The 70,889-nt window shown below is 35.8% G+C and overlaps 9 protein-coding genes and 4 long non-coding RNA genes across 17 annotated transcripts in view; 7 read left to right on the plus strand and 6 right to left on the minus strand.

Annotated features, from left to right (window-relative positions):
• The window catches only part of LOC115447412 (peptidyl-prolyl cis-trans isomerase D), a 56,442-nt gene extending 39,231 nt beyond the window's left edge, over nt 1-17,211 (minus strand). Inside the window, exons 1-2 of one of the 2 annotated variants that reach the window (XM_030174442.2) lie at nt 16,920-17,211; nt 8,364-8,501 (exon numbers count right to left, since the gene is read on the minus strand). In XM_030174442.2, the coding sequence (XP_030030302.2) occupies nt 8,364-8,501; nt 16,920-16,998 (217 nt within the window). In that variant the 5' untranslated portion in view covers nt 16,999-17,211. Of the gene's footprint in view, nt 1-8,363; nt 8,502-9,550; nt 9,572-16,919 lie in introns of those variants that run through there. The other variant, XM_037447727.1, reaches the window with a different exon arrangement.
• Nucleotides 17,212-19,957: 2,746 nt separating this feature from the next.
• On the plus strand, nt 19,958-22,161 carry LOC115447410 (AP-1 complex subunit mu-1). Its single transcript, XM_030174440.2, has 2 exons — nt 19,958-20,163; nt 20,321-22,161. Exon 2 carries the CDS (start codon nt 20,329-20,331, stop codon nt 21,595-21,597), a length of 1,269 nt encoding a protein of 422 aa, XP_030030300.1. The 5' UTR covers nt 19,958-20,163; nt 20,321-20,328; the 3' UTR covers nt 21,598-22,161.
• A 420-nt stretch (nt 22,162-22,581) lies between these two features.
• LOC115447411 lies at nt 22,582-25,251 on the minus strand. Its single transcript, XM_030174441.2, has 3 exons — nt 24,283-25,251; nt 23,764-23,901; nt 22,582-23,223 (listed from the first exon to the last, which is right to left on the minus strand). Exons 1-3 carry the CDS (start codon nt 24,508-24,510, stop codon nt 22,864-22,866), a joined length of 726 nt encoding a protein of 241 aa, XP_030030301.2. The 5' UTR covers nt 24,511-25,251; the 3' UTR covers nt 22,582-22,863.
• Nucleotides 25,252-25,362: 111 nt separating this feature from the next.
• LOC119193803 lies at nt 25,363-28,312 on the plus strand. The gene is made up of 3 exons (XR_005114051.1): nt 25,363-25,534; nt 25,984-26,641; nt 27,777-28,312. It is a non-coding gene; the product is annotated as an uncharacterized LOC119193803 (long non-coding RNA).
• On the minus strand, nt 26,220-27,507 carry LOC119193804. The gene is made up of 2 exons (XR_005114052.1): nt 27,074-27,507; nt 26,220-26,634 (listed from the first exon to the last, which is right to left on the minus strand). It is a non-coding gene; the product is annotated as an uncharacterized LOC119193804 (long non-coding RNA).
• A 774-nt stretch (nt 28,313-29,086) lies between the features above and the next one.
• On the plus strand, nt 29,087-31,201 carry LOC119193801. Of its 4 annotated transcripts, none has more exons than XM_037447529.1 (4): nt 29,087-29,545; nt 29,630-29,788; nt 29,948-30,071; nt 30,428-31,201. In XM_037447529.1, exons 1-4 carry the CDS (start codon nt 29,505-29,507, stop codon nt 30,554-30,556), a joined length of 453 nt encoding a protein of 150 aa, XP_037303426.1. In that variant the 5' UTR covers nt 29,087-29,504; the 3' UTR covers nt 30,557-31,201. The 4 variants fall into 4 exon arrangements, 2 of the variants coding, with proteins under 2 accessions (XP_037303426.1, XP_037303427.1); XR_005114049.1 differs by having other exon boundaries at nt 29,089-29,545; nt 29,630-29,868; XM_037447530.1 differs by having other exon boundaries at nt 29,092-29,545; nt 29,948-30,189.
• On the minus strand, nt 31,073-32,855 carry LOC119193802. The gene is made up of 2 exons (XR_005114050.1): nt 32,222-32,855; nt 31,073-32,132 (listed from the first exon to the last, which is right to left on the minus strand). It is a non-coding gene; the product is annotated as an uncharacterized LOC119193802 (long non-coding RNA).
• Nucleotides 32,856-33,382: 527 nt separating this feature from the next.
• On the plus strand, nt 33,383-46,756 carry LOC115447409 (DNA polymerase subunit gamma-1, mitochondrial). Its single transcript, XM_037447528.1, has 18 exons — nt 33,383-33,761; nt 33,843-34,038; nt 34,368-34,522; nt 34,980-35,179; nt 35,779-35,927; nt 38,828-39,041; nt 39,119-39,693; nt 40,032-40,247; nt 40,818-40,923; nt 41,143-41,273; nt 41,505-41,662; nt 42,212-42,335; nt 43,742-43,922; nt 44,339-44,511; nt 44,740-44,875; nt 45,700-45,868; nt 46,295-46,411; nt 46,554-46,756. Exons 1-18 carry the CDS (start codon nt 33,472-33,474, stop codon nt 46,753-46,755), a joined length of 3,492 nt encoding a protein of 1,163 aa, XP_037303425.1. The 5' UTR covers nt 33,383-33,471; the 3' UTR covers nt 46,756.
• Nucleotides 46,757-49,759: 3,003 nt separating this feature from the next.
• On the plus strand, nt 49,760-52,162 carry LOC119193805. Its single transcript, XR_005114053.1, has 2 exons — nt 49,760-49,919; nt 50,346-52,162. It is a non-coding gene; the product is annotated as an uncharacterized LOC119193805 (long non-coding RNA).
• A 763-nt stretch (nt 52,163-52,925) lies between these two features.
• Nucleotides 52,926-54,402, plus strand: LOC115447423 (probable RNA-binding protein EIF1AD). The gene is made up of 2 exons (XM_030174458.2): nt 52,926-53,218; nt 54,060-54,402. The coding sequence occupies exons 1-2, from the start codon at nt 53,096-53,098 to the stop codon at nt 54,387-54,389; spliced, it is 453 nt and encodes a 150-aa protein (XP_030030318.1). The 5' UTR covers nt 52,926-53,095; the 3' UTR covers nt 54,390-54,402.
• LOC115447417 (ARM REPEAT PROTEIN INTERACTING WITH ABF2) lies at nt 54,397-59,082 on the minus strand. Its single transcript, XM_037447531.1, has 2 exons — nt 57,386-59,082; nt 54,397-56,009 (listed from the first exon to the last, which is right to left on the minus strand). Exon 1 carries the CDS (start codon nt 58,746-58,748, stop codon nt 57,738-57,740), a length of 1,011 nt encoding a protein of 336 aa, XP_037303428.1. The 5' UTR covers nt 58,749-59,082; the 3' UTR covers nt 54,397-56,009; nt 57,386-57,737.
• Nucleotides 59,083-62,945: 3,863 nt separating this feature from the next.
• On the minus strand, nt 62,946-66,799 carry LOC115447421 (speckle-type POZ protein-like). Its single transcript, XM_037447532.1, has 2 exons — nt 65,336-66,799; nt 62,946-63,486 (listed from the first exon to the last, which is right to left on the minus strand). Exon 1 carries the CDS (start codon nt 66,576-66,578, stop codon nt 65,556-65,558), a length of 1,023 nt encoding a protein of 340 aa, XP_037303429.1. The 5' UTR covers nt 66,579-66,799; the 3' UTR covers nt 62,946-63,486; nt 65,336-65,555.
• Nucleotides 66,800-67,089: 290 nt separating this feature from the next.
• Nucleotides 67,090-70,889, plus strand: part of LOC115447405 (ras-related protein Rab-30) — a 10,012-nt gene continuing 6,212 nt past the window's right edge. Inside the window, exon 1 of the mRNA XM_030174436.2 lies at nt 67,090-67,522. Coding sequence (XP_030030296.1) covers nt 67,352-67,522 — 171 coding nt within the window. The 5' untranslated portion in view covers nt 67,090-67,351. The remainder of the gene's footprint in view (nt 67,523-70,889) is intronic.

Raw genomic sequence — 70,889 nt, forward strand, 5'->3', positions numbered from 1 at the left:
TTATGCGAGTAGTTATGAGTTTGAACTTTGAGATAGCACGCTGTTCTAGTCGACCGCCGTGAGGTCTCTACTAACACCCCTTTTTGAAAATTCCCCTCCGATCGCACTGCATTTTCCAAGGTATTGAAACCTTTGAAACACTAAATGTAATACAGAGCAGACGCACACTACCAGTGTGACGTTAGTAATTAAATTCAATATCACATTACGTTGCTGTGTCATTTGAAAAATATACCTAACGTAATGTAAACAAATGCTACTTATATTTGAATTATTTTATTTGGTACTTATTATTAACGCCAAATAAAATACATGTCGATACGGACATCATAATTTATGGCATCTTTAATCATCACCTTTATTAAAATGAGTTAGAATGTGAATTTTCACAAACAAGTAAATAGGTACTCTATTGTCATTCCAATCGTTGTCCCCAAAATTATTTTTCCAAACATTCCATATCCTAATTGCCATTAAAAACAAACACCATAACGTACGGAGTTTACAACTTAACAAATAAATACTCCTTGCACAACATAATATAAACCGCTCTTAATGAAGAGACACAACGATATCCTTGAAGGTCTCCACCAGGTGTGCAACACGATGGCATCTAGCAACTCTCGAGGTCTATTTCAAAATAAACAATATATCGCACTATGACGGCAATGAATAGCTCCATCTCCGACAAACGAATCATTGAAAAATATAGTAGATAAATATATTTTAGACTAGGTGTTGTTCACGTGAAAAGCCGTTCCCGCTACCAAAGTCGTTAAAACACTGTATGAAGCCGGTACCATCTACATGAAATTGAGATTCAAAAACTCCCTTATATCGCGGGATGGAATGTAGCCTATATGTTAATCAAGGACATGGGCTACCCATGTGCCAAATTTCATCCAAATCCTTTGAGTTGTTTCTGCGTCCACGTCTCACAAACATACAAACATCCAAACATTTTCACAAACATTGACATTTATCATATTATACTAACAAGGAAGTTTAAATACGTAAAAATCAAGATTGATACTTTAACGTAGCTGAGTAAAATTGTTATAAACGTTCAGTGCATAATAACTATAAATTGTCCCCGTCCTCAAGTAAGCCGGTATGCCTAACGTTGTAACTACATATAGGACTATCAATCCTCAAAATTTTATATTTGCTAAAATACTATGGGATCTTGGATCATCTTGTTTAAATCACCTTTAGAACTAACTCCTCTGAATATGATAAATACTAAAAAAAACACTTTCCAAGACTGCTGGCAACAAAAATATTTAAATAGAACAAAACACTGATTGTTTATAATGTCAACAATACTAATGATAAAAATTATTATGCATTTTCACGTCAAACAGGTCGCGCGACATCAAAATTATGCATAGTTAGTCTCATGTTGTATATCTAATTGGAATCTTAATAATATTATTATATTTGCACATATGTGCACACGATAATATGAAAGGATAGTTGTCACGAATTTTTTAATTTATTGTTTACGTAAGGTCATGTTACCAAAGGCTAAATATAAAGAGGTTGATCATAAATATATATTATGGTCGGCTTATAAAACTAATAGAATATAGACGAATTTTAAAAGATTCTTGCACCTTTATATTCACGACGTGACGTCATCGAATTTACAATACGGGCGCGCGAGAGAGATAACGAAATGTCCTGAATGTCATTTTTTCCTTATACCGATTGAAATTTTAATTGGTGAGTAATTACTCAAAGGTTTTTTTTTCCCTGGAATTTCCCTTTTTTCCCTGGAATTTGGAATTTAAATGCTTGCTTAAACAGCATATTCTGGTGTATTCATTACTTATAATCCATAGCCAGATTCGTGCACGAATTATTCGCTAAGTTATTCGCCAACAGTCCAAATAAGGAATTGCGTCGATAAAAAATTAATTAAATAAGCAAAGGTAGAAACCTTTTTTGCATAGATATCTAATCAAAACTCGGCCTACGACAAACAAAACCGGTTTTATTTCACAGAACACGTCCGTCCACTTTATTTATTGCACCTTTGAAACTCTCAGATGATTTAAGATACGATCTCACTAAACATTAAACAGATTGATTTATAGGCCATATTCTGTTCCAAAGCGCCGTGGAATAGATTGGGGCATTTCGGATGGCTTAGAAGATTTGGACTGTGCCAATGATATCTGTCTTTTGAGCCATACATGTGCAAGCAAAGCTCAATGACCTAAAGGCAAAGGCGGCAAAATTGAGATTAAAAAGAATACTCGGAAGACAAAAGAGATGAGAACAAACGGGACAAACATAACACCGTTGCTGATTTTCACAGAGGTGGTGGAATGAGTACACAACTTTACATACCTCGGTAGCGTCGTATCCGAAATGGGTGGTGCGGAGGAGGATATCATCTCACGGATTGCCAAGGCACGAGCAACCTTTGCACAATTACGGCCCGTATGAAACTCAAATAAACTGACCCGAAGAGTTAAACTCAAGATATTTGGGATTAACGTAAAGACAGTGCTATTATACGAATGCGAAACGTGGAAGGTAACCAAAGCCAAATCGCCCCAGCTCCAGGTATTTGTAAATCGATATCTTCGTCAAATCCTAGATATTCACTAGCCTGAGAAAATCCCAAACGACCACCCAAGATTTCTGCTATGAAACTCCGCTCAACCATCAGATAAGGCGCTGTAATTGGAAATGGATTGGCTACACACACCGAAGTGGTGCAGATCATATTCCTAAACAGGCTAAGGAGTGGAATCCCCAAAGAAAGCGTAAGCGTGGCCGTCCTATACAAACCTGGCAACGCACTATTATCGACGAAGAAAAAAGTGCTGGGAAGACTTAGAGCGAAATCAATCAGGCAGCTAAAGATCTTGCGGAATGGAGAGTCTCGGTGAGAGATGCCCTCTGCCCTATTTAGGGGACATAGGACCTGAATGATTATGTTCCAAAGGATGTTGTACTGTTTATGTATTCCTTAGTAATTATGGGTCCACTTCGACATCCGTTAGGTCATCGTTTTAGTTATTTATAAATTTCAAGTGAATAAAAATTTAGAGCAACACTTTAGGTTTTTCGTATCTATGTGAATATTATTAAACGAAAAGAAGTGTGCATATAAGTAGATAAAAGTGATATATATGTAATATGATAAAAAATCAATAATAATATTTTTACTAAGTGACACAATTTTTGTGACATAAATTATTATATCTATTTAGAATAGTTTTTATTCGTTATTCAAAATCGCCTAAGGATATGGGTGACTGGCGTCATGTTTTTTTTGTTATAGCATCATGGACTCTTGTCAAAACAACTAGGAAAGTATTTTTGTTTACAGTATTATTTTTATACTTAGTTATGTATGATAATTGGAGTTTTTTTATTGTAAATATAACGCTACTATAATATTCACGTTAGGTCAGGGGTCCCTATTCCGTATACGGGCGCATATCCGTCTATTTGCAATAACGGGCGTTCTAATCGAAGGATAACTTTGATAGCCGTATACTTATACGTCTAAAAAGAGTAAAAAAATCCCCTATTTACTTATATAGGTTTTTTTTTACTCTTATCTATACAGATATTTTTTTTCAAAAAGTAGTAACCCGGGAAAAACATTTGACTTACCTAACATATCGCGGCCGATTGAACAGATAACAAAAATTAAGACAAACGTAAATAAACCTAAAAGGGAAGCCGGTAGGAATCGAATTGTATGGCTGCTTCGCCACTGCCGTGTTTCATCCGTGGTCAAGTAAATCTTACGGTCTTATTACACCGCATGAGCGCGTAGGGCCTCGCTATGAATTCGCTTATTTATATTTTTAATTATTATTATTATTTATAATTCGCCAGTGTGATAAAACCCTTAACTTAATCTGACCACGGGTGAAAGAACTTGGCCTTAATAACGTTTAATAAGACTGCATAGAATATACTTAAGAGAGCAAAAAACAATCCAAAAAACATGACCATAACACCTTCATCGACTACTGTCTAAAATTACACGTTGGTCATGATTAACTCTTGATTTATGATTATCTTATGCGCGATTATTATTTACGACGGCCCTAGGCAATGTTAGAGCATTTACTGTCATTTAACGCGATGTTTACAAAATACTTACCACATTCAATACATTTTAGTGCATACCGGTTTACCTGAGTTTGACGTATAATCTTACACGTGTTACATTGTGAAGGTTACATTCGGCATCGGTATAATATTCGCATTGTTATGAGTCTAGAAGCGCCAAGGGTAAGAGCAAGGACGTATGTAATGCTGAGATTTGGACGTAACGACGTTGAAAATATATACACATTTGAAGCGTTAGTTTGAATAGCCGGGATTGGTCGGGACGTGTTGATTACCATAGAGTTCCTCGGATGGAGGCAGGAGAGGGTAGCTGATCCTCTCCCTCCACTAACGTATAAGTACTTCTGTGTTTAATTTTTGGGACTGCCGATACGAGAATTTGTTCTGACTCGCCACATCCCGCTCCCGCAATCCAAATTTGGAATTTACCTCAAAAATTGAAAGCTGGCCATCGTGAAACGGCAGCTTGCTCTTACGGACATCAAACAACTCTTTCCCCTTCTCAATATTTTTTCATTCTCTAAAGTCGGAAGCATATCATATCCATGGAATTGAGATGTTACAGTGAACACTAACATTAGGCGAGTTATTTGCTCGTTTGCTGGTACATATTATAATCGAGTTAGAACCTTTCAAATGGAGGAGCGCATTGGAAAATCACACAGTACGTACAACTATGAATAACAAATATTGTAAGTTCCGAGTATTGTTACTGTCTATGGGCATGGCAATAAATCAGAATCACATGCATCAGTTACTTGAACGCACTCGCCACTAGTAACTGCATTAGTCACTATCCAGGTCAATGCGCGCGCAAACTCAAACGTTGTAACCACACGTCAAGCACAATAACAATGCACCGGTAATAACATACGACCTACTAACCTTCAACGGAATGAGATGCAAATATAAACACCTAAAGCGTTCAATAGAATAAAAATCCGCAGTGAATTTTATCGGGAATAATGTTTTTGAAAGCATTGTTTTTCGTTGACAGATTTTTATTGCCTTAGTACACAAACTAACAAGCGGTCGGTCTGATGCTAAACGGCAATCGTGGTCCACCTTCCTTGGACTATAGCAATTATCCCGACATCGGGCCAAGTCATTTACCAAACCAAGCCTAGCGTATCGCAGCACTGCACAATGAAACATTTTTATATAAGCAAAAGAATCTAGTAGGCCACCTGATCCATCTCCACAGGCCGTAAACACAATGCCAGGAAACTAACAGCTGCCTTGCCGGTTTGTTATAACTGATAGGCATTGGAGGAAAGGAGTAGGTAGTTTGGGCCTTGAGAAATTCTACCCACCATACGAAACAGGAAGATGGCATTTTATGTTTGTGCTCTGTGAGACAGTAGTAAAGCCGGCGTAATTATGTCGACTGGCGAGGCTAATCTCTCGTCAAGCGATAATATAGACACTTACCTAACCATCAGGTGCGCCATTACTGAACCCGCACGTCCATGCTGCAGGCAACATATTTACACCAGTGGCGAAACGTCCATACAACCTGATTCCTATAGTCTTCACACCGAATACACGCCCCTGCACGGGGGAACATTAGGACGCGACTCTAGGCACATAGTGTAACGTGTATACCTCTTGGTTGCCAAATACACATTGAGGCATATAAGGGTTCGCGAACATCTCCCCTCCCTCTCCCTTCCAACCATCCTAACAAACTCCTACTCTTTCCTCTTCTCTTCATTCTCTCTATCCCCTCCCTTCTTCCTCCCGGGCCCCGTAACCCAATAGCTGCCGTTTGCCAGCGTACCGTCCGCTGGCACCCTCAGTGATAGTGGTAGGGCCCACCAAATCTTCATTGGGACTGCCGTGGTTGATAAACCGGGGGATCGTTTGTACACCGTTAGAAGCGTACCCTCGGTGATAACCGCGGCAGTTCCCAAATACAAAAAAAAAACCCGATTCCTACCGGCTTCCCTTTTAGATTTATTTACGTTTGTCTTAATTTTTATTTTCTATTAAATCTGCCGCGATATGTTAGGTAAGGCAAATTTACCTCGGGTGGCTCTGACTACATTAGAACTATAATTGCAGTTAAGTGCAAATACATTTTCGAACGAGAGACTACCGTTGAAGAAGCCAATATTATACCGAGCTGTCTTTTTAGATAAAAAACCGGCTGCTCCTGATTATAATCTTATTGATTAAATCGTTTTTACCCACAAAGTGCACTGAACTTGTTACATTATATATTATAACTCAAACCAATTATAAAATTCAAACACCGCTCGATCAAATTTGCATAATGAGATCGAGTCAAATAATTATATTTTAATAATTTATTCATCATTTCATTATTCTAAAGATGAGTGCATAGTGCATATTTGTGCTTAAAGTACATAAAAAATTGTTTATTGTATAGTTTTTTTACAATTATTATGTACTACTGAATCCGCACTACGATTATAAAAAAAATAAAAATTATCAGTAATAGCAATTTGTAGTACAACTCTCATTGCTACGTATGCACGTAGACTATGCAGTTTGGAATAAGGACATTAGAGATATTCGATTTTTTTTAAATAATTCGTCTAGAATGTAAACAAACTCAATTTTACCTTATTTAATTTTTTTTAGATATTTGTTACAACTTAGAAATAAACGCAGAAACAGTTGAATGTTTAGATGAAATTTGGCAAACGAATGGACCATGTCCTTGATAACACATAGGCTTATATCCCGGTAATTTACTTTTGTGGATTTCTTATTTTATCTACTTTTTAAAAAGATGGCGCAGGAGTCATCTAGCTGGTATTATTGATCGCTACATTTATTTAGGAAACTTTTGTAATAAGAAAGGCTTTTCACGCGTGCGAAGGCGCGATCAACTCCTGCTATTTAATACGCAGGCTGTATTACTGTATTACATCAAATGCAATCTTAATCCATTTGTATTTAAACTCTTTCTATTACAAATGGCCCTTGTACAATGAAATTTAGATAAAACTCGAATAAAATTACACAATAAATATCAGTGTGGTTTCAATTTCGTAAAATTTTAATAAACACAAATAAATACACTTCGTACTATTGGCACGAATACAGAGTCATTTTGACATCGCGTTACTAAATGAAACCACATACTCATCTACTTAGAAATAGCACTTTATAATAAGTTACTTGAACCGTAGATGTAAAATAAAAAGAGTGTAAGTTTCGAACAAAACAAATATTTAAAAAAAAAAAAAAAAATTATGCGCCCTAATGCCACTACTACCACTCTAAGAGTGTTCGTCGCAGCGGCAACAACATACTTTCAGTCAGAAATACACTCACGCACACGCCATATTCGTATTAAACTACAAAATAATCGAAAAATCAGAAAACTAAAAGCAGGATTTTTAGTGAATATATTCGTTATTAATGGATGATTCTGGCACGATATCAGCAAAGGTGAACACGAGTATGTGGTTTCATTTGGTAAGCAATGTCAAAATGATCCTCTATAGCTGCTTCGTTTTGAAATTCAGAACTGTATTCCTGCAACGAAACACGCCTTTACACATTGCTGTAGGTGTACTACTATAATACGCGTATCTATCATCAACCGGTAAGAAAAACGTTGTTTTTTCATGCAATTAGCTACGATGCAATAAATACATCAAGCCGAATTTGCATCGAAAACCTTTTAATATGAAGATTAATTGAATTTGTTCGGTACAAAAAAGCAAACTTACATTTATTTATTAAAATTACGAGGTGGATACGATAATTTGCGTCTTGTCATAAATTGGTACAGGGGGATTCAAATTTCAAACCTTAGAATGCGACAGGGAAAAGAAACTCCCTGTATCTATGATTTTTTTGGTATGGTGAGTTTTATTTGCAGAAGAACCACTTAACCTAAGATATCCCAACTCTCAAGTACCCGTTTGCCCACTTATGCTATAAAGTAAAATTTATACTTTATCATAAGATACAGTAAAGTCACTTTACCGTGGCGGTATTAGAAAAAGATGCCTGTACTACATGTAATCTAGTTTCTCGTCGGCATAATCTATACTTATAAAGGTGGAAGTAACTCTGTTCTGTTACGCCTAGACAGCTGAACTACTGAACCGATTTCAATTAAATTTGGTATGGAGATAGTTTGATTGAGGAAGGACATTGGCGACTTTTTATGCTGCGAAAATATAAAGCGGGACTTGTATGCCGAAAAACTATACCCGCGAGTGAAACGCGAGCAAAAGCGGGTAAGCTTTAATAAAAATGCTAGTTGTAATACCAACCTCTGTGGAACCTGGAGCCCTTGTAGTGCAGCCGCGTGCCGTTGTGGTTGACGCCTCTCTCGCCGGTGCACAACGACCTGAAGTTCTCCGCTGTGAGTGGCACCACGTCGCTCCTCAGCTCTATTACTAGACGACCGGCTGTAACAAGACAGCATGTTAATACTCCATCGATTTACCTTATAAGAATTTGCTCGAAGGCAAGAAAACCGAAAAACCTTTAGAAACTATTTTTGCTTTTGCAGATAGTTTGATAAATAAGTCCAGAGTCGGCCGCCTGTTTATCTCCTGAACCTAAAATCTCCGATGCCTGAAGCCGGAAGGGGGTAAAAGTGAAATAGTTAGTAACAGTAAATGGGTGTCCCGTATTCATTTCCTCTGAACAGATTGATATATTTATGCTGCTGCGATGTGCTAGTTCTACGGCGTTCCGACTCAGAGAGTAATATCAATACAATTGCAGCGCATTAAAAAAATATGGATGTATTAGAGAAACCTATACAGGGTCTATGTCACTCCCTCAGACACACGCTCAGTTCATTACACCGTACAGATTTGTCTAAGGAAGTAAGAACAAGTTCAAGAAAAAAATATTTAAAAACATAAATACATAATTATTGTTCCAGTTGAATGACGAGACGAGCATACCGCTCGTAGAATATTAATCGTATGAATCTTAAACGATCCAATCGCCTATAAACAGTAGCATTACCATACATAGCATAGAATTACAAAATACTGCGGGGCACTCCGCTACGCTTGTCACCCTGAGACAATTCATTAAAGATCATATGAGATACAACCCAATTTCACCCTAAAGTATGATATCAGCTGAGACGCTGTCAAAGTAAAGCTAGCACCTTAAGGTCGTCGGTATTAAATAAACAGATATCAACAACATCTCAAATTATATCTTAAGTCGCAATATATGACGTATTTTGACAGCCGAGTTTTGTTTATGAAACAATGTCAACTCAGCTGAGATGAAGCTCTTAAATGTCAACTTAAACTTTGTTTATTAAATAGTTGAATACATCAAATGCCTACTTGAGATCCTACTCAATAGTGAGATTCATAATGGTGCCCTACTCAAAATGTCCAGTAACACTGGCTCCAATACTTTCAGTACAAGGCTCGCGGTTATTATGACGACAATTATGATCACAAACTTGACAAATGAACAAAATTACCCGCGTTTTAAAGCTGTACTACTGCTTGCAACGCGACTGCATCGCACCTGATAATGTGTTAAAAAAAACGCGTTATCAGCAACTGTCTGGAGATTGCAACGACCGCTACAACTGCGCTAATTCTTTTGAAAGTCGTTCAGATAAGAAAGTACTTGACTGTGACTAAAATAAATAACGATATGAGCATACTTGTTACGTGTAGTTTAACTGTACTAATGTGGTAAAGGCTTTTTTAAATCTTTGCTGGTGGTAGAATATTCATATCCGCCCGGATAGCGACTAACGTACACAGGATGTAAAACCGGCCGTAGTGGCCTACGTAAGTGTGTCGCGTCCCAGGATCAGCCTGTGTATATCCCGTTCCATCAAGCCGGCATAATAATTGCGTCTGTTGAGGAATCATCTCTCGTAAGTCAACATTCTATTGGATCCCACTCCACTTACCATCAGGGGCAGTAGGGTCATTGAAATGTATTTACCTTACCTACTTCCTCGTACGAAGCCCTCGGTTTGCAAACCCGTCTCGTATTTTTCCTTTTTTTTTGTTGTTTTCGGTTAGAAACTGACGCGGTGAAAACCGTGAGCATAGCTAGTATGTGCATAATTACAATGTGAAGTTTGTTATTTTTTGCGTAACAAAGACTGAACCGAATTCGTTGCAAGTTTCATTACGACGTTTTGGAAGAGAAGAAACTAAAAGGTATTTACAGCAATTTGCTATCGCAATATAATCGACGTCAAGCCAATCATCTAATACATATACCTATGTATAAATTCGATATAATTTATAATGACCTATGCTCAGTTTAAAACGAGTTTGCGAAGCGCTCGAAATGCAACTGTACCTAGATCTATACATATTAAAAAACAGAGTCCCCCTTACTGTCTGTATGTTATCGATTGTCACAAAATCTACTGAACAGATTTTTATGAAAATTAGTATAGAGATAATTTAAGACCCTGGGAAGGTTATAGGCTACTTTCGGGACTTTTATTCCGGAAAATTCTTTCACGCAGGCGAAACCGCGGGCACAAGCTAGTATACATATGAGATGCACCAAAGAAGTCTTTAACCCTAAAAAGCCTCGTGTAACACCTTAGGTAACTATATAAAAAAACGTCACACTTGCAAATAAACTTGTTTACCTGCCTGCTTGCATATGAGGAAAATAAATTATTATTTGCTGTACTTTTCAACTGACTTGCATACAGTGCAAACAGACGGTTGTGTGTATTTTATGATTACAAATTTTGTGAATATAGATAGATATGCAGTTAAAGGGAAATGGAATGGAAACTACGATAAGAATTATATCTCAAAATATGAATATTAACGCTGCTGTTCATCTGAATGCTGTCTAAGTTATAGAACCACGCTGTCTACATAAACGGCCCGATTCAATATTAATATTATGTCAAACAAGGGATTGATAGGAGCAGTTTTAACTTGTAAAGTTGTTTTAACTTGTAACCTAGGGCTCACGACTTGATAGGGCCTCGAAATGCCGTAAACCAGAGAAAATAAAAACATTATAACATTACAATTAGGCATATCAATATGGATATTTTATTATACTAGCACAGCAGTGTCTATACTGCACCTGATGTTAAATGAAAACAATTAAATTACCAAACGACCTAAAAGATATACAAACATTTGCATTTTTTGAAGAGATACCTAAAACACCACATTAAAGTTCTCTAGACATTAATTATATTGATATAAAATAACTACTGAAATTAATCTCAAAAACAGCACCTAACTACATTATCAACTATGTATTTTTGTATTGAGGACATTCCAAATTGTAATCAATAGCAATCGCAATGTCTATCACTGTACGATACGTAATGAAAACCCCGCTTGTATCACTACCCCACAATTTATTTGTTTTAATCTATACTATTATATAAAGCTGAAGAGTTTGTTTGTTTGAACGCGCTAAGCTCAGGAACTACCGGTTCAAACTGAAAAATCTTTTTGTTATGGATAGCCCTTTGTTCGTGGAGTACTATAGGCTATATATTATCACGCTATGACCAATAGGAGCGGAACGGTAATAGCTAATCTCAGGAACTACCGGTTAGAACTGAAAAATTATTTTTGTGTTGGATAGCCCTTTGTTCGTAGAGTGCTATAGGCTATATATCACCACGCTATGACCAATGAGAGCGGAGCAGTTATGAAAAAAAATGCAAAAACGGGGAATAATTTATTACTTTTGAGAGCTTCCGTTACATGCGCTGCGCAAACTAAAGTTAAGCAACCATTATGTATGGCGGAATTGTTCCTCTATTATGTTTCTAACACCATATTATCAAAACAAAGATTCCCGCCATATTCTGCTTGTCTGAACACGATAAACTCAAAAACGAATTTCGACGAAGTCTGGTATGAAGATAGTTTGAAACCCTGGGAAGGACATAAGCTACATTCTATGCCTGGAAAATATAAAGCGGAACTCTTATCTCGAATGACTTTCACGCGGCCGAAGCCGCGAGCAAAAGCTAGTTTTACATATCTGGTATAATAATAGGAAGACACTAACAGTTGGTAACGCTTTCGAATTGAAAAGATGCCATCAGCGTAGGAAATGTTCTATTAAACAGCTGTGTTAATGTTTTGTGCGGATATGAGACATTGTAATGAAGAAAGTAAGTCGCTTTGTCATAAACTTTACGACTGCTCATAAACAGTGGGACACTACACAAATCGTTGGAATAGGTGGTGTAGTTGCATTGCGGTATGACTGCAGTCCTGAGATCCGGGTTAGATACCCGCATTGAGAAAAGTGATATTGGGATTTTCCACTCAATATCAGCCCGTAGTCTGGAACATCATGGGACGGAATACCACGGCGGAAAGTGGGTGCACTTGTTGATGCTCTACCTTTCGGAGATATATGGCATGAGTGTGTGTGTACTGCACTTAACCATTTTCGTTGGTTTTGCTGTATTGAAAGAATGCATTTTTATTTTTAATGAAGTATTTATATTTCATCATATTAGGTAGATATTTGTTTAAATTTTATATTTGTATCCCCTAAATGATACACAACGCTCGTGTCCTTAAGACTTATCATATTAAGTCTCATAATATTCTACAATTACACCGGAATATGATCAATACCACATCCTAGTAAAGGTAGGTACTTATAACCACTTTGCAAAGGCAGAAATACACGTTTATCGTCCAATGTAAGTATTATTTTGTTGCTAACGAAACAAGTTGTATGCATAGTGTTTAATTACAAGTACACTTGTTTACATTGTACGATATAGGTGCGATGCGTTCGCGCCGAGAAAATAGTTTGCGAATAACATATGCGCCTTCTTCATTAGCCTTTCGAAATCAGCGCCTAGAGAGCAAATTTAACAAAATAAAAAGGTGGCATCGCCAAGGGAAATATTGTAAAAGCTAGAGGTTCTAAAACTCGAATGAATTCACCAATTCCATTCCTAATATTCCGTACGCACAATTACGCTCTGCTCTATGTTATTGTTAAAGCGGGAGAGGTGTGGCGGAGGAACATGTGCTCTCGACTTTACCTACAATTCATACTTTTCTCATTCTCCATATAAACTTGCCCCCCCCAGGCCATCGGCAGGCGACGCTCTTGAAAGGTGGTATTCCCTATAAGAGATACATTGTATAATTCTACCGCTAAGCTGGAGTATGCAATCCTGAACTTTCTGTCCTGAACGAAACTGCGTGTATAATATCTGGAGTACTAAAAAATATTGTCTTATCCCTGACTTAATAAAAAATTGGCGAATATTCCGTGCACGAATCTGACTATGGATTGTAAGTAACGAATACACCCGAATAAGCTGTTTACTCATTCGTGTTCGTGACCATTTGTCAGTATTCGGCAATAGGGGACCGGACTCATGTTTGTTCTTTATTATTATCAAATATTTACGTTATATAAATTATAACACAGAAAGAATTATTTAAATCCGTTAAAAAATCAACAAGTTATAAGTCTTTTAATTTCGGTGGAAGAGGTAATTAACAAGAAACAGAAAAGAGGCGCAATACCCACGTGTGACGTCATTAGGCATTACGACGCGTGCGAAAGAAAGAGATGAAGCGATATCCCCACTTCGCGCCCACTTCAGCACATAGTAATATTTGAAATATGAATTACTGTCTCATTTTTTAACCAATTTTAATGCAGTTTTCGCAGTAGGGTTTCTTTTTCGTATTATTAACCATTTCATATAGAATAATGTACAAAATCGAACACAGGCCGGTCCCCTATTATTTAAATCAAGGGTTAGGGTGACTATAGGCGAGCGCATTTCAATACCATGTAGCAATTGGTAATTACGAATTCTAGAATGTTGCTACTTATTTTTCCTGGTGGTAGGCCTCTCATATGTAAGTCCGCCTGGATAGGTACCATCGCATTGTTTATTTCTGCCGCCAAGCAGCAATGTGTAGTCACTGTTATGTTTCGGTTTGAAGGACATTGTGGCCAGTGTTACTACTGGACATAAGAATAAACATCTCATGTCTCAGGATGGCGAGTACAGTGGAATACCAAACAATGCTTTGTTATTCAAGGTGTTGGATAGAGTTTCTACTGTTTTTCGCGGTCGTATTGCTTATCATTAGGCGAACGACAAGCTCGTCTCGTCATTCAAAGCCATAATAAAACAAATAACAATCATGTAGGTTTGCTTGTTCCGGGATGCAGTTGTATTTAAGAAAATAACTGTTCAATAAGTTAAACTATAAACGAAATTCGACGTAAACTAAATCATACTTCGTTTGTGGCGGTGTCGTATCTAATAATCTCGCTTGTATTATGCAAATATAATATCTATAATAAATTTTATCTTTATTTTCTATGTTATGTTTTATGAAATGGCTCCTAATATTGTGAAAATATTAGTTTAAAGTTAAATTATGGACTGCATAACCATATTTTATAGTCTATATTTTATCCCGGAAAGGTACACAGTGGCACTTTCACGGTAGAGGCTTTAGGGTAGGGCCAACCGGTCAACTACCTGGAGTTTTGAGCTATTTTGGACCTCGCGCAACGCACTAGCCGAGACCTTTTTTTGCTCCCGCCGCACCCGGGTCTGTCATTGTGGGAAAGGTCCTTCACGCAACCAGCGGCGCTAGCAACAAGTTTTAATTCAGGTGAAATATTATACGTACAGTATAGTCAAAACATAATGTCGACAAATGTGAGACTAGGTTGAAACTATTAACTATCTCTCTAAAGTCCTAGGCCCACTGGCACGCGTTAAAAAAATTCGGGCGCGCCAATAATGATTGAGATAATTATGAAATAAGTAATGAATACTACGATTTATAATGTGAAATATTGTATAGTTGCGAGCTGAAATATAGTCGCCGAAAAACCGTACCTCGATGGCAAGTGACAAACACATAATTATTTCTTTCTTAAATAATGCCATGTTAAACAATAATGTTTCGCAATTTCTTCTCTAAACAATGGATAGAATTTGTTTGGCTCGAATAAATCAATTTAAATCTTCTGAATCCGGGATCGCTTGGACAATTTTGTTATGAATTTTCTATTATATTTATAATGGTATCTACCTAGTATGTCAAAAAATATACTTACAATAAATTATACTACTTGTCTTCTACTATACAAAATTCTAATTTTCCAGAATATAAGTAAGCTAAGTTAGTCTACAATATAGTATATCTATGTGCCAATTTTTTCTAATAAATACATAATCATCTTTATAATCCATTTACAATATAATTAGTAGAAATAAACAATGCCATCAAATTCCTTAATCTAAATTGAAAATTTAAAAATCTATAGCTCATGATACAACACCCACAATTTCCTGCATTATCCACTCCAGATTGGGTCATAATAATTGATACACAAACCCAAACTAATAAAATAGGCAATCCTACATTTTAAAATTTAAATAAGTGGTTTTGTTGAATATTTATACATTATTTATTGATTTATAAATTTAATATGTAAATATTCATCTTAGTTCTCGATGTAGTAGCCAATCAGTCATACTATTTTACACATGTTTAAAACTTGTATGTTGTATATTAGATTGTGTACAAATATAATGTGTTTTCATTTATTGGTAGAATTTAAAGGACTGTGTGCCTGAAGTAATTTGCCCTAGCTTAGTATAACAATAGAAGATTGATAAAAAAACATTTATGCTTCCATATTGTGGACTTCATATGTGAAATTTCATAACACCACTTAACTCAATTATTTAAACTGCATATTGTTAAAAAATCATGTATATTTAAAGGATTAAAATTCACCAACATTTTTGATAATTATGAACTATATTTATATCTCTTAAAGGGTTTGAAATTAAATTTAGGACTAAATATTTTTTAAGTTATTGAGAGTGGCTGTATTTTCTGTCCTATCTAATATTATATAAGATCATTGATATGTATTAACAATGTCCATATCTCCTAAAGGGTTTGAAATTCAATTTAGAACTAAATATTTTTTTAATTATTGTGAGTGGCTGCAATTCCTTTCTGCTCTATCTAATATTGTGTGGGCCTATTCTCAGATAATTCCTGTGTTTTGTAAGCAATAAACATCTTTATTCTGATAATCCCCATTTTCTGTAAGGAATTTGGCCCTTATCAAAAGTAATGAAAACTAATTTTACTATTTAAAAATATTATTAGGTAATATCATGTATTATTTTTAAATATTATCTTGTTTATTGTAAATTTGTGTCATATCAAAATAACTAAATAAAACAACAATAAAAACAATGAGAAGAAATAGTTAACACAAATATGAATGCCTTTTTAATAAATTGGTTTTGAATACTTATAATTAAAAAGGTGGACAGATATTTGTATTCATTTAATTACGAATTTATTCAATATTAACAATTAGGTTTTATCATAAAGTAGATTTGATACAGGATATTTAAAATATTAGCTTGTGACTCTAACAAGATTCCCTAAAGTGATTATTATATTCAATGATGAAACATATTTTTAAGGATAAAAATACAGTAAAATTTGCAAAACGATTAAATAAAATTACAAAAATTAAGTATTACGAACATTTAAAAAAATAAATCATGAAATTAAGAATATTGTTAACCAAATTATTAGACTACATCTTCATATTGTTTTTTAAAATAGTACATTTTATAACCACTTTTAAATGTCACTTATAAAAATAGTTACTTTAGACTAAATGTAAATAACAATAAGTGTATGCACCGAGTTTTATACAATTTTATTACCTCGTTCACCTTACAACCTTCAAAAGCTTTATATTTATATTTTTTGTATAAAAAATGATGCATTCTTTATTTTTCCCGCATATTCTTGTCACTAAGAAATAAAACAAAATTGCCATACCTTGCTCCCCATCGATAGATATATCCAGATAAACAATAGGATTTCTTTGTGCACGGGCGATCTTATTCAATTCAGTCATTATGGAATGCAGCTACATATATATTGACACAGCACACGGTAAAATGTTACATAATTATTTTAATAAACACTAATCACATAAGCAAATCGATAGTATTAACCATATAATTGAATTTAAACCGAGACAATTTATTAGACAAATATTACAAACTGAGCCAAACGGAACAACTAAGGTGTTACCAACTCAAGAAATCTGTCAATTCTGATTTATGTGATCTGACCAGGGCTACCAACTCCCAAAAATATTTATCCCTAACGATAAGAAAAAAAATCTTAAAATCGCAGACGTCTTTTCTTTCTTACTTTTCTAAAATATATTTGAGTATAAAAAATATAATTGTAGCTGATGGTAAGCATGTCATGAGTGTTACAGCATTTCAAAACAAACAAGAAACCAGATATGTCCAGTTTTAATCACATTGTCAGAGAAATAGTCACAACAGAGTGTAATAGGGGACCGGACAAATTTTCAGAAGGTGTTTTAAATTGATCATTGTGGATATAAATAGCCAAGAAAAATAGTATTTTGCACAAATAAAGCTTAAAAAGTACATAAAACCATGCCTAAATGTTAAATAGCTATAATTCCCGCGCAAACGCTACATTATGTCATTTCGTCTCGTGTGACGTCATACGTGGATAAAGCAACTTGACAAGTCTTGTCATTTGAACAGTGATTCAATAATGCCAGATTAGGAATATTTACCCTAGATTTAGGGTAAAACTGAATCAGCAGGGTATTTTTATGGTTATTTTTGGGGTAATTCTACGAGTTAAGGTATTAAAGCTATTGTTTCACGGTATTGTAATAAATATTGAGCTTAGAGAAAGATGTTTCCTACAAAAATTGTAGGCCATGAAACAATTAAGTATAATTTTTTATCCAATACAATTTTCGTGTACAGCTAGTTGTTCCTAATAAAATGAGATAATTAAATTAATAATTATTGAAGTGGAAGTGAAGAAAGAAGTGGCGTCTGCATAGATAACGATATAGAAAAAAAAGTACCGAATTATTTATGATTGGTGGGTAAAATTTTAAATTCCAAATAATCCTGGGGTAAAGAGAAATTATGATTTGGCAACACTGCATAGACCGTGTTAATCTCAGGTTACTGTGTAACAACCAGAATTCTATATAAATAAATATTCTATTCCATATCATGTGGCAGCTAAAACATAAATAAATACATCTCATAACCATAACCTCCCTGGGTGTACAAATGATTTAATTAATTGAAATATTCATCGATTTATTTTAAACCGAAACACTATTTTTTATTTACTTACATCAAAGTGATCCTCACAGAACTAAATCGGTGAGTCTGCAGACATTCCGACGTAGGTTCGTCTTGCTAACTGTAACCACTTTATTAGTATATCTGTTTTTCGTGGTACATCAATAAATAATTTGTTTGGTAAAGATATAGAAGTATTATTACATTCAGGTAAGACGCACCAACAATATTTTTTGCGGTCCATTATGATTAACGATTAAACAATCTGTAAACGTTAAGCTGGAAGATAGTAACAACGTCCCGTATAAAGTAATATTAATTATTAGAGCAGTTCTGTGACAAAAAACACATTTAAAGTATTAAAATAACACAACGCGGTATGACATCCAGATGACGTCTGTTTGTTTACATTTTACCCACGTGTGACGTCATGCGCCGTGATTGGTGTTTCATTTGCCGTAAAGAATAGACTAAAAATACTATAATTATTGTATTTTATTTATTGATTTAAAAATACAAATCACAACTCTTTTACAAAAACAAATATGAGATAATATTTTTAATATTACAAACTTTACTTTAAACTGAATTTCAGATTTTTTGGTAATACCTGTCCGGTCCCCTATTGATATTTTTTTAAAATTTATGATGTCCTATTTCTAAAGTGAAATTGACAACATTTGCATTTTATTATCATATTATAATCATTCTTATTATATGTTATATTCATTTTATAACAACTTTTCTTTGGGGGTTCAGGGCGAATTAAATTGGAAAAGCCGTGATTTACGACTAACATTTTATTATTACCACATAATCATTATTACATACAGCTCCACGATATAAGCGAAAATACATTTAAGTATTATAAACGGTATCGTGACGGAGCTCGGGTGATGCGTGTGCACGTGTGGCGAGGGCTGGCAACGGACTGGCAACGCGTCCCCGAGCCGCTACGTGGCTTGCTATTGGCCGAGCAGTAACGCGAGGCCATAGGTAAAACGGTTCGTGCCTGCGCGCTGATCGTTCGGCGCGTTTTAAAATTCGGACACGTTATAATTTTTATTATATACATATAATGAAAAAAGCTCCTAATAATATCCCAAAAATATTTCGCCCCTAAAAAATCTCGTATACTACTTAATTATCCCACGATATTTAGGGGGATTATCTCTAAGTTGGAAGCCCTTGATCGGATATTTATCTATTTGAACGTGAGCCGAGGATGTAGACAAAAGATCAAACAATCGATATTTATCTCCGAGTCATGAATTTTGCAACTGATTTACAACAGGATAAGGTATAGATATTTATTAAATGTAAGTAAATTGTTATAACGTAATCATAATAAAATTATTTAAACACTTATCATAGCTCTTTATTGTAAATTTTACTTTTTTTTTATTTTCTACTTTTTTTATAACTTCGCGTCGTGTAGGAATGTGAAAACTTTTGAACAATGTGTAAGGTAAGCATCTGTTTTACAGATTCTGAATGCTGTGTTTGAATTCATAATGCAATTCCGGAGTAAGCCCCTATACACCAGCCAAATTACAAGTTCTAGTGTTGTCAAGCGATTGTTTCTTTCGTAGAATATTACTTCAAAAAACATTATAATATTACTTATTCTATGCGATTTTTCACCATTAGGAATTATCGGGTAAATGAAGTTCTAAAGGTAATTTTTAAAACTTATAGGCTACAATGTTTGTATGATTATCACGTTTTTCTCCGATAAATGGAAAATTAGGGTCTTTTTTGTTGCCCACTTGCTTACAAGATTGGGCGACTTTAGGAAGTTGGACGACTATCCATATGGCAACACTGTCGACATCGAAAATTTTGACATCTCAATTTTGGTGACAATTTCACACGTATGTTTGTCCAAGATAATGTAGATAATTTTACATAAAAACCTAATTTCACAAGTAAGTACAGCAATATTGTTCTATAATTCCATATACCTTTAATTTATTACCTAAGTCTCAGTTTAAAATTCCAGTATTTGTGCCATAAAGTTGACCATTTATAAACAAGTTTTGTGGTCGCGATTAAACTCATAATGTTGTAATTTTGTCATTTCAGCGTTAAAGATGTCTTCTTCGGCGATTTACATCCTAGATGTAAAAGGCAAAGTCCTTATTTCAAGGAATTACCGGGGCGATGTCGACATGGGTGTCATAGACAAGTTCATGCCTCTACTCATGGAGAAAGAAGAGGAAGGTATGCTCACTCCACTATTGCAGACCAGCGAATGCACATTCTCTTACATCAAAACGAACAATCTTTACATCGTTTCAACTACTAAGAAAAACGCTAACATTGCATTGGTATTTGTTTTTCTTTACAAAATTGTTGAAGTCATGACTGAGTACTTCAAAGAACTGGAAGAGGAGAGTATCCGTGACAATTTCGTTGTCATTTACGAGCTCCTCGACGAACTCATCGACTTTGGATACCCACAGACCACCGATAGTAAGATCCTTCAAGAATATATCACTCAGGAGGGACACAAACTAGAAATGCAGCCTAGAATACCTATGGCTGTAACAAATGCGGTGTCTTGGAGATCTGAAGGCATCAAGTACAGGAAAAACGAAGTATTCCTAGATGTTATAGAGTCTGTCAATTTGTTAGCTAACTCAAACGGAAATGTCTTGAGGAGTGAAATTGTTGGAGCTATTAAAATGAGAGTGTATCTCTCTGGTATGCCAGAATTGAGACTTGGTTTAAATGATAAAGTACTGTTCGAGAGTACTGGCAGAGGGAAGTCCAAGTCTGTTGAATTAGAAGACGTAAAGTTCCATCAGTGCGTCAGGTTGTCAAGATTTGAAAATGACAGGACCATCTCTTTCATACCTCCAGATGGAGAGTTTGAGTTGATGTCCTACAGACTGAACACTCATGTGAAACCATTAATTTGGATTGAATCCGTCATTGAACGTCATGCGCACTCTCGAGTGGAGTATATGATAAAAGCCAAGTCTCAGTTCAAAAGACGTTCCACAGCAAATAATGTTGAGATCATAATTCCAGTACCCGCTGATGCTGACTCACCCAAATTCAAAACTACTATTGGCAGTGTAAAATATACTCCAGAGCAGAATGCCATAACTTGGTCAATTAAATCATTCCCAGGAGGTAAGGAGTACTTAATGCGTGCTCACTTCGGTCTACCCTCCGTTGAATGTGAGGAGGTGGATGGAAAGCCCCCTATTCAAGTTAAATTCGAAATTCCATACTTTACCACTTCTGGTATACAAGTGAGGTACCTGAAGATTATTGAGAAGAGTGGCTACCAAGCGTTGCCGTGGGTTAGGTATATAACCCAGAACGGAGACTATCAGCTAAGAACTAACTAAGCGTTCACCACATTCCATTGAGGGCTATACAGCAGAAGTACTATTTGTTACTGTATGCAACATAATTTACTAATATTATACTATGTATTTTTCAGTTTTGCCACACCCATAATTTTAAATAGTCTGTTTACAGGAAATGTATACTGTCCTAGTTCTCACATATACATACAATAAAAACCCTGCCCCACAGTAGTGTGCTAAGTTGTTTGCCAGCTATACATATCTTAAATATAATTACTGTGCAAAATTCGGCATTGGTTCAATAGGTTTCGGTGGGCATTCCACATTAATGAGTCAATGTGTTAATCAGTTAGTCAGGCCTATTATTTGTAAATTTGTATAAATTTAATATGTTATATTTACCAATTATTATATTCTTTTTACACCTTCTGCTGTACGTCTTCACTTATACATTAAGATGCACATATTTTTAATTTGATTGCGTTATGTTATGTATTATGGTATTAAGTAGAGCAAGATAGTATTATTTATACAGTTATGACAAATTAATATCCATCATGTGAAGTAAAATGTAATTAAATAAATAATCTACTTAAACATTAATGAAATGGCTTTTTACTAGTCCCTAAACACATGATTGCTATTTATATGGGATTCAGTGTTAACACTAAATATATTTTGTAATAAAGCATTATTTTAGTAACCATTTATGTGCTTTATATCAAAAACTATTTGTTCTAGGTTGAAAGACTTGTTTTTTCTTTGTTCTGGCATGGCAAAAGGTTGCCTACAGTATGCAAGCACTCTTATTCCAGTTTATATTACATTGTAGCCGGTGTAATTAGTACCTAATATGTATTGCCATGAGGTACTTTGTAATAGCAATTGTTTGGTTTTTTGGTAGTTTGCATGGCTACTGTTTATGAAGAGCTGTGTTGTTGACCAAAAGGTATATGTCTGGTCTATTCCATGACATGTAGTAAGTTAAACAAAGATTTTTACACAGTTTCAAAACAATGTTAGTATATATTTTAACATTTTATTAATAATCAATATTCCTTATTATACCTATATTTTTTTATTTACATTTTCTAGGATTCACATTTAACAGCAACTTTGGAGAAACCACAAGAGATAACAAAGCAATGTGCTATGTGGAAATCAACAGCTTTTAGCTGAACGGAATGTTATCTAAAAGCTGTTGTTTTCTGTTCCCTTGTGCTAACATATATTTCATCTAACAGACATCTCTGCAAAGCTGTACTTATGTAAGTAACACAATCATCCTTCACTTTAGCAGTAATGTCAAATGTAATCCGGAGAAGGAGTCTTTAAATGTGAATAATTACTATGAGTAGAAATATCTTTAGAAATCTCTATTTTAGAGTCAATACTGAGTTTTCTAGTTCTACCTAGAAAAATTATTTCAGAAATTAATTTCTCTGCCACATGCCTTTGGAACTTGGATACTTGTGTTAACTGTTCCCCTACATACAATCCAAATGGATTGTGTTTTACATCCTCCTGTTGCAATAATAACTTAGCTGTGTCATATAATTTTAGTTTTTTCTTTTCCAATAAACCTATACCTCCAGGACTTTTTATTTGTTTAGTAGCAAACCTTGTTTTTGGTCTTACTATTGATGGTTCGTTCTCTTGGGATTCCTGAAAAACATTGACATTGATTATTACATTTCCAGGAAAAAAAAAAGAATGATTTTATAGCTTAAGGGAATCTCTACCACTCGTAAAAGTATAAGAATAATCTGTAAAAGGTTAGCAACTTATAGAGAATTGAATGTTAAGTGGTGATAAGTTTTTATTATTTTGCTTTCAACTGTGATCAACTTACAAAATGCACTTATATAATAAAGAAAAGCAATGACCACCCCTATTTTTTTTCATGTTATTTCTTTGCTTCAACAAATTTTTCAAACAAACTAGGCATCTACTGGGTAGGTGACGCCATCTTGCTTATGTTTAAATGTCAGTTGTTGAGCAATAATATTATTTAATTACATTGTATCTAATGTAATTATTGCTCATAATGCATTTATCTCAGAATGTACAGCACAATTAATCACCATGCAATGCTTTGTCATTCAAAGTTCTGAATGGAGTTGCTTCTGTTTATGGGCAGTTGAGCCATGGGACAAGGAGATTGCTTGTGGTATTGTGCAGCAAAATAAAGTAAGTTTTACTTACTTCATCACTATTAAGAGTATCAATTCCGCTAGTGCATTGTTCTTCATTGTTATCAATGAACTTTAGAAGATTGAAGTACCACAAATTAGGTGTATAGGTACTACTAGACTTTGGAGACATTTGCTTTGATAGTTTCATCTGCAAAGTTTACAAATATAGGATACATTTAGTGAACATGTTAGGGTGTAGCTAGTAATTGTCCAGGTGGAGGGGGAACTTTGTATTAAAAGAAACACTTCTGTATACTTGCAGATTTGATAATCTTGGTAATTTCAAAAATTTATAGTAGTAGCCTCAAAATCTTATGAGTAGGTATGCAGGCACAAACCACCCAGACCCCTTCTAAACATGTAGATTTTTTGCCATACACTTCTACATTAAACATACTTATACACATAAGATTATAATGTTATATCCATACCCACTTACTAACTGTAATTTTTAATAACTGGGGTTTCCAAGCCTGTCCATAGTTAACACAATGCAAAACTATTAAATTTATTGCATGTTTTAACATACCCTTCTCACTTCCCTTCTGTACCCATGTCGCAAAGAATCTATCCTTTTTCTTGCTGTCATAATTGTTGCTTTAGGTTCCAATTCCCTTAGTTTTCCCGCCAACAGTCCCCATGCTTGGTACCTTTTTTTTTTGTTTTTATAATATTCGGACTCCACATCCCACAGGCACGTAAGATCTTTATAGAGTTGCAAAAACTCCGTCAATATTTGACGTTCTCGTTTCGCCATCTCAACTGTTGTTTACAAACAGTACTGTACAAAGCGTATAGGTATTTATTTTTATTCTAATCTACTGTAGTTTCTTCTCAGTCGTTGGTGGATGACAGTAGTGTGAAATAATGATGAAAAGTGAAAACAATATTTACTTATCTCCCGGTCGGAGAGAAACAGGTTATTCGAATAAAGAATAAATTGACCAGCCCATGATTTCGAATTGGTTTGAACTTCTAGGGTTAAAATCAGAGAATTGCAAGCACTAGGTTACTGCAACTGAATTGTATGCCAAACTTGAATAAGGTCATCAAGTAACATAGCTGCTACTTATAGTTTTAAACTAATAGTAAGTTTAAGGCGGATCCGTTCATGGCTCCGCCGCAATTTTTTCGCTAGATGGCATTGAAGTCACAAAAAGTCACATTTTTTATAATTACGTCCAAAATACTTTGTTTCTAGAAAATTTTTTGCTATATGCTAGAGGTATATACTATGCTACAATTTATCTATATATTTATTTTGCTTCATCATAACGAATATCTGAGAATAGTACCGTTTAAGTTAGCTGAAGCAGAAAGATCGGTATTTCGTGTACATATACGCACGCACACATATCGAAAGTAATTTTTATATAGGACCACTAGATGGTACTAATGCAGAAAACATATTTCAAGGTCTCGAAAAATTGAACGTAATCTCTCGTATCGCATCTTTGTTGGTGCATATTTATAATGGATGACGAAAAATTGGGAATAAATAAATTAAAATACTGTATTTTATAGCTTGGCAAAAAGTGTAGAAATGGAACTAATCCTTTATTTTACCTGGCAACATTATCACATTTTTGACGTTTGTGAAGTTTTATAAATAGTGTCGGTGTTGTCTTTTATTAAAATTTTGCAATAAGAACAAGAAGATACTATTCGCGATACAAAATGAATAAGCCGCGAATAATAAGGTTCGCGAGAGAAATTATATATAATACTTTTACCGACCATGTCTAGCTGAACAAGAAGCAAAAACAATTCTATCGGATCTGGTAAGTGGAAGTTTATTTTGTTAATAATTTAAGTGTACTTTATAAGTTTTGATGAGTCTGGAGTGATTTTTACTACTTGCTCTAAGTATTTTTCTATATCTTGCAATATATTATCAAGCCCGTAGGTAATGTTTACATTCATATGACAAAATTAGTTTAAAGATTGTCCACGTCATCTTGAGATACTTGCATCAATAATTAGTAATTACTAATTGAGGTGTAGTGTAGGTAGGTAGGTAGAGGTAGAGTGGTAAGGGTTCCACCTTACTACTGTGATTTAAATCTCATTGAGCTTATATGGGGCATAGCAAAACAGAAGCAGCTCATATTGTATAAAATATTAATGTTATAATAATGAAATGATTCATTCAAAGTACAGGTTTAATAATAATTTACAATTTAATATTCATTTATTATCCAAATCAAAAGTAATTATTTGTTTGTTAAAGGAAGCATATGTGAGTGCGTTTCAAGACATAACCGAAGATGATTGGAAAATCTCATGTCAACATGTAAGAAAAATTTAAAATGACTATTACAAGAGAGAACATACCCTGTAAGAGGACATTGAAAGAATTATAATAAATCTTAAAGATGACAGTAGTAGTTCTTCAGAATCACAGGATGACTGTCCAGCCAGCTCCAGTCATGAAAATATGGACATTGATTTTACTGAAATACAATATTTGGAAGAAAGTTTTTGGTTTTATTTGTTTTTAAGTAAAATGCCACAATTCTGAAATGATTTCTCAAACTTAAAACATGACATACTCTAATTAAATTTGAATACAATGGCAAATGATTTACCAGTTTATAGTTTTATATTTTTATTATAGATAACAAATCACATTTGTCTGGCTAATTTTACAAAAGTAACACTATGTACAAATTATATTATAAATTACGAATGGAAAGAGTAGTAAATTTTTCCTCTTCTCATAGTTGCCAAATACATGCGGTGGCCGAATCTGAAAATCATCAGCCATGGAACTAGGCTGACCATTGCTCTACGTACAATAATTTATTGCACAGTAGTTCTTCAGTAACCTTGGTTTCAAAATATTTCATCCATAGTGTGGAAGCTTTGTATTAGCTAAAATCTGAAATGTGAGTAGTAATATAGTATATGTTTATCCACATTACATTATCAATTCAAGTTCAATGTTTAGTCGGCCAAGTAAAAGGTGAATTACAATATTGACATATAGCAAGTTATCATGATAATTAGCATAGCATAGTAGTAGTTCACACCACCAGGTATTAATGATTACAAATACAAAACATTTATGTGAAGCATTAATTGTATCTGAACATTCCTTTTTTATTCTACTTCAATGTGTGGTGGGACCAGCAGTCTTTACCAAGAATGTTACACTAATAATTTAGTTGAGATTTTATGACACCAATCATATTTGAGGCATTCAAAATCCTATCACCCATAAATGGTAACAAAACCTTGGAATCTCCGGCCTCATGATAATACAACTAACACTATGCCAAGGAGATAAAGGTCTATGGATATTGGATACAATAAATTACCTTGTGCACTGGTGTCAATTTTTTATTTAGTTCCCATGTTGTACTTTTTTCTTTCACATTAGCAAACACAGAAGAATCTCCATCTCTAATAAAATTTAAATAATGGAGACTATGCATTTCTTCACTCTTGAAATTTTTTATTTTAGATTCCATTGCCGTAAACGGCTCTGTAATTTTTACAGCAACTAGGTCTGTTTAAATCTATTCTTTTCAATTCATAATATTGTCCTATTGTGAAACAGTATTTATTTTTGAAACCAATAAATAGGCTTTTTTGTTATTGCTGATAATTCAAGCCTGGAAAGAAAATTGTCATGAGATAGTATGCTAATGTAAAGGCATGAGTAATCTAATAAATAATAATTCCTATATTGTGTATGGAACTTCCATTCCTAATGATGAATCTAAGTTGTGACCATATAACCTTTTTAACTAGCCCCTTACATATAAACAGTAATATATAGAGTAGCATCCAATATATACCTTTTACACTGGCAATAAATCTATCTTAGTCACCAGGTTTCTTTATTTCCGCAGTCAATTATTTGTCCCATGTATTGTCGTTTTTCAATTGCAAGAAATATAATACCAGCCATATTTGGCGAGTCCACAAAGATTATCATATGAGCCACTCGCGTGTAATATCTGCAAGCTGTTATGATTGCCCACATAAAGCATATTATGTTTGTGTTATCCCTTTCAGAACAATGGTGCCAAATTTCATCACACATGCTGCATTAAAATGTGGAAACACTATGAAAACCCTTTTGTTTTTCACTGGCATATTGAATTTGGAAACAATAACCCGAGTATGTTTTGGCACATTAAATGCCCACTGAAGTTCGTGCTTCGAGTCCACAATCAGTTATCCAATTACCAATTGCAGATTGTTACTAGAAATCATTTCCACAGGTAGTAGATAGGCATCGGTATCCGGTTGGGATCAATTGGTTAGTTCTGGTTCCAACGCAGCTTCAGTTGTGCTAGCACTGACGGTGCATGACGGAGCTTCATACAGATATTTTGGTATAGCACGTGTATACGTGTACATCAAAGGTGTACATACACCGAGACCACCATTATGTTGTCTTGTATCGAATCCTAAAGGCTGAACTAAACTCCTTGCAAATGTGATAACAAAAATTAGCGTCGTCGATAAATTCAAACAAAACATGAAACAGAAAATCATAAGTATTGATGGACTAAACACAAATTCGACCTCACACCCACCACATAAGGTTGTTTTTAATCGCGAGTAACGTCATGTTTTTGTAAAAGCCTTGAATGCAATGGCCGTCACAAGTCACGGAGGTGGTTGTAATGTACTGTTCTTATAATGAAAAAGCGGCTATTCAATTTGGCCGTATATAATACGACCGTCGAGTGAAATTTTATTTTATTTGATTTATTGTTGTAAAACAGACTTTGGTATGAGGTATTTATATAAAAAAATATCTTCCTGAGTTACGCTACGGCGATTGGAATTTAAGTTTTACAAATGAAATATTTATTAATAATAGATGATTACTGTATAAAATCGAAACAAACATAGACTAATATATAATACTGGAAGATACAAACACTGAAATGAAAAATACAATTAAATATATCGGTAATATGATTATATAAACTTCTGTCAACAGAATTAATTGCTGATATGTTAACTCCTGTCGTCCAATTATTCTTTATTTAATTGAAAGCTCCATAGATGTTATTTTTATTATGTATTGTTTATTTTTTTATCTTTGAAATATTGTCTATTTACGTATTTTATCGCGGTGATATATATTATTATTTTCTCCCAATATAAGTACATATAGCATTAGGGAGAAAATAATAATATAAATCACCACGATAAAATCCGTAAATAGTTTTATTTGAAAAGTTACTGTATAAAATACGATTTTAAAGCACCTATCCCGAGGGAGAAGTTAATAAATAGAAACAAAATCATAACTTTTATTGAAAAACTATATATTATATTCTTTTATCGATCGTCACATTTACAAATTACATTATATTAAATACAGGTAAAATTCTCAGGCGATCTTATTTATAATTTTAAATCTAAAATTTTGCACAGGCAAAACCGCGTGCAATAGTAGTGACATTAACGTAATGTGATGAAACTTACTTTTTACCTTAGACCCAACAGGGTATTGAGCTGGCAACGTCCCATAGGTTCACTTCACGACCTTGACGACGGTCAATAGGAAGAGCGGCAACGTCGGTTGTAATATGTCAAATCATAAATAAGGCTTCTATCAAATACTCATAACAATGGAGGTACACGAGTGTACTTTGTTTACCGTTGTTTACTTTTCTTGACGTAAGTGAAGACGCTATTTCAAGAAATTTGAAGTGCTAATTCATTAAAATATGTACGCTTTCATGACTGTGCCTCAACTTAAAGTTGAGGTTCGTAAAAGAAATGCGTCAATTGCCGGAAAAAAAGGCTAATTTGATAGAAAGGTAAATACTATAATATTTAGGTTATAATTCGCTTATATGCCTTATTTTCTTGTTCTCGGACCTCAGTTCTTGTTTTTGTTATAGATTGCAATCTAATGACCGGAATAAAAATTTTGGTGTTGACTGCGAGATCCAAGAGGAGATCGCATATCTGAGTCCAGCCACTGATACTTTCAGAGACATAATTGCGGACACTTCTTTACCAATGATTACGAGACAAGCAATACAGGAATATTTTGAAAGTTATGTACCCATATGTAATGATTATAATCTTAGGCAGTTGTTTACAAAGATGACAGTGTAAATTTTATGTATTTAAATTGGTATACCTACACTCATATATCATGATATCTTGATAACATTATATTATATTTTCTTACTACATTATTGTTTTTTTTGCAGATATAATACTCAGCATAAAGGACAACTCCTGTACGAATTTCGACATCTTGTGACTGCCCGCTATTCCACAGATGGCATTTATACCCACTTGCGAGGACAATGTAAAGCCAGTATGAAAAAAATGGTATACTTTGTGGATATAAAATTAAGTAAAGATGGAGTAATTGAAGAATGCCATTGCGATTGTGCTGCAGGCAGTGGTACTCAAGCATGTTGCAAACATGTCTCTGTATTGTTGGATGGTACACAAAAAAAATATTAAATTGCATCTGTCAAGTACTCAAAAATTAATGACATTCAATAGACCCAAGAAAGTATTTTATAATTCACCCATTGCAGTTCAAAATTTACCCAACAAGAGATTGACATCTTGTACTTATAACACACTAAAAGATACTTACTGATATTATGGACAGTTATGCTGATTATGTGAAAATTTTAGTAATGGGATATGATGAAAGCTCAATACCTTTATTACAGACATGTGAACCCGCAAATCCACATGGCATTGAATGGGATCGTTACACCTATGTAGATAGGACTCCAATAGATATTTTACTAGAGAAGCTATTATTAAAAATATTATATCTGAACAAATTCAGGAAGTGAGAAGAATACAAGAGCCCAAAGTGATTCCTCTGAGTGGCATGAAAGATCATGCAGGATTACTGCCAGTATGTTTCATTTAGTGTGCCACAGTAAAGCATATAAGTACCAAAAATATATGTAATCGATATGATTTTGGCCCCTAAAGCTGTGCAGACTATGTTAGTTGTGCATAGTAAAATCCAAGAAACTATTTCCATTGCCAAATATGATAGAGATTATGGACTAAAAATAAAAAAGTGGATTCATTATATCATTTGAATATCCTTTTCTGGCTGTTTCTCCAGACGGTATATTGGGTAAAGATACTATTGTTGAGGTTAAGTGTCCATATGCTGCTAGATATTATAAAATAACCTCTGTGACTGTGCCTTACTTAAAAATACTTAATGGAGAATTACATTTAAAAAGCAGCATCCATATTATGCCCAAATCCAAGGCCAACTTTATTGTTCGGGGGACGCAATATTGCAATTTTATTGTTTACACATTTGAGGATATGAAAATAATATTCATTAATAGAGATGACTCATTTATTAATGGCATGTTGACAAATTTGTTAAACTTTTATGTACATAATTTAGAACCAGAAATGTAAATAAGTATGTGTATAAGAACTATTTACAATTAATAAATAAATTGAAATAATTACATCTTTTTATCTAATATCTTTCACAATATAGTAATAGTATAATTCCTGAAATTGTAGATGTTTAGCACATAAAACATAAAAAAAGATTTTGCTCACTATTGGGATATAGTTATGGTCTAATTCATTTTTAAATTTTGTTTGTCTTTGTTAATCCTATTATTCTTTCTATATGAACTCCTTTGTTTGCAAGCTCCCTATCTTTTATTACATTAAGACCAGGCAACTGAAATTTTTCTTTTAAGAAACTGGGAATCCTAATGGTCACATTTTTGTCTGATGAAATATATATTGTATCATAAATCCTCTGTCAGTCAGTATACTACTACCACTTTCACATTTTGCTAAAAGGTCACTTTGTTCCACTGCCTACTGATCACTTATCAATCCTGCAAATGCTTGAGAACAATATAACAGCAAGCTACCAGGTATTGCACCAACTAATAAATTAGAATTAGAATCACTGCTAAGAATAATCACATTGCTGCCATAATATTTTATTTTGTGAACCACTGGACTAAGAGCTGAGTAGACTAAATTCAATTTTTTATATGATTCAAAACCTGTGTAAAACTTAATAGTGGCATTATCATCTTTATATCTATTCATAAACCCATATTTGTGTTCTTGATCAACTTGAGTGCCCTTAGATATAAATTCATGCATAATATATGTACATCCTACTGCACTGTTGTCTTCTGTTTTGACTGCTTCTTCATGATCAACTTCCAGTAAATTGTCTCTGTCACTTATTAGGTTAACTTTGCTACTTGATGGTTGTGAATCATCTACATTTGTTACTCGACTGACTTCTTCGTTCAATACGTTGTTGATGTGCCACAGCAGCTGGATTTTCTGGTTTTATCTTCGTTAAGAAGAACACAGATAGCACAGCTGTCTTTTTAAGAAATTTTGCAAGGAGCTCATAACCTGAAATCATAAAAACAAAAATAATTAGCACGAAGTAATTAAAATTAATGGAAATAGGTAAATCACATAGAAATTCTATAGTGACTCACCTGTATAATTGATTTTCCCGTAATAATCTTTTTCTGTAAAATGCGCAACACACAATCGTGCTGTGCTACTAGCTTCGAAGTTTTTATACGTAACGCAGATTCCCATTGCTTTCTACGTTTACTTTCCTTTGGAAATAAATGTATTCCTCTGTTTTACAATTTAACGCACTGCATTGAGGCATTTGGAACAAAAGTATATTATATTCATAAACACTCAGTGATACGTCATACGATTTGACGTTTGTTTTGTCAAGCCAAGGTACAGTGCGCCCTCTGTCGTGATAAAAAGTTAGTGATTCTCCTCATTTCTATTTTCTATTTTTCCCATTACAAAATTATTTAAAAGGCATATCATATTTGATGTGTTTTTAAATGATTCATGTATATTCTACTACGATATATCCAATTTGAAAAGAATAAATAACGCCATCTCACGGTTATTTTGCTGCGACAGCGTTAATCATTTATATATAGTTCTCATTTGTGCCGGTATACTCAGTCAGCCGTCACTCACACTAACAATACGTACTTGTCAAATTTGATGAAATTTTAAAGGCCGAAATATCCATGATTATTAATTATTTTTACGTTTTTCTTTCAACTGCGAGAACTAATCACTAACTAGACGTGAATTTAAATTCTTTACTTGCCAATACTTGTTTAGTTACCCAGATTAAAGCCGAAACAAAATGTATGAAAATGGACCTTGAGGTATCGCCTTAAATAACAGAAAAAAATAGCTTCCAAGAGTATTTTCAATTTTGTGACTGACAGCTGACTCACAAAGCTTACGAAGGAACATGAATTTTACAGCCATACAAAAATAGCATTGTTAAAAAAAAATTATAACCGAGTGTATATATAAATTAAACCGATTCTCATTTCTGGGTAATTTTTAAGTTTGGAATTTTGAATACATTCATAATTATGTCATTTTCACTTCTTATCTCTCTTAAAATCCAGTTTTATCCGTTCTATGGTAAGAATAAAATAAAGTTCTGCGTGAAAAGAAATCTAAACTTCATTTAATCGCGCTTTTTGAATACGTAAGACTAGGTAGTATGATCGTAAGACTATAGCCTGTCCTCTAAGGACGAAGAAAAAAAAAATATGTAGGCTGTATGGCTGAAAGCCTTTGCCTTCTCCTTAAGGAGTAAATCAAACCAAAAAAAAAAATGTGATCGCGCTTTTGACAGCACTCAAAAGTTTAGTTTGTAAATAAAATACCCGGGAATTACGTTTTGTAAACAATGAAAATTGGAATAAGTAATTACCGCAATAATTTAATGAGAAACCGGAAAAATAATCAAAGATTTTATTGTGATGTACTCCCTACTAGTGAAGTCAGAATATTAAAGAAAAATAAAGAAAATGGTGATAACCTCAAAGTTGAAAAACATGATCAAGAAATTAAAGTTGAAACCAAGAAATCAGATGAATTTAGAGTTAACGAGTTTAATATTCAAATGATTTCTAAGAATATATATGACCAGCTTTTTGTAAAACCCAGTACTGCTTTAGATCCATCGCTTGTGAAAAGGTAAACAAATCATTTTTATGTGTAGGAACTATTTCCCTATATTGTCAGATTTTTATAAAAAAATTAATGTATTTGCTTAAGGTGTCAAGAAAATTTGATAAAGCACGGGATTGATTACACAAAATGCAGTTACATGCCTGATGTGAAATTACAACTGCCTAAATTGGAAGGCAGTGATTTGGTCGAACATTTCTACAACATAGGAGAACGACAATGTGCGCCGTACAGAGAGTTATTGAAGCAGCTGGCTTCTTCAGAATTACCTCCCTTACCAAAGGTACTTAATTATGGTAATTTTTGTAGGAAAATAACTTTGTTTTTTAAACCTGCACAGCAAAACGACTACTGCACTTGATGATAAATGGAGTGGAGGCTAATAGAATGTCGACTGACAAGAGACAGACAGACACTAAGTTTTATGCATATTTAACATCGGCCCTTTTTTATATATTTTTTTAAACTCGATAATTGTTTTCGAAAAAAATGTTGCCATGGCAATTAGCCTTTCAACCGTCAATATTATTGAATATCCATTAGTAAACAAATAGGTGTAAAGAATGATATTTTGTGATAATTGTATTGTAACCCTTTAAATTTCCTCATCAGAAATGGACCAAGAAATCTGGCTGGCACAAATATGAAGGCAACAAACCAGTGAAAGTACCATGTCCGACTGATGATGCACTAATTTTTGATGTGGAGGTGCTGATGTCGGCTGGAAAGAGGCCCACCCTGGCTTGTGCCGTTTCACCCGAGGCTTGGTTGGTGTTTCATTTAACATGTGTTTACTTTTACAATGATTTTGCTTGTTAAATGTTATAAAAATGTGAATGTATTGTAAAAGATGTTAGTAATTAATAATAGTATGATATTCAACTTTAAATGTAAGCAATTCATATTTCTAAAATTTCTATGAGCAATAAAAAAAACTTATAACCAATATTTTATTAAATAAAATATGTTTAAGTCACCTGTTTTATATGTAAGTAGATATTTATTTATACTCCTGTATACACTAATTTTAAATTCAGAAACAATCCTAACCGCTATCATTAGATTGACAGTCAGAATGGACCAATCAGAAGAAAGTTTGTTTGACATGATTACAAATGACTTATTTTGATTGGTTTATTCTTACCATTGCTTCCCACTCAGGGATTGTTTAATAAATTAGGCTCTTAATAACTAGTACTTCGAATATTAACCTCATGATATCAGGTATAGTTGGGTGAGCGAACCAGTGGCGAAAGGGGAACAACACCAATATTATGAAGATTTAAATTACGACTACCTCATACCATTGGAGACTGACGGAATGACACCGTGCGGAGATTTAGACAGATGTAGAATCGTTATAGGTCATAATGTGTCATACGACAGAGCGAAGATCAAGGAGCAGTACTGGTTGAATAGAACAGGTTGGTAAAAAATATAAAATTATGTAGTTTAGTATCTAGCATTTGCTTGTGGCTCAGCCATGAAAAAGGTTTTCCAAAAGGTTTCACAATTAATTATTTCCTGGAATAAAAAGTTGCTTATAACACTCAGGGGTAATGTAGCTCCTATTGGTGAAAAAACAAAACAAAACAAAAAATAGTTTCAGTACTACCTCACATTAGCGCTATTTGTAGATTATAATATTAGTACAGATTTGATCTATAAGGGCCAGTTCTTCATACACAGGGTGGAGACACCAACACGGCATTCATTTTATCCATGGGTAGGGCTAATATTCAAGAATCATAAACAAAAAATGTAAATGAATATACGAACCAATTTAACAATAAGTAAAATAAGCTGTATTACTAATTATTGTATGTTTCACAATGAATATCTAATTAAATAGCAACTTAAAAAGTAATATGATTAAGTAATTAAGTATATTAATTGATTATTTTTGTTATTTAGTAAACAATATGATAATTTTTCAATATATTTATTGCTTCTTGTCACCAGCCCTACCCATGTGTGAAATCAATGTATTGTCATGTGCATGTTGTATATATGGTGTGTGCAGGAGTGCGCTTCATGGACACGATGTCGATGCACACGTGCGTGAGCGGCGTGACGAGCTACCAGCGCGCGGTGCTGAAGGCCAAAAGCAAGGAGCCGCATCCCTCCGACGACGACTGGGTGGGGATCAGCTCGCTCAACAGCCTCAGTGAGGTAATGTTTAATGAATCCATGCAATAATAAATCTATATATACTATTATATAAAGCTGAAGAGTTTGTTTGTTTGTTTGAACGCGCTAATCTCAGGAACTACCAGTCCAAACTGAAAAAATCTTTTTGCGTTGGATAGCCCTTTGTTCGTGGAGTGCTATAGGCTATATATCATCACGCTATACCCAATAGGAGCGGAGCAGTAATGGCTAATCTCAGGAACTACCGGTCCAAACTGAAAAATTCTTTTTGCGTTGGATAGCCCTTTATTCGTGGATTGCTATAGGCTATATATCATCACGCTATACCCAATAGAAGCGGAGCAGTAATGGCTAATCTCAGGAACTACCGATTCGAACTGAAAAAATATTTTTGTGTTGAATAACCCTTTGTTTGTGGAGTGCTCTAAGTTATATATCATCACGCTATGACCAATAGGAGCGGAGCAGTAATGGCTAATCTCAGGAACTGCCAGTTTGAACTGAAAAATTCGTTTTGTGTTGGATAGCCCTTTATTTGTGGAGTGCTATAGGCTGTATATCATCACGCTATGACCAATAGGAGCGGAGCAGTAATGAAACATGTTGCAAAAACGGGGACAATTTATTAAAACGGTAAGCGGTTAAAGTTATGCAACTATGACGTATGACGGGATTGTTCCTCTTAAAAAGTTCTAAAAAATATAATATAAAACAAAGTCCCCCGCTGCATCTGTCTGTCTGAACGTGTTAAACTCAAAAACTACCCAACGTATTACGATGAAATTTGGTATGGAGACAGTTTGAGACCCTGGGAAGAACATAGGCTCCCGGGAAACTACTACTTTTATAACGGAAAACTTTAGCCTGAAAAACTTTATAACGCGGGCGGAGCCGCGGGCAAAGGTAGTACTTTTATATAAAGCTGAAGAGTTTGTTTGTTTGAACGCGCTAATCTCAGGAACTATCGGTCCAAACTGAAAAATTCTTTTTGTGTTGGATAGTCCTTTGTTCGTGGAGTGCTATAGGCTATATATCATCACGCTATACCCAATAGGAGCAGAGCAGTAATGGCTAATCTCAGAAATTATCGGTCCAAACTGAAAAAATATTTTTGTGTTGGATAGCCCTTTGTTCGTGGAGTGCTATAGGTTATATATCATCACGCTATACCCAATAGGAGCGGAGCAGTAATGGCTAATCTTAGGAACTACCGGTTCGAATTAAAAAAAATCTTTTTGTGTGGGATAGACCTTTGTTTCTGGAGTGCTACAGTCTATATATCATCACGCTATTACCAATAGGAGCGGAGCAGTAATGGCTAATCTCAGGAACTATCGGTTCGAACTGAAAAATTTCTTTTTGTGTTGGATAGCCCTTTGTTCGTGGAGTGCTATAAGCTATATATCATCACGCTATGACCAATAGGACAGGAGCAATAATGAAACATGTTGCAAAAACGAGGAAAATTTATTAGTTTTGAGAGCTTCTGTTGCGTGCGCTGCGTAAACGGTTAAAGTTATGTCACAAAGATGTATGACGGGATTGTTCCTCTTAAAAAGTTCTACAAAGATATGTTATAAAACAAAGGCCCCCGCTGCATCTGTCTGACTGAGCGTGTTAAACTCAAAACCTACCCAACGTATTACGATAAAATTTGGTATGGAGACAGTTTGAGACCCTGGGAAGAACATAGACTCCCGAGAAAATACATAGCGTGTCTTTTATAACGGAAAACTTTACCCCGAAAAACTTTATAACGCGGGCGGAGCCGCGGGCAAAAGCTAGTAAGTTATAAAGCTTTGAAATTTAGTGGTAGGGGTAGCGATCTGATAATATTAGTAGCAAACTGTGACGTGACCGAGTGTCACCGGCCATAACACTGCATGCTTAAGAAAGAGATAGCCCGAAAACCACAACACGTGCCCACGTTTACTCACAATAATATTTAAAATATGAATAACTACTTTATTTCTCAACTAGCTGCCGCCCGCAGTTTCGCCCGCCTAGATTTCGGACTTCAAAAATGGAGGAGGTGCTCAATTTGTCGGGATGTTTTTTTTTAGATTATAATGTTAACTTTTTTAATTAGGGATGACTGAGAGTGTTATAAACGTAAGAGTAGACAAATATAATGAAAAAGCTTCGAACTGCTAAGCTATCGGAAGTTACACGTGTTATTGTGAGTCAACCATAAAAGATAGACATATGCTGTCGTGGGATATTTTTTACATAATTTTAAGGAGAACATTTCCGTCATACATGATTTCTGTGTAGCTTTAACCATTAAGGTTGCACACGCGACGGAAGCTTAAAAAATGGAGTAACTTCTCCCGTTTTCCCAACATTTCCCTTCACTGCTCTGCTCCTATTAATTGTAGCGTGATGAAAAGTATACTATAACCAGCTCAGGAGTATGAAAAATAATTGTACCAAGTTTCGAAAAATCCGTCGAGTAGTTTTTGTTTCTATAACGGTTATACAGACAGGCAGATAGACAAAAATTTTACTAATTGCATTTTTGGCATCAGTATCGATCCTTAATCACTCCCTGATAGTTATTTTGGAAATATATTTCATATACAGAATTGACCTCTCTACTTGACCTCTCTTATTGATTTATTATAAGTATAGATAGATACATTTTTAAGCTCATTCACAGAAAAAAAAATTGTTATTGTTTTTTTTTTTACATTTAAATGAAGGTACAAAATTAAACATAATATAAAACTACGCTACCGAAGCAAATAATTGAACATAATATAATTTTGTTAAATTGGATTTTATCGCGGTTTTTGTATTATAATTTTCTCCCGACGTTTCGAAGACTTTGTTGTCGTTCCGCTCCATGACCACGAATATTCGGGTGTAAGCATAAGCTCCTTATATATTAATAATTTAAAACTATATTGCGGTATTTTCAGGTACACAACCTATATTGCGGGAAGCCAGTAGACAAAGCAACGAGAGATATCTTTGTGGAGGGAAATATGGAGGATGTACATAACAACTTCCAGAAACTAATGCATTACTGCGCCGCTGATGTCATCGCCACGCACAATGTACTGCGAGAATTACTACCATTGTTTCTGGAACGCTTTCCGCATCCCGTCACGCTGGCTGGAATGTTAGAACTTGGTGAGTAAAATGTTAGAACTTGGTGAGTAAAGTATTAATTTCTTCAAGAATAAAAATAATAATTTGTCTTTACACAGGGTCAGCATACTTGCCAATAAACTCGAACTGGCTTCAATACATAGAATCGGCGGAAACTGTATTTGAAGATTTGAAATTAGAATCACGACAACTATTATCGTTAAAAGCGGATGAAGCATGCAGGCTGATGGAAAACGAAGCTTATAAAAAAGACATCTGGATGTGGGACCAGGACTGGTCGGTGCAAACTTTAAAATTAAAAAAGCAAATAGTTAAAAAGAAAAAAGTTGAACAGCATGTAGAACTGGCTGATGATCATTTAATAAAAAACATAGAGGATAATAAAGAGAATGAAAGACTGGCTAGTGATGTGTTAAACGCGCCGAAGAAAGAATTCGATATTTTAAATGAAGAATACATTACCTTTGTGACTCAACAAGTGGAACAGCCTAAAATAAAGATCATAGAAGACTATAGCAAAAAGTTTCAATACTTGTATGATCTAGGGAAATTGCTGCCAGTAAAAAGGCCGTACTTAGCTGGATATCCCGCGTGGTATAGGAAACTTTGTACCAAACCAGGGAAAGATCCTGACTGGTCACCCGGTGCTAATAACATCACCACAAGCATGCAGGTAAACTTCAAAGAAGACCTTATTGATTTTACATATACAGGATGTTTAAGTAAGTTCAATATTTAGGCTGCATACATAAATAATGATAAATAGATTATTAGTAAAAGTAAAAACAATATCAGAGTCTATGATTGTTACCGGTAAATTGCAATAGTTTTATTACCTATGGGATCGAAGCTAGCGAGTGAGTTGCACATCTGGCTACCCCTGACAAAGGGAAATAGGCGTAATACTATGTATGTATATGAAAGTAAAGAGATCGTGTTTATACTTCCAACCTACTTACTGTTACACCCTGTAAAGCTATATAATCCCATAAACGAACAATATATCGACAGATAACACCGAAACTTCTACGGTTATCGTGGGAGGGTTACCCGCTGCACTACATCCAGGCGGAAGGATGGGGATTCATGGTCCCGTTCAGCAGGCGACACCAGGGAGACGAGGAGCCGAGGCTGCCTCTGGAGCAGTTACTAGAGATGTGCCCATTGGTCCAGTGCCAGGATGCTAGTGTCGACGCGGACATACACAGACTTCCAAAGACAGTAGATGTAATAAATACTTTTTTTATATAAAGTTAGCTGTACGTGTTGTTAAGTGAAGTGTTTTTAAAATCTTGACCATCAGTGATGTGAGTTTCCATTTAAGGAAAACAGGTGGAAATGTTTGTCAGTAAAATTGCCGATCTAGCGAACTGTCATTATTAAAGGCATTATTTTAAATTTATACCTAACACTTCTGGACATAGTGTGAGATGAAATCATCTTGAAACCCATCTTAAACTTAAAAGACTGTTGGTAAACTAAGACACTCAGAAAATAACCAAATTACATGTTTGGAGGCCTAACCCAGCAGTTGGTGGTTACGAGCACTGTAGGAGAAGGGGTATTTCGACTTCGAGAGTGCGGCGCGTGACGTCACCACGCTTGCGATATATACATCGATGGATGCACATCATTCTCCCGCTATCGCGCCCGATTAAAGATATAATTATTGCACGTTGTAATTGCAAATTATCTTAATTTATACAAATTCGTTTTTTTTTTTCATATAACCTACCCCGAACATAACCTGCTGGTGATCTGAAAGATTTAATAATATGACCATCATTACGTTTCCAGGAGGATCTGGCTAGGAAGGCTTATTATGCACGAAAGAAGGTAGATGAGAAAGCTGCCGCCAACCAGTACCATGGGCTGGGAGTGTGGTGCGGAATACAGTTGCAGGGTTAGTTCATCCAAATTAATTAAATGAGAAATGATTTCTTTGTAATCTATAAACTCTGAACCGCTGCACCGATTTTAATAATTTTTTCAACATCAGTAAGCTACTTTATCCTTAACATAGGTTATTTTACTGCAATAACAAAAATTCTTCCATGCCGATGAAGTCTCGCGCAATACTTGGTAATAATTCTCAATTTACCGTCATTTTTATGTGTAATAGGTTGCTGCCATTTCCTCAGACTACCGCACAAGGATGGCCCCAAGTACAAAGTGGGCAATCCCCTGGCGAGGGACTTCCTGGACATGTTCAGTCAGAACGTTCTGTCGGCGCAGGGGAACGAGGCTGAGAAGGTATTTTCTAAGTTCCGGCACCTAGGTTGTATAGGGATGAAAGTGCTAGCAGAGACATCAATTAATAAAATGTAATTTCTGCTGTTAGCAGTTCAAATCATATTTTATTGTTATTACAAATCATGTTCTGAGTAAATTAGGTTACGTGCCCAACTCTCTCCTTAGTTTGGATCTGCCATCGCCGCGCTCTTATATAAAACAGTGTTGTAATATGTGATGTGTGGCGGTCAGGTGCTGTCGTTCGGTCGCATGATGTCGTACTGGCGCAACAACCGCGAGCGCATCATGGGCCAGCAGGCGGTGTGGCTGCCGCCCACACTGCGGCCCCACGCCGCGCGGTACGGCGCCATCGTGCCGCACGTGGTGGTCGCCGGCACACTCACCAGGAGGTCACTGGCTGTATTGAACTATACTTTGTAAAATATTGGATGAGCTCTGTGACAGCTATATCATGGTATCAACCGTAAACAACTTACCTGATATTAAATTAGAGATAAATTACAAAGCAATTAGGTATAATATGCTTGTCAATCGAAATCATTCGTTCCATAGCGGCGCCTGCATGAAGCCAGCGCCATCTATTTAAAAATCTTGTCGAGTCATCGCCGTGGCTCACCGCCGCAAGGGGTCCGCGGGGGAGTCGACGCCCGCCCACGAATGCTCGCATGGAACGGCTGTGCCCAATCATACGTATTCATAGTGTCAAAAGTGAAAAGCAAAAACTCCCATTTTATTGTGCTGTGCGTAACATCAGATAAAAACAAAATGCCTACAAAAGTAAATTACTTGGATTTAATGTAGCCTATATGCTAATGCAGGACATGATCTATAATATGTGTTTCAAGTTTTATGTAAATCTACAAAGTTTTGCCTAAAATCACCCGGATACCGCTCGAATATCTTGTCTATTTAATATTTACTATATTGTCTACGTACAGGGCGAGCGAGCCGACATGGATGACGGCCAGCAATGCACACCCCGAGCGAGTGGGCTCCGAGCTACGCGCCATGGTGCAGGCGCCCCTCGGATACAGGCTCGTCGGCGCTGACGTCGACTCACAGGTAACCACACAGTAACGCACACCGCGAGCGAGTGGGCTCCGAGCTACGCGCCATGGTGCAGGCGCCCCACGGATACAGGCTCGTCGGCGCTGACGTCGACTCACAGGTAACCACACAGTAACGCACACCGCGAGCGAGTGGGCTCCGAGCTACGCGCCATGGTGCAGGCGCCCCACGGATACAGGCTCGTCGGCGCTGACGTCGACTCACAGGTAACCACACAGTAACGCACACCGCGAGCGAGTGGGCTCCGAGCTACGCGCCATGGTGCAGGCGCCCCACGGATACAGGCTCGTCGGCGCTGACGTCGACTCACAGGTAACCACACAGTAACGCACACCGCGAGCGAGTGGGCTCCGAGCTACGCGCCATGGTGCAGGCGCCCCACGGATACAGGCTCGTCGGCGCTGACGTCGACTCACAGGTAACCACACAGTAACGCACACCGCGAGCGAGTGGGCTCCGAGCTACGCGCCATGGTGCAGGCGCCCCACGGATACAGGCTCGTCGGCGCTGACGTCGACTCACAGGTAACCACACAGTAACGCACACCGCGAGCGAGTGGGCTCCGAGCTACGCGCCATGGTGCAGGCGCCCCACGGATACAGGCTCGTCGGCGCTGACGTCGACTCACAGGTAACCACACAGTAACGCACACCGCGAGCGAGTGGGCTCCGAGCTACGCGCCATGGTGCAGGCGCCCCACGGATACAGGCTCGTCGGCGCTGACGTCGACTCACAGGTAACCACACAGTAACGCACACCGCGAGCGAGTGGGCTCCGAGCTACGCGCCATGGTGCAGGCGCCCCACGGATACAGGCTCGTCGGCGCTGACGTCGACTCACAGGTAACCACACAGTAACGCACACCGCGAGCGAGTGGGCTCCGAGCTACGCGCCATGGTGCAGGCGCCCCACGGATACAGGCTCGTCGGCGCTGACGTCGACTCACAGGTAACCACACAGTAACGCACACCGCGAGCGAGTGGGCTCCGAGCTACGCGCCATGGTGCAGGCGCCCCACGGATACAGGCTCGTCGGCGCTGACGTCGACTCACAGGTAACCACACAGTAACGCACACCGCGAGCGAGTGGGCTCCGAGCTACGCACCATGGTGCAGGCGCCCCACGGATACAGGCTCGTCGGCGCTGACGTCGACTCACAGGTAACAAGTGCAAATAATGGCGGTTAGACAGGGCATTCACTAAATCGAAAGCAATCGAATCGAAGCGCACTGAATTCCATGTATTTGCATGTATAGGCAGTGATTTAGCTCGACACATTGCGATTGCGTAATGAACGTAGCAGCGAACACTCTGCGGAGATTTTCTAATTAATTTAGATGATGTTTACGCCAAATAGTTTATTTTTAATGTCATTAACGGTTGTGTTCCGTTTCGTGCAGGAGTTGTGGATCGCGGCGCTGCTGGGCGACAGTGGGTCGGGGGCGGTGGGCGGGCACCCGTTCGGGTGGGCGGTGGTGGCGGGCGACAAGGCGCGACACACGGACCTGCACTCGCTGACGGCGGCCGCACACAAGCTGCGGCGCGACCACGCCAAGGTCGTCAACTACGCGCGCATATACGGTAGCACATTGTTTTTTCTTCTTACTGCCTAGTGGATTATTTTGTCTCCCGCTTTGCTATGGAGGGAAGTGGACAATTAATATTTTCAACTCCTTCCTATCTTTCCATTTGATTTACTTTGTTGCGGGATAAAGAGAAATTAAGTGTCCCTTGAGATTCGCCGAACTTCACCGCTCGGTGTCATAAAACGCGTGCCACTGCTGATCCTGGATGACAGGAGTTGTAGTGGTGGGTGTGAGGGCGGGAAAGTCTCTGCCTAGCGTTGAGGTCTCGGGTTAGATCCCGGGTCCGATAAAGTGATATTGGATTTTCCACTCAGTATCAGCCGGGAGTCTGATTTTTGTCCATAGCAATAGACACCAGCGCAATGCTATTCCATTTCAGTGTATGGAATAAGAGTTTACTATTTGTTACAGGTGCTGGGCAAAACTTCGCCGAGAGACTACTGAAACAGTTCAACCCAACCATGACGATATCGGAAGCTAAGAGCAAGGCGGCCAAGATGTTCGCCACCACTAAGGGCAGACGAGTTTACACGCTCAAGAGGCAGTACATGGAGGGATTTATGGACGAAGATTTGGATAACCAGGTATAAGTTACGCGTGCCGACGTACATCGTGGGTTTGGGTCTTTGATAATGCTTTTCTTATTTACGACAAAGTATACATAGATACGACATACGATTTACGACAGAGTGGTAAATCCTATTTCTTGGCCATGCTGAGGGCCACCAACTAACAGGTTACGAATCCCGGCTCAGCAGGACAACAGAGAGGATGGAGACGGAAAGAAAGTTGTGACCACATCTTTGTTGCAGGCGGTGGAAATGACGTCATACCAGGCGATGCGATTGGCCAAACTCAGCGGGAAGACGTTAGAGGAAATGTTCGAGAGACCGCGGTGGGTCGGCGGCACGGAGTCTGATATGTTCAACAAGTTGGAGGAAATAGCTGGTATGTGCGGACTTGTCATGGTTTTATTAAAGTTAACGTTATAAATAAGGATCGAAAATATTCCTGCATCTAAATATTAATATATAAAGCTGAAGACTTTGTTTGTACGTGCTAATCTTAGGAACCACTAAACTGATTTTTTTTTTCTAAAAGGAAACTACATTATCCCTGAGTGCTGTAGGCTGCTTTTTATTCCGGAAAACTCTTTCAAGCGGGCGGAGCCGCGAGCAAAAGCTAGTTAAATATATATGGCATACGCTCAAAATAAAAGTTTAGTTTTCAAGTAAATTGCTTTTTTAATTATTTTCCAGTCTAACCTTTTACGGCCATAGCTCTCAAACTTCATTCACACCTCGCTTTCATCTCATTTACGTAGTTTACATTCCACTCCCACAAATATCGCCTGCAACTGCAGCTATTTATGAGTAAGCGGGGTCTGAGCGGAGTACGAGAAGCGAAAGTCGTGTGGTCTACCAATAGTTCGGTCAACACGCCGCGCCACCGCCCGCACTCGCCTGCGGACATCTACAAACTATGGGTCAAGTTATTTGCCGGCAGTTATAGGCTTTATGTTGATGTACCAAGTGTCGGAGGCGGCCTTTGGGGGAGGCGAACCGCTCAACCGCCCGGGGCCTCGCGCTCACAGAGACCTCGCGCGGTGCCTCGCGGGACCTTTTTTTTACGATACCGACGAAACTGTTAAAGCAGGGGAACGTTTTTTTACTCTGCCCGGGGCCTCGCGTCTGTTTCTTTTTGCTCTGGCCTGGGACCTCGCGTCGTTTAGGGCCGCCACTGCCAAGTGTAATTGTTGTGTGTGTGGACAGACTGCGATTCGCCGCGGACGGCGTTCCTGTGCGGCGCGCTGTCGCGGGCGCTGGCGGCGGGGCGCGGGCGCTGGACCAACACGCGCCTCAACTGGGCCGTGCAGAGCGCCGCCGCGGACTTCCTGCACCTCATGCTCGCCAGCATGGCGCACCTCGCGCCGCGGGCCAGGTACACTCATACCTTTACATTACACAAATAAACAAATGAGGTGTGTAGAGGAGGTAAGACATTATAAATCTGCTACCTGAATTTTTGTTTATAAGTAAATAACAAAGCAATGATGAGTCAGAATTTTCATGAATTTCGCATAAAATTGTGGACACAACATATAGTAAGTAAAAAAAATTTGGTATAAAAATGCTACTGTGTGCATTTACCAAGATAATTGTAATGTTCTGAGTTTAGGTAGCAGAATGTGGGTATCCACAATAATAATAATTAGGTACTTAGAGAAAATAATAAATCAAGTAGTTTTTGATTGCAATTTTGATTTGTATGAAAAATAATATATTTTTTTTTACAAATAAATAAAGCAATGGTATCGACTCACAGACATTCTAACATTCAACTCTTCAATTTGTGCTTTCTTTTCAGATTCTGTCTGAGTTTCCACGATGAAGTGAGATATTTAGTGCCAGAGGAATACAAATACGAAACGGCGCTAGCGTTGCAAATAACTAACCTACTCACGAGAGCTTTTTGCTCTCAAAGGTACATTTTATCCACTTTTATTGCCATATTGTCATTTACAAGTGCGGTATTATCGAGTTCTAATGTTCACGCCGTCGTATTTTAGGTGCTGTGGATCACTTTGCCGTGACCTCTAAAAATAAGAATGTATGTTTTCTTGCAGGGTTGGCATAAACGACTTGCCGCTTTCTGTAGCGTTCTTCTCATCTGTGGAAGTAGACCAAGTACTGCGGAAAGAGTCTACGTTGTCCTGCACCACGCCGTCCAACCCGCACGGACTGGAGAAAGGCTATGGCATACCCAACGGAGAGTCGCTCAACATATTCGACGTGTTGGAAAAGTGTCATGCTAATAAATCATTATAATAAAATGGTGTGTTTATTTATTGTAAGGCGGCCAACACCTGAGTCCGATTTACCGCCGTTTTTTAATAAACTCACCAATATTAATCTTCGGATCCCATTCCAAGAATAAACCAATCAATATATTATCATTTGTAAGCATGTGAGAAGAAACTTTATTCTGATTAGATCATAATATTCACGATGGATTTAAAAAGCGATTGGGATCGTTTAATGAGATTGGGGGTAAGTTACTATCTGAAACTTACATCTCAGGTCTTGGACTAGGAATAATTACTCAATTCCATAAAATGTCGATTTTCTAAGAAAACGGCAAAAATTTATGAAAATCATAAAAATACGTAAATGTTAATACTAGGTCAAACCGCGCTACTTTTTTTTTTTTTTTTTTTTTTCTTTTTGGCTTCGCTGTTTAGATGCATTTAGCCAATGTCAAGTTATTTGGATAGGATAGGAACATAGGATACAAAGGTTGGGAAACTATAAGAATGTTGTACGATATCAATTCGGAGGAAGATATATTGGTAATAAAATACTATCAAGTGGGTTAAGAATTAAAATATAAAGAAATAGGTCATACATATACAGATAGGAGTTGATGGGCTGGTTTACATACATAATAAAAATAACGTTAAACATAAATAATAAAAATTACGTTAATGAATTGTAATGATTAATGAAATTTGCATTGTAATGATGAATGAAAGAATATAAAGAAAATATCTAAAGTTTAATATTATTTTTAATAATAAAAGATGTAATGCATTGGTAAACTAACATGTCATTAGAGTGAAGAAGACAAACAACAGAGGAAGGTAAAGGAACTGAGCGACGCAATAGGGACTGGAAGAAAGGTAAGTGGTCATAACGAGGACAGGAAAACAGGATGTGATTAAGGTCACCCACCTCTGCACCACATGGGCAGGTGGGGCTATTTAAAATGTTTATTTTAGCTAGATGAGCCTCAGAGCATGTGTGGCCAAGTCTCATACGAATTAGAATAGATGTCTCAACTTTACTAAACCTAGCCTTAAAGAACCAGGGTTTTAATGTCACATCCGGTTGTATATTGGCATAATAACGGCCCTTTAATTTGATACTGGAGAGCCAAACTTCTCTCCAGGATTTATAAAGATAAGCTTTTGGTAAAGATAGAAGGTCTTGACTATAATTTTTAAATGGGAACAAGTCCCCGCAATTCACTGCCTCTTTAGCAAGAGTGTCCGCCCTCTCATTTCCTTCGATTCCCGAATGACTGGGAATCCAAAAAATGAAGCAAAATGCCATTAGAAAGACACTTGAACGCCAATTCTCTTATTTGTATAATAAGGGGTAAAGTGTTATTACTTTTAAAAGGGAATTTAGCCATTGCTTGAAGAGCACTTAAGGAATCAGTAAAAATAATTGCTTTATCAAGTTTAAATAGAAGAATATATTCAATGGCCCTTAATATACCCAAACATTCTCCTGTGAAAACAGAGGATTCCATAGGAAGTTTAATTTTTTGCACAATATTAAATTGTGCGTGGAAAACACCAATCCCAACGCATTCCAGTGGGCCTATTTTGGAAGCATCTGTATATAAGTGGTGAAAACCCTCAAAACGTTCAGCAAGGATTTCGTTAAATGCAGCCCTAGCACTACCAGATTTTTTTATCAATAGAATTATAAAATATTTTAGGAGTGAAAATTAATGAACTAAAGCTATTGTTATATATAGCGAGCCGGTTATAACAGTAAGTTGGCGCGGTAATAGCAAGAAATTTATGAAAACTTATTATTATGCACGGAAGAGATTTATGAGATGGTTTATTCAGGTAATGCATTCGGAGTGATTCTAGTAGCGGAATGAGAGGATGGTTTGAAAACTGAATAATTTTAAATAAATATTTATCTGAAAGAAATTGTCTCCTAAGAAAAAGAGGAGATTCACCGCATTCAACTTGCAGGGCGTTGATTGGACTTGATCTCATTGCCCCTGATATAATGCGTAAGCATTTTGAATGTAGGCGATCTAATTTTTTAAAAGCATTTATATTGCCGGGTTCAAAAACAAATGAACCATAATCAAAAATACTTCTAATAATGGCGTTATATACTAGTTTTAAAGATTGTGGGTGCGCACCCCACCATACTCCACTAAGACATCGTAACATGTTTATATGACGCTCCACTTTGTTAGCAACATAATCGCAGTGAGCAGTCCCAGACAGTTTAGAGTCCAATAAAACACCCAAATACTTAAAAGCGCTTTTAACTGGAATTGGAATGTTGTTATATACAATATTAATTGTAGGTAGAGTTCTCTTTTTGGTATAAACTACGGATGCGCACTTTGATGGGGAAAGATCTAAACCATTTTTAAAAAGCCATGACGATAAGGAAATTAATGAAGAATTAAGAACTGAACATGCGTGCTCAATTGAATCGGAAGAGTAATATAACAGCAAGTCATCTGCATATTGTAGAACTTTAACGCCATTAGTAATATAAGATTCTAAATCGTAGGCATAAATATTATATAACAAGGGGCTTAATACTGATCCTTGCGGTAAACCTTTCCAAACGTGTCGGGTGAACTGGTTTTCTGATGACAAAATACTGACTGATCTATTATTTAAAATGTTTAAAATTAAATGCGTTAGATTAGATGGTACTTGAAGGGATTGTAGTTTTAGTTGAAGGATAGATGGTAATACATTATCGTAAGCGCCATTAATGTCTAAGAATACAGCTACCGTAGAACAATTTTTTGAAAAAGACATGCGGATGTCTGTGGTAAAAATGCTGAGGCAGTCCAAAAGTACTTTTTCCTTTTCTAAAGCCAAATTGGGAATTTGCCAGAAAACCTCTACTCTCAACATACCAATCAAGCCGATTTTTAATTAAATGTTCTGCCAGTTTCATTAAGACTGAGGATAGGATTATAGGTCGGTATGAGGAAATATCGGTTGGAGACTTGTGAGGTTTAAGAATTGGCAACACAATATGACGTTTCCACATTGGGGGAATGCTTCCTGTTGACATTATAAAATTAATAAATGAAAGATAGTATTGAAGAGCGCTATCACTCAGATGGGATATAAAAGAGTATGGGATGCCATCAAATCCAGGAGTAGAATCTACAGTATTCTGGACAACACCTTTTAATTCGTCAATGTGAAATGGTAATTTTAAGGCCGACCAGTCATCAACATCTTTGCAGATAGATATAGACATTGGTTTCAAAATAAACTCCTGAGGAACCCACGGAGGAGCCAGGTTATCCAAGAAGTCGTTAGCTAATGATTCCGGAATACGGGGAGAAGGGTACACCGAGGCAGATCTAAAACGTTTAATATTATTCCAAACAATAGTAGGATGTGTATTGGGAGAAATAGAGGCACAGAAACTATGCCAGCCTTCTTTCTTTTTCATTTTGAATAGTTTACGTGTTTCAGCAATTACTTTGGAAAGGAGTTCAAAGTTTTCTTGAGACATATTAAGATTGTATTGCACTTCTGCCTGCTTACGATTTTTAACAGCACTAGTGCAGTCAATGTCCCACCAGGGAGGCATTGGAATTTTTCTAATTTTTGAATTACTTTTCACAGGAAATAAGTCATCAGCGGCGGTACAAAGAATTTGTGCTAAAGCTTCAGCACACATCTGTTCCTTGCCATTGGTGACCTCGGAAGAGAAGAAAGCTGACTGTCTACCTTTTTACTAAATTTCGTCCAGAGTTCACTGCATTTATTTGGCAGTTTATATTTTAAAAGAGGCTTTTTTGGTGGCACATTGCTGTATGGAGAAGGAAATGTGATTTTAATTGGGAAATGATCACTGCCAAATGAAGAGGATAAAGTAGACCAAGTAAGAAAAGATGCAAAGTTTGGGGTGCAAATAGATAGATCTAATGCACTCTGATTGGTGTTGTTAGGAGTGTTACGACGAGTAGGTGTGCCTGAATTTAATACACATAGGTTGTGCATATCTAATATCTCCAGAAGCTCTTCACCATACTGATTAGATATAGAGCTACCCCAAGATTGATGATGACAATTGAAATCTCCCAACAACAGGAAATGTTGGGGAAGAAAGGATATAAGGTTATTAATTTCATGAAGTAAAGGAAGTGAAGGGTGAGAGATATAAACAGAAACAAGACAAATGTTATTGACATTTAGAGCCACTATAGATATTTCATCGCTATGTGAAGGAAGAGAAATTACTGAATATGGCACTGAGTCTTTAATGAGTATGGCAGCACCACCATACCCATCTTGTCTATCTTCTCTGATTATACTATAACCATTAATTTTGAAGGTATAGTTTGGTTTGAGCCATGTCTCAGAAAGAGCAAAAGCCCATGGCTCATATTTATTAATTAAATAAATTAATTCACTTTTTTTATTGGTTATACTGCGGCAATTCCATTGTATTATTAGATTCAGATTGTCCATTTTGGGAAAGAGATGAGGAAAGACTATTTAAAAGAGGAGCAACGTTGGACGGTGATAAATTAAAATGTGTAATAATAGTAATCAATGCTGAAATAAGTTCTTTTACATTAAACTGTTTAGGCTGGGGATCTTGTGTATTATTATTAAGAGCACATCCATTGGTGGGTTCAGGAATTTTAAAATCTTTCAATATATTATTATGTGCTTCTTTGTTGTATCCCTTAGTAGGAGTGACTGGCGAGTATGGTTTCCGGAAAATAGTTTTTTTATAACTGCTAAACTGTTGCTGCCTCAAGACAACAGGTTCGGGAACACTTGGATCATGAGACGGTCGGGAAATAAGAGTGTCTGCAAAAGATTTGGAAACTGGTGGAAAATGTTTACTGGCTTCAGCATAAGAAATTGAACTCTGAGCCATATGCGACTTAATTTGTTTTTGGCGTTCATACTCAGGACATAATTTGCTAGTAGCATAATGATATCCAGAACATAAGCAACAGGAAGCACTTCCCTCAGCTATATCACAACATTCAGCAGTATGATTGTCTCCACACTTATAGCAGCGGGGTTTAGATCTGCATTGAGTTTTTGTGTGACCAAACCGACAGCAATTAAAACATTGTATTGTAGGATAGATGTAAAGGTCCACAGGCAGTGCATTGTAACAAATAAAAATTCTTTTTGGTAGAACTTGCCCATCAAATGTTAAAACAACTGTTTGGGAAGGTTTCCACACAGTTGAGCCTTCAATAATAGCTTTGAAATTTAAACGCCTCACTTTTAAAATAGGCCCACAGCCAATGGGAACAGAGGTGTTCTCCAAAACCTCCTCTGGAGACCATTCGGCAGGAACTCCACGTACCAACCCCATACGAGTTACATTAAATGTTGGGATAAATGCCTTTAAATTAGATTTATTAAGACTTTCATGACAAATAAAAGAATTGGCATCAATATGAGAAGAAAAAGCCATGGCTATTTTATTTCTTCCAATCCTTTTTACGCTCCCATTAATTATATTTTTGAACTCATTTCGTTTTAAGAATTTTCCAAATGCAAGAGGATGGAGGATAGCACCATCATTTTCTCCAACTGTAATCTTCTGCACATGTAATAGATATGGCGCGCAATCATTTTTTCATAAAGTTTACGGCCGACTGTTTGGGCGGGAATTGTTTGTGTTGTCAACTCATTTGAACATATAACTATTGGTTGCGTTTGTGAAGTATCAGCACAATCGCAACCAGATGTGTTTGTAGAATTATTATCATGCTTACGTCTTTTTTTATTACATTTTTTACATATCAAACGACGACTGCGTTTAATTGGCCTAGTCGACGTCGAGCCGTCTGTCTCCATACCAGATTCAGAAATGTATTGTGGTTTAGGAGTTTGCTCTTTTTCTATTGATGTAATTGTTACAAAATTGCCTGCCGGGGGGACAAACCCCCCGGATCAGGCGGTGAATTCATTACACCTACTACTTAATAAATAATATATTTACACTTACCAAATGACAAAATATTATATGCACTAATTACTAAATCACTAAACTACAAAATTTACAAATAATTACAACCCAGATGATAGGAAATATTTACAAACTTATTTAACGAAAATCAGAAATATAAAAAGTACGTCCGCCACGATCCGAAGTTTCCCGCGCTTTCAACCGCGCTACTTGTTCTGCCAAAGTAATAGAAATTACAGATGATAATCTATGGTCATAAAGCTATAACCTCAAAATTCGAAATGTCAAAGTGCAGTGTTTACATTCCTTGCACCGTAAATTCTAAATTGTAATAATTTTTTACTGATCAAAGTTATTACAAAACAGTCTGAACTTTATAAAGATAATTAAATATCCCCATTTAAATACATGTAACTTTAACGCAAACAAGATGTCTAAAGTAACTAAACGGAAGCATGTAATGAACGAAGCCTTGTGGGATGATTATGAGTTACCTAAGGCTAACCAAACTATCGTGAAAGTTGTCAAAAGCAAGGGAAATAATCTTCACGAAGTAAGGATATTTTGATTGTATTTTAATTTGTATTTACAGCGTTCTTTTATACCCGATATCGATGCTTGTGTATTTATAAATGTTTATCAAAAAACAAATCTAATAAAAAGATAAATTTGTTATTTTCTTGTACTTAGTGTTTATCTTCTTTCATCTTCACATAATTAGGACCATACGAATATATTTCTATTGATCCATAACTTTCTTTTTCTTGCTTCCTTTCATATATTATTAGCTTTATTATTTTATGTTAAAAAATAGTGTGTACTGATATGAATAATTGTATAATAGGAAATTGTATTTTACAAAGGAGGCGAATTTATAAGTATTTTCTAAACAGGCCATACAAGAGCGTCCTTAAACATGAAATAGTCTATTTTATAAATTGTTTTTCGACAACCCCAAAAATGACATGGTAGTAATTTTAGACACTGAAATATTTGCTCATCTGGTGAATGGGATATGATACCAAATCAAAGTTAGGTAGCATTTTTTTTTATTTGCTATGAATGACGAGACAAGCTTTCCTTTCGCCTGATGGTATGCAATATGGCCACCCACAAACAGTAGCAACCATCCTACACCTTGAATTATAAATTATTTTTTGGTATTATATTGTGCTTGCCATCCTGAGACATGAGATGTTAAAGTCTTATTATGTCCAGTAGTTACACTGGCTACAATGTCCTTCAAACCAGAACACAACAGTGACTACACACTTCTGCTTGGCGGTAGAAACAGACATAGTGCATATCATATTCATTAAATAATTATCAGCTTAACACAGTTTTTAATATACAATTTAATGATATGCATAACATTATACCGCTTTGTGTTACAGATAACAAGTGCTACCGGTGAAGAATACCTTGTGTCTATGCCAACTAAATTCAGAAAAAACATATGGGTGAAACGTGGTGACTACATACTTGTTGAACCTATACCAGAGGGGGATAAAGTGAAAGCTGAAATTGTGAAAATCATGAACAAAGACTCTATAAAATATTATAAAGAAAACAATGTGTGGCCAAAACAATTTGATGATGGCAAACAAGAGACAGAAATGGACAATGATGATATATTTGTAAATACAAATAGAAAGAATGTGGTTATGTATACAAGTGATAGTGACTCTAGTGATGATAGCAGTGGGAGTGACAGTGAACAATAAAACTTAATATTTATTAAGGTTTTTTATTAAACATAATATATCTAGCATATAAACATGGAATATCTTTGTTATAAATATCAAAGAGGTTGTCTGAAGCTATACAGCTTTGTATACAATTATAAATCTATGTCAGTATCTTAATAAACATCTTGGGCCATTTTAAGCTTGTACTCAATTTTAGTACATCATGGTTTTGTTATTTTAAAAGTTGCAGACATATTATGCGATAAGATAAGAAAAGATTTGCAGATCTCACTGGCTGCATAATGGTTATTCTAGCACTACATAATTTTTTTTTTTATTTTATTTATTTATTTAGAACAGCCAGTAGCTGCTACAATGCTACTTTCACTAAATAAAAGAAAAACATCATTATAAAATATAAAAGTAGCAGCTTCTTAAGGCAGTCACAACATGCATAATTAACAGACTAATCTTGTAAGGCATAATAAGCTGAAAATGGCCCACAATGATTTTGATTTACAAATAAGGCACAATAATTACCACAAAGTGAATAAACAAGTTGAATACATGGGCGAGATTCACTACTCGCGTATCGAATCCAAACGCCGCGCCAGTGCGACTACACACACTACCTGTGTTAAAGTGACATCTATGGGCATGTCAAAATAGGTGTTTGCATATTGACCACACAAATACGAGTCCGTGATTTCGCGTACTTTGGTAATATTTTTATACTTAAATCCATAAAGGTGCTGAAGCACATCTTCAGCACCTTTATGGATTATAACAGACGATTGGCATGTCGTGCCGCACTGGCTTTTCGCACAAATTATATATTAACATTAAGCACTATATAAAAAAAATACATTTCAGACTTATAATTACAGATTTTATAACATACATGTGGCACATTACATATATTATGGTATAATAGTCTATAGAAACAAGATTATATTATGAGAAAAAATACACTAAATATTAAAATATTTTTGGTATATATTATGCAAGTATACCAGGTGATCTCATGCCAATGGAATGACCGCTTTCTAGATTCAGCCATTATAATTCGCACACTAAGATCCCGTACGATTGGCACGTACTAGCATGTGAACACCTCGTTAGATATACTTACTTAAATACAAAATACGTGTTCTCTAAGCGCCCCTTTTATTTAACGCGCGTCTAACGCTCGGCATGTGAACGGGCTCTTATGGTCAGGACAAATTTACTGGAATATTCAGATATACACACTGTAGAGAGCCTATAGCAAAAAATCTAATTAATGAGTCCCCCTTAACATGAAAAATCTGTAATTAACTAAAAATATTTTTTAAAGCACCTGTTTTACGTACCAATACCCAAAATGATGCTCATCATATATGTATATTAATGGGGAATGCATCAAAAATAGTTTATTATATACAAAACGGTTCTATTCATACTTCATTTTTTTACAAAAATAAAATGTTTTTTTTAAGTATTCTCCCTAGCAGCACCGTCCTTAGTCATGGGGTGGAACCATTACTAGTTCACTGGGGGTCCCTGCTAGTTTACAGACTACCCCCGGCTTGGAAAAGTAGGGGAAGGAAGACTATGCAGTGGGAAAATCGGAAATGGGTGGGAAATAGTTTGCATGCGGTTTGGGTCACATATATGAATATATACGGAAATATAACGCAAAATAGTGTTTGGCTGTAAAAAAAATCTTTGCGTCAAAAATAAAGATATTCTCTATATCTATACTATTATATAAAGCTGAAGAGTTTGTTTGTTTGTTTGTTTGAACGCGCTAATCTCAGGAACTACCGGTCCAAACTGAAAAATTATTTTTGAGTTGGATAGCCCTTTGTTCGTGGAGTGCTATAGGCTATATATCATCACGCTATACCCAATGGGAACGGAGCAGTAACGGCAAATCTGAGGAACTATCAGTTCGAAGTGAAAAATTCTTTTTGTGTTGGATAGCCCTTTGTTTTTGGAGTGCTATAGGCTATATATCATCACGCTATACCCAATGGGAGCGGAGCAGTAATGGCTAATCTCCGGAGCTACCGGTTCAAACTGAAAAAATCTTTTTGTGTTGGATAGCCCTTTGTTCGTGGAGTGCTATAGGCTATATATCATCACGCTATGACCAATAGGAGCGGAGCAGTAATGAAACATGTTGCAAAAACGGGGAAAATTTATTAGTTTTGAGAGCTTCTGTTGCGTGCGCTGCGTAAACGGTTAAAGTTATGCAACAATGATGTATGACGGGATTGTTCCTCTTAAAAAGTTATACAAAAATATATTATAAAACAAAGTCCCCCGCTACATCTGTCCTGAACGTGTTTTTTTTTTAAAGGCGGCTGATCCCGCTTTCACCACGGGGAGGAACCTGCGAACGGTATACTGGTTCCTCCCGGCTTAACGACTGCGGGGGCCAGGAGGAAAAGGGGAAAAAGGATGGGAGAGGAGTGTGGGGGAAGGAAGAGGAAGTACTAGGATGGGCGGAGAGGAAAGGGAGGTGAACTGTTCTACGAGTCCCTGTCAGACCCCCCATGTGCACTTGCTACCATGGGGGTGTAGGCATCACCTATAGTGTGCCAAGGTCCGCGACATAATGTCCCCCCGTGCATAGGCGTGCATTCGGTGTGGAGACCGAGCGCACAAGAATTGGTCCTGAACGTGTTAAAGTCAAAAACTAACCAACGTATTAGGATAAATTTGGTATGGAGACAGTTTGAGACCCCGGAAAGAACATAGGCTCCCGGGAAAATATATAGGGTGAATTTTATAACGGAAAACTTTAGCCCGAAAAACTTTAAACGCGGGCGGAGCCGCGGGCAAAAGCTAGTAATAATATAAAAGTGAATATAAAAAAATACCACAGTAATGGAATGTCAGTGCCATTTAGTTCCACCATTTCTTCAATAATCACCAGTTTATAAAAGTTATGTCACCAGAAGTTCTCAAGTTGGTTAAGATAGATTAGAACTGCATACAGCATGCACTGTGCCAGAAATAAAGTTCAAATATGAAACTACAAATAGTGGTTAGAATTTTTCGATTTAGTTTTGTCAAAAAACTACTTGCAGGAAACTTGAGTGTTCAATTTATAAACACAGAATAAAACATCACTGACTGCAACCATTTTTGACCTCAAAATCCGGTTACAAGATTAAAAATTTTAACCTAATATATTTCTCATCTCAAATATCAACGATGGTATTACATGTAGTCACAATAAAGTAACCTTATTTATATTATTATCCTTTGAACAAAGATTCCTTGAAATGTTAAGAAACCATACTTTACAAACTTGAAAAATAATAACCCTACATTTTTAAATGCTTTTATCATATATTATTTTGGAAGAAAATATACCTGAATGTATGCAAAATCTCATTTCTCGACACTATCACATGTAATATACTCACAGATCCTCTTAACTAGTTGAACAGATTTGATATTGGTCCATCCTTTGGTTTTTACTATTTCATTCATTGGATTATGCTTTATGAACTCCAGAGTTTCCTGCTTTAAAGTATCAGCAGAATGTAAATCTGCAAACTCCAGTATTTCGATAGCATTTTGAACTGTGAGTCTCGTGAGTAATGGTCTTTCACACAACATTTTCAGTTCTTCGAGTTGGTAATACTCTGCCGCTGCCAAGAGCTTATCTGGTATCTCATTGATTTTTGTTACTTTGTCACTGTATATGAATAGGAGTACTTCTCGTAGCACATCCTCCTCTAATGGAGACTCAATTGTGTTGGTATGACACTCTATAGTGTTATGTTCAAAATTTGCTCTGAGGACTGCACTCCGGGATGCTAATATATTTTTATGTACTTTAAATTCAGTGCCTTCGGTAGATTTCATAGTAACATCTGAATAAAATCCATTATTTAACAAATTTTCCATGTCATTAGCCAATCGAACTTTAGGTGTGTAAGAATTATCACTATTATTATTTTTCTCAAGTATTTGGTATTTAAATTCAAAAGTGAACCACCCTTGATCCGACATACTCGTAAGTAATGGCCGTTTCAGTACAGTGCCCATGTATTGCCACTTATTTGCTTGTACCTGATGTGTTTCTTTATCAATTCTATATAAATTTTCATTGTATGAACCCTTTGTGATCATGAATATGTAAGTCAAGCAAACAGGATATGGTGAAATGTAATATACTTCAAAAACATCGTTCTTAATGTAGGGAATCTCAAATTTTACACGAAACTTAGGTTGTTGTGTACCGTTTTCTGTCGGTAACCTGGACATAATAATCTTCATATTCGGACCCTGATTTGTTAATAATTCTTTAAAATTAACCTGTTGTCTCATAACATCTTTTTTATACTCGCCATCCTTGCTTGTAAAACAAACGAAATCCAAGGTAAATACGTTCATGTTTCACAAAGTTATGTATACTATGTATTTTCTAATTTCAATTTAAAAAAATTCAATTAACGAATACACTTTGCAATCGCTTTTTAGATAACTAATCGTTATAACACAATGACTCAGATTATGGCTTTAGTTGTTCTGAGCGTAATAAATACATACTCTTTGCTAATCGTCAACGATAAACATTTAACAATGAAATTTTAGGATCACTAGATGCGTTGTTTACTTGGGAGTTCCGTCATGAGGTAGTAGTAACTAAAACACCGTCTTCGTACAAAGAGAATATAATCACTACGTTTTAAGAGACAGGACTTAATACAAAGTAATAAAATCGAATTTACATGGCGTATCAATACCAATATCACGGAAGAATACGTCAGGAACGTCAAATAACAATACTACCAACTGAACAAAATACATAGTAGTGAGCACTTTTTATCGATATCGATAAATTCTACTGGGTGGGAATCAACGCTAATGCTACTTTGATAAAATTCATATAATGTATTTTCAAATCCTCATTATCAATCCAACTCACGCTATATAGTGAACATTTTAGCACTATAATTACAAGGCTGGACTAAAATGAGGACTCGAAATAAAATGAAAAGCTTTCACATGTTGAATAATAATTGTATTTTAAAATAAAATCCTTCATTCACCATGTAGGCTAATATAGTTGCAATTATGATAGGTCAAGGTACAATGAGAATATTTAATTATAAAGTCAAAGGATGGTGACACTTCTTTGTCACACTCATTGTTTATAAAAACATGGCACGGAAATTCAAACAACATTTCATCAGGAAGTGGATCAGCTTTCAAATTTTTCGATGGTATGGCTGACTTTCTAAGGCGATTGTTCTTTTATTAAAGTCTTTGTTATTAAAGTGAGAACCACACACATATTTCAAAGTATGCAGCTTTTCTCTGGGAACATATATCAAATCTTCTTTTCCCACAACCTGAACCCACTTTCGGCATCTGGAAATATTTTTTAATTGTAAATAAATTGCTTATTAAATTATATTTAAGCCTAAAATCATAAACAGTGACCAGGCACATTGATTGCTCAACGCATTTTTAAGTACACACACACACACACACACACACACACCGACACATACACGACTTTAGTATTTTTTGTCCTGATGATCAGTCATCATCTTACTAATATTATAAAGCGTGTGCATGCAATTGTATGTTTATTATTCGTACCCGCAAAAAATCTAAAATGATTGCGATTAAACTTGGTATGTAGATAGTTCGAATTACTACTTTTTATCACTATGTTCCCACAGAATCTGATTCTGGACCTAAATGGGTGAAACCACGGAGGGCAAATTGATTAATAAATTTAAACAGGTATCGATATCGATAATAATAACAACATCACTAGTAACATAATGGTAATTAGAAAATGAGAATTTTCATTATTTCTAAGCTACTTTATTTGCGCGATGACTAAAAACATCTAATTAATGCTTAACTGACCTCATCCAATGGAAATTTCGCCATTAATATTCTGCTTTTGTGATTTATTCGACTAGCTCGATCTCCACAAATTTCACACGTAATGAAACGTTTTTTGGTGGCATGTCTTTAAAACGTATTCACTTACACCAACAAAAACACTTTTTGGTATATTTTTACTTGTTTGAATAACAAATAATACAAACATAAATCAATAAAACACAAATGTATTCCAAAACGTCAGGAAGTAAACAAACAATAATAATGGCGGTGAGGAATAGAAAGAGAAACTGTACTGAGAGAGAGAGATAGCAGTATCCGCCATTAAATGCCATGTCAATTCCATACAAAAGATTTTTTGTTCCTTGTTGCGCTAGGCTGTCTTCGTATAGCAGAATTTACTATGCACTTGTTTACAAAAGCACGTTTCCTCTGTATGTTCCGTGGAAGTCCCTTGTGTAGACTAGGGTTACCAACTCCTAAAAAAATAGCCCTAAAGTCAAAATAAAATATCCCCAAATAGCCCTAAATGCAAAATTCAAAAACCCTAAAAAAACTCCCTGTACAGTCCATATTTTTTATACGGTGTAGTGTATACCCAATGTGTATACCTATCTAAGAAAATTATATAAATAAATTCCCTGTTTTATATTCAGAGCCATGTCTGTAATTGTGAGGTAGAAAGTGAATTATAATATAGAGTGGATTGTGTGGGTGCTCATTATTACGCCGGAGTGACACTCTCGGATTCGTGATGACTCGTACAGGTTCGGCAGCAATGTATATTTGGCATTATAGCATTATACTTTGTATAAGGTCTTGAACGCTTTACCTTTTTTAATTTTTTTTTGTTCAGCCAAACAGTAATACATGAAAATATGTTTAATGCTCTAATAATAGCCCTAAATTTTTTTGGGGCCTGAAAAAAGCCCATTAAACATATTTCTGCCCTAAATTTAGGGCTAAAAGCCCTAAGTCGGAAAGCCTGTCGTAGTCAATACTCGCCTATATAGATATATAACCACAGATTAATAAGTGCCGTTCGAATACGTCCCCAAAGGAGAAGAGTAAGGTTAGCAATAATCAGGAAAATCCTTGAATAGATCGCGCACCTAGATTTAATAGTGTAGAACAAGTTAATGGTTGTATTCGATGGTACAGAAGGCAGAGGTTCGGACAAATGGGTTTTGGGAGGACAGGCAGTGCAGGAACAATCAGTAGTTGCATCAGCGGCTTAGGCAAGCTAGGACCAGTCAAGCTATGGTTAGTGTAGTTAAATGAATGATATAGAGAGGGCAACCTACAAACGGGTTACGAACCTCGATTCAGGACGGCTACTGAAAGAGGATGAAGACATCAGCGAGTAGGGATGAGCGTACTAACAATCTATCCGTTATCCGTCGGCCCGGTACTATTAATAGATTCGAAGGGATGGGTGTAGCGTAGGTTCATAGATTATAAAAGCACATAGTTTTAATTTATTTACAGTCCATAGTTTAACATTTGACGTCTTCTGATAATATACACACAGATCACCCCAGAATACAATAGGGAAAGTGGTGACCACTGACGCGCACGTTTAGTTTTTAAATTCATCATCACAGAGTTACCCTGCTACTGCATTAGCTTCAGAGCAGCAGCCACCAGCACCGCCACAACAAATGACAGCTGTAACAATCCCGAGAATACCGGATTTCTGGCGACAACGGCCAAGATTAGTTCCACCTATAAAGATATTTATAAGATGTTTTTATTACAACGTCATTGGGTTCCACCAATTAAGTGCCATCGTTCTTTAAATTCACAAAACAGTAAATAACATTGTCGATATCGGTTGCTTGCCTGATTGCGCGTTGCATTAAATGTTGCTGTTAGTATGAGTCGATATTTTAGTAGGTGTTTTGAGAAACAAGTAAACGTTTTGTTATATATAACGATATTTAAAAAGAAGAACCGACATACGTAATGATTTCTTATGTTTACACGAATATTAGACATCAAAAATAAACTATTTTTCGGGTTTTATCGCGGTTTTAATATTTTAGATTTCGCCCAATTTGAAGACTTTGCAGCCTTCGTGATCACGGGGAGGATTCTCTTTAAGTCTTCGAAACGTCGGGAGAACATTATAATATTAAAACCGCGAAAAAACCCGAAAAATAGTTTATTTTTAATGTCTAATATTCGTGTAAACATAAGAAATCATTACGCATGTCGGTTCTTCTTTTTCAATATCGTTATATATAACAAAACGTTTACTTGTTTCTCAAAACACCTATTACAATATCGACTCATACTAACAGCAACATTTAATGCAACGCGCAATCAGGCAAGCAACCGATATCGACGATGTTACCTATTTACTGTTATGTGAATTTGTATTAAAGAACGACGGCACTGAATTGGTGGAACCCAATGACGTTGTAATAAAAACATCTTATAAATATCTTTATAGGTGGAACCAATCTTGTCTTTTGTCGCCAGAAATCTGGTATTCTCAGGATTGTTACAGCTGTCATCTGTACAAACATGACAATAGTTTTAAAGCATCGGAATGTTTGCCGGGAAACATGACATTACGCGTCGCGGAAAAATAACCTTATTATGTAGTATATAAGGTTATATTCCCGTGACCGATGTAAATGTCATGTAGCTGTCTTGTTTGCCGGCAAACATTCCGATGTTTCATGGATTAATTTTAACCGACATGGATTTGAAAATAAAGTGCTTAATAACTTGTAGTATTATAATAAAGTCAAATAACACAGACATCGAAATGTTAACGATATAAAAAACTTGATTTTGAAGGATTTTTGGCCGACATTGATTATGATATTAGACACAGTTTTGTGTTTATTAGAAATTGTCGCCACCGTGCGCAAGATCATAGGACATTCTATTTATTTCTTACAAAATATTTTCGAACAATGTCTAGGTTATTTTATTTTTGACGCTCAAATTGGGTATGAAATTGAGTTTTGTGTAACGTAAATCTCTAATCGTGAGAAACAAAACTTTTTTAATATAATCTGAAGGATTTTTGACCCTAATGAATTAATTTTAAGTTTTGCCCCTCATGATTCCCACTTGAAGTTGATAGCTATTTTAATGTAGACTAGAGTCCACCCTCGAAGGATGTAGTCCAGGATATGGTCACCAAGCTTAAATTATTTCAGTGGTAGGATACCCTTATACAGCAGTGGGACAGTATAAATACATGGCTGGGTATTATAATTTACAATTATATATAATTAGATACATTTATATACTTACGCCCGAATACTCAAACGCCACTTAAATATTTAAGATGGCCTCACGGATTTAAGCATTCGTTATCTTTGAAATTGGTATACTGAAACGTCACTTATTTCCTAACCTTAAATTTAAGGCGACGAAGGTTTAAGGTCCGCTTATTGATTCAAACGGTATTCACAAACCCTGCTTAAAGTTTGACAGCTATTTAAGGCCGCCTTATATGGCTGTTAATTGAGATTAATTTGAGAGTGCTTGCGACTACTCTCAAATCTTTACGCTAAAATATTTATTGTTGTGTTAGTTGTTATTATATTCTCTTTCGATTTAATAAAATGTCTTTTTCTTCACTATCATCACTGTCTGAAGAAGAATATAGGGTCAATCGAAGAAATCGAGAGAAATTAGACACTTGCGAAGAGTATTTATGTTCATTAATTCAGGAATTGTCCTAAATTATGCGTTTTAATTCAGGAATTGTCATTTCAGCAATGTTCATTCATCATATTGATTTAAACTGGATATTGATCCAGCCTAGCCGGTGATAAAAAGAAATACCAGATATTTATTGCCCTTCGTTTCTTTACGACAGGCACCTATCAAAGGGTCATCTGGGATATTTTTCATGTGTAGGATCCTACGGTACATCATGGTGTACTCATATCATGGCACTAGTTGTGCCTATGCTTATATCATGGAACTAGTTGTGCCTCTGCCTACCCCTTCTAGGATGATTAGCTTTATTATGTGTGTATGTAACAGTTTTAAGGGAAATTAATTTTATTGAAAGTCAACATGTCTGAATGAAGAAATAATTATTAGAGAAGCAAGAAAAAACTTTATTGTAATTATTATATTTTTTAATTGTAATTCTTATATATCAGAGATATAAACATTACATTACAGACATTTTGCTACACATAGTATATATATATATAGATGCCTGCAGAAGTCTATTTCTTGAATAAATTATTGATTGATTGATTATATATATCACACAAGAGAACCCACGGCCTCTCACTTCACAGCCGGGTACTCGCCCACAGCTCACTGCTTGTGTTCCTCACGAGAGCTGCCAATAAAACAAATATATTTTTTAAAAAAAATTAACAAAAAAAAAAACATTATCAGCCACATGATATCCATTGCTGAACAAAGGCCTCCCGCAAAATTTCCAGATTGAATGTCGTAAGCAGCCCGCATCCTGCAATGCCGTTTTTTCTTAATTCGATGGGCCTCCAAATAAATCCAATACTTACTTTTTCACTATATCCAGCAGTTCTTGTTTTTCTATTTAGGTATAATTTCAACCCCTTTTTTGGGTTTTGTTATTTGCAGACTCCATTGATTATATTTATACAATTATAAAATAGAAACTTCTGTGGTAAGACACGAAATAAGAATTATGTTGTTAACAAAGAGAAAATAATCACTAGTCACTATGATTTAATTGTTGACGAAAATTTGACAGATACAGAAGTTTTTTTTTCTAAAATGACTAATGTCAATACTGATCATGCTGCCAAATGGCAAGTATAAATAAGTTGGAATGTATTTACTACATCAATGTTGAGAATTTAATTATTAAAAATCATTTTTAATTAAACTGCGTATTACGTTATTTGATTTTTTTTTATGTTTCATAAATTATGCTGCGTGAAACGACACATAAATACCATTTTATTAAAATTATGTAAACGAAAACAAACTTTTTATAATCTATAGCAAATTAACTGCTCCTCAACTGAGTTTTCCGTAAAATCTTTTAACGTACGTTTGAGAATGCCATTTAAATTAAGTAGCCTATTAAATTTAAGTAGGCCTCAGACAAGTTGGTTGGTTGAGTAGCGTTTTAGTATTCGGGCGTTAGTGCATTAAAATTTAAATAAGAGATGTTTGTAGTATTTACAAGTTTAGGATAAACATAAAAGTTTGCAAAATAATTGTGGTAGCAGAATGTTCTTCCACCCACTGAGAAGCTTTGCATTATATATTATGACACCTTAATAAGAGTCACAATATTAATATTTACTGCTATTTGAAGCATTACAGTTTCTAAAAAGCAAGGAGTATTTATGTTTTTCCTCATTTGATGTCACCATCAACATCATCTGCCATGATGTACTCATAGATCCTCTTGATCAACTCAACAGATTTTACTTTAGCCCATCCATCAGTAGTAGTTATTAACCTTGCTTGGCCGTCCTTTATGAACTCCAGAGTTAATTGCTTCAAAGTGTTAGCCGAGTGTAAATCTGCCAATTGCAGTGTCTCTATGGCATTCTCAACAGTGAGTCTCTTGTGCAATGCTTCTTCACATAAACTTTTCAGTCTGTTGAGTTGGTAATAGTCTGCTGCTGCTAAAAGTTTTTCTGGTATCTCATCGACTCGCGGTGCTTTGTCACTGTATATGAACGTGAGTACTTCTCGTAGCACATCTGCTTCCAATGGAGACTCAATGGTGTTGGTATAACACTCGGTTGTGTTATGTTCAAAATGTGCCTTGAGAACTGCACTACGGCTCGCTAACACAGCTTTGTGTACTTTGTATTCAGTACCTTCAGCAGATTTCATAGTAACATCTGAGAATAATCCATTGTTGAGCAAATTTTCAAAGTCATCACTTAACTGTGCCTCAGGTACATTAGAATGCTCAACTTTAATATCATTTGTAACCATGAACTGGAATTTTATACGTAAACTGCCATCACTGAGTAAATATACGTCACGACCTTCATAACTAGCAATATCACGCTTAAATAGAGTGGCTAAGTACTGCCACTTATTCGCTTGTATAGTGTGATATTCTTTTATAACGATGGTGCGCTCTTCAAAACGTTTTAAACATATTGTTAAAAGAGACTTAAGAAAAACTGGATTGGGGGATAAATAGTATATCTCAATAATGTCGTTGTCGCGACCAAGAAATTGCATCTTTAACTGAAATCTCGACTCTGAAGAATCTGCTGTTGGGTCCTTTGATTTCTCTGTACGGAACTCCCGAATAACCTTGTTTTCCAGTAGATTTACAAAATTAGGCACAGTCCATATTATAGTATTTATTTTTGTCTGGCCCTCTGTTCGGGTTGTGTAGTTTATACTGGACATTTTACTCGCAACCAGTTGGTACCCTTTTTAAACAGGAGAAGGAATGCGCTAGTCTAGGCTTCTATTCTACATAAAATCTACTTTTACTGATACTCGCAGATTACATTCAAATTCACGTTTCTAAATTATAATTTCCTTGATTAAATATGTTATTAACCTTTGGTAATCGTTCGTCTATTTTATGTTTACTTCACTGACCGACAGAAAAATCAATATCTCAGTGACAGTAGACAAATGACAATTGATCAGAATTGCCAACTCTTTTAAGCGGATTCCGCAAGAAACAACTAAAAAATCATAATGGGAAATCACGCTTATACCTAGTGGTATCTATTGGTTTTGAAGCAGCGTAATGCAGAACCAAACTTCCTCAAACCTCAGGTAGTTGATATAATGAATTTGAAGATAAATATTGGATAGGTATGAGGCGTTATACAAACGTCTCTGGGTTTCAACATTTATTTATTGGGGGTTTCGAAAAAAGAGTTGGCAACACTGGAGATCGACATCGTCAGTTTATAAAAGACCTACCCAATACCTACATACCTGTCTTTCATTTTGTATTAATTGTTTTGGAATAAAGATTTGATCTGACAACCAAATCCACTCTACCTATCTAATCTATAATGTGCATTTGATCGTAAAATAATCGTGCGGGCTCAATATCTTTGCCTTATCGTAATGTAAAGCCGTAGATTCAGTAAAGCGTAACCAGTGAGTGGTGATAAATAATTTCAGTTGATAGTTTCAACAAATGTGATTCGGCGCTCGCGATGGAGGATTATAAGTTTTTATTCAAAGTGGTGCTGGTTGGTAATGCGGGTGTTGGCAAAACATGTCTTGTGCGAAGGTTTACCCAGGGCCTTTTCCCACCGGGCCAAGGGGCTACAATAGGCGTTGATTTCATGATCAAAACCGTAGAAGTGGACGGCGAGAAAGTGAAGGTGAGTAGGATCTGCGCGTGAACATTTTTGGCTCTTTATTGCATCATTCTGGCGGCATGATAAATTGTTTTTAACGACAGTGTTGGTCTGAGCGTCGCGACTTATATGGTTATAATTGGAGCTTTATCGAAAAGGATTTATCTGTAAATACTTAATTGTCAAAACACCTGTTTAATGTTATTATACTGTCATATCTCAGTATAACAATGTTTTGAAGTAGTTAGCTAGCAAGTGTGTTTATTATTTCAATGTTTTTTCCCCTAAAAATTCATTATTTACATTGGTTCTCTCTGATACTTATGTTAATTTTAATTCATTTTATAATTTCAATACATTTAACAGACATTACTGTGGGAATGAGGAAAATCATTTTCTATTGTAACACAATGGCTGACAATGAAAGTAACTAAGTACAATTGTATTGTCTTCTTAAAAATATATCAATTCTTGCACGAAACATTATTTACACTGGGCTTGTTACATTTGGTATAATTGAATAATTCAATTACATCTTTCTGTCTTATTATTTGTCCAAAAATCCACATTAGTCAGTAGTGTTTTCTCACAACTATGATGAACTACATCATCCCAGGCTTAAATTATGCTACAATGAAACAGTTGTGCCACATCCATACACTGTCAATATGTTGGTAATTATTTTGATATTATAGTTTGGCCATTAGGCCATTTGATATTATAGTTCTGTAAAGCTTGGTACGGGAGTCAGAGCTCTTGAGGATTCTTGATTTAAATTAAGCTCCTAAGATGACTAGGTTTGTATTTGAAAGCATCATGAGTATGTAATATAAAGTGGAGTACTTGGTAGTAGCAAATTAGTGGACATACTGTACCGATAAGTGTATAATATCACTTTTATATGTGTGGTATGGTATGGTGCAGTCTCTGCACACTACTATGTATGTGTACTTACATAACCATGTGAGTGTGTGGGTCTTTACAGTTCTATATATGTGTAAAAATTAAAGATAAAGACATGACATGCCTTTATATCAATGTGCACTCAAGTTGAATATCATTTCATAAAAAGTACTTATTTCTCCTAACAAGTGCATAAGTGCATTTTAGACATCCTATGAAGTCTTAGGTTAAATTGTATGTTTATGACAGTATTTCAATTAAAAAATTATAGCGATTTAAAGAACACTGATAAAAAAAAATATATGTGGATGTGAACATAAAAACACACATTGGAGAAAACATTGTCAAGCTTTATAGAAAGTTTTATTATTTCTTGGATTATTGTGGTGATTGTATTGGTTTTTGGAGTCATTTTATTTATTATAAAGTTTTTGTTTTTGCCTTTTTTGTTAATTGTAAAACACATCATATTGAACCCGACACAAAAAGAATATTATCAAAATCCTATATGATATTCAGGAATTCCCCTGAAGGAAAGGAATTATGACAAATACATTGGAGCCAATTAAACAAATAAATGCAGTTGAGGAAAATATTTTTTAGTACAGTGTAAAATAAAATAAAAATTAAATGCTTTATTCATCACAGGCGAACATAGTTACACTTATGATAAGTCAAAGTACATGAGAATATTTAATTATTACTTAAATAAAGTCACTTGTATAACTAGACATGCTATATTAGACATAAAGTAGTCTGCTATATTAGAAATACTATAAAGTAGTCCGTTTAGTATGACTTTGCACATAACAACCAACCATTTTTAGTGATGTAACTATAGTCAAATTTTTTGTTTTTATAAAAAAAAATATTTCATGAGCCTCAATTTATTGAGCTTCTAGGAAAGTACATCCGCTTATTATGACTCTGCTTATAATGAGTAATAACCCAGTGCTGTTGATGATGTAATTCTATACATATTTGTCTGATTATAACGATGTGTGATGACATGTTTACAAACAAATCGAAATGAATAGTGATAGAAGCTATCTCCATCCCTCGGACCCCCTTACCAGTTTATTGTGGAGTGATGAGACTGTTTATATAACAACAGTTCTTAATTTGTGGATGATGAGTGATAGCGCATATCAATATAACTAAGCAAAAAAGTTTATGTAAAATAAATAAAAATATTTTTGCATATTTCAATGTCTCTTTTTGTCTGCTGGTCACCTTGATATGTTTTAATAAATACCTATATACATTATATATGCGATTATTAAAACATAAACATTGATTGATTGTTTAGTATGCCTTCCGGTTATTACAACGTAATATCACCGGTTCTTTGGCCATCCCTATGACCCCGGATTTTGCTGTATTGGGAAATAATTGTGTGACAATAACTTTTATATGCTATTCATGCACCTCTCTTATTCTTGTTCCTATCATAGAGTTTACAGGCCTTTGGCCATTATATGTAAAAAGCTATTAACACATTTGCACAACAGCTGATGACATAATTTCCTTGTCATATAAATCTAGACTATGTATAATTTAATTTATGCGACTTACATTTTATGGTTCTAATTGTAACTTGTGTTAAAAAATTATCACAATTTCTAGAACTTTGTATGAGCCAACATTTCATGCACAATTGTAATGTCCAGAAATACTATGTTTATAAGTGATGAAATAAAACTATTTTTCGGATTTTATCGCAGTTTTTAGGGTTCCGTACCTCAAAAGGAAAAACGGAACCCTTATAGGATCACTTTGTTGTCAGTCCGTCCGTCTGTCAAGACCCTTTTTCTCAGGAACGCGTGGAGATATTAAGCTGAAATTTATATCAAATACTCAGGTCTAATGTCCCTTGGAGGTGTGAAAAGATCAAATTTCTAAGCCAACGCAATCAAAAGATACAGCCGTTTATGTCGCAAATTTTTTAAAGTCGCAAGGTAATCAAAACCTACAGGATAGTTCCCGTGAACTCAGAATCTTGAAATTTGGTACGAAGCTACGTCTTATAGTACAGATAAAGGAAAAATTGCGTAAACCGTAAATTTTTTGTTACATCATATAATAAAAATATTTTTAATAATTTTAAAGTTACTACCCCTTTCCTCATGAACGCGTAGAGGTATTAAATTGAAATTCATATCAAATACTCAGGTCTATAATACCTTTAAGCTGTAATAACATCAAACTTCTATGTCAACGCAATCAAAAGAAACAGCAGTTTAAGCCGCATATTTTCAAACTCGCAACTACTCGCAAAGGAATCAAAACCTAAAGGGTACATCCAGTCAACCAAGAATCTTGAAGCTTGGCATAAAGCAAGGTTTTATAGCACATATAGACGAAAAATTCCGAATACCTTACATTTTTAGACCTATGTCTTTAATTTATGCTCCTCCAGCTTTCCATATTGTAATGTTATGGATTTCATTTTGCAAAACTTCGCAAGACACTTTGCAAGACATACTCG

Source organism: Manduca sexta, chromosome 7 (assembly GCF_014839805.1).
Source record: "Manduca sexta isolate Smith_Timp_Sample1 chromosome 7, JHU_Msex_v1.0, whole genome shotgun sequence".
In the NCBI taxonomy this organism is placed as follows: Eukaryota; Metazoa; Arthropoda; class Insecta; order Lepidoptera; family Sphingidae; genus Manduca; species Manduca sexta.

What these genes read in the sequence shown, in the direction of transcription:
- LOC115447410 (XM_030174440.2), top strand. Translation starts at nt 20,329, where the DNA reads ATGTCTTCTTCGGCGATTTACATCCTAGATGTAAAAGGCAAAGTCCTT.
- LOC115447409 (XM_037447528.1), top strand. Translation starts at nt 33,472, where the DNA reads ATGAAAATTGGAATAAGTAATTACCGCAATAATTTAATGAGAAACCGG. An exon ending in GGCTGGAATGTTAGAACTTG is followed by an intron (nt 39,042 to 39,118) that starts GTGAGTAAAATG and finishes GTCTTTACACAG; the next exon opens with GGTCAGCATACTTGCCAATA. An exon ending in CAACTACGCGCGCATATACG is followed by an intron (nt 43,923 to 44,338) that starts GTAGCACATTGT and finishes TATTTGTTACAG; the next exon opens with GTGCTGGGCAAAACTTCGCC.
- LOC115447411 (XM_030174441.2), bottom strand. Translation starts at nt 24,510, where the DNA reads ATGGCGAAACGAGAACGTCAAATATTGACGGAGTTTTTGCAACTCTAT. An exon ending in ACAGAAGGGAAGTGAGAAGG is followed by an intron (nt 23,902 to 24,282) that starts GTATGTTAAAAC and finishes TAAACTTTGCAG; the next exon opens with ATGAAACTATCAAAGCAAAT. An exon ending in ATACTCTTAATAGTGATGAA is followed by an intron (nt 23,224 to 23,763) that starts GTAAGTAAAACT and finishes AATGTTTTTCAG; the next exon opens with GAATCCCAAGAGAACGAACC.
- LOC119193801 (XM_037447529.1), top strand. Translation starts at nt 29,505, where the DNA reads ATGCGTCAATTGCCGGAAAAAAAGGCTAATTTGATAGAAAG. An exon ending in ATACAGGAATATTTTGAAAG is followed by an intron (nt 29,789 to 29,947) that starts TTATGTACCCAT and finishes TTTTTTTTGCAG; the next exon opens with ATATAATACTCAGCATAAAG. An exon ending in AAGCCAGTATGAAAAAAATG is followed by an intron (nt 30,072 to 30,427) that starts GTATACTTTGTG and finishes CCTTTATTACAG; the next exon opens with ACATGTGAACCCGCAAATCC.
- LOC115447423 (XM_030174458.2), top strand. Translation starts at nt 53,096, where the DNA reads ATGTCTAAAGTAACTAAACGGAAGCATGTAATGAACGAAGCCTTGTGG. An exon ending in AGGGAAATAATCTTCACGAA is followed by an intron (nt 53,219 to 54,059) that starts GTAAGGATATTT and finishes TTTGTGTTACAG; the next exon opens with ATAACAAGTGCTACCGGTGA.
- LOC115447421 (XM_037447532.1), bottom strand. Translation starts at nt 66,578, where the DNA reads ATGTCCAGTATAAACTACACAACCCGAACAGAGGGCCAGACAAAAATA.
- LOC115447417 (XM_037447531.1), bottom strand. Translation starts at nt 58,748, where the DNA reads ATGAACGTATTTACCTTGGATTTCGTTTGTTTTACAAGCAAGGATGGC.